General features: G+C 30.5%; 4 protein-coding genes and 1 long non-coding RNA gene across 10 annotated transcripts; 1 reads left to right on the plus strand and 4 right to left on the minus strand.

Annotated features, from left to right (window-relative positions):
• Positions 1–9,321: 9,321 nt before the first annotated feature.
• Positions 9,322–12,055, minus strand: LOC110659278 (GDSL esterase/lipase At1g71691). Of its 2 annotated transcripts, none has more exons than XM_058138630.1 (5): positions 11,681–12,055; positions 10,565–10,686; positions 10,169–10,408; positions 9,895–10,075; positions 9,322–9,753 (listed from the first exon to the last, which is right to left on the minus strand). In XM_058138630.1, exons 1-5 carry the CDS (start codon positions 11,955–11,957, stop codon positions 9,518–9,520), a joined length of 1,056 nt encoding a protein of 351 aa, XP_057994613.1. In that variant the 5' UTR covers positions 11,958–12,055; the 3' UTR covers positions 9,322–9,517. The 2 variants fall into 2 exon arrangements, with proteins under 2 accessions (XP_057994613.1, XP_021672852.2); XM_021817160.2 differs by having other exon boundaries at positions 9,826–10,075; positions 11,681–12,052.
• Positions 12,056–17,892: 5,837 nt separating this feature from the next.
• LOC110646581 (uncharacterized) lies at positions 17,893–18,980 on the minus strand. The gene is made up of 3 exons (XM_058138357.1): positions 18,607–18,980; positions 18,471–18,523; positions 17,893–18,380 (listed from the first exon to the last, which is right to left on the minus strand). Exons 1-3 carry the CDS (start codon positions 18,978–18,980, stop codon positions 17,893–17,895), a joined length of 915 nt encoding a protein of 304 aa, XP_057994340.1.
• An 11,486-nt stretch (positions 18,981–30,466) lies between these two features.
• LOC110659287 (uncharacterized) lies at positions 30,467–37,323 on the plus strand. Of its 2 annotated transcripts, XR_009144925.1 has the most exons (3): positions 30,480–30,924; positions 36,059–36,409; positions 36,905–37,323. It is a non-coding gene; the product is annotated as an uncharacterized LOC110659287 (long non-coding RNA). The 2 variants fall into 2 exon arrangements; XR_002495718.2 differs by lacking the exon at positions 36,905–37,323 and having other exon boundaries at positions 30,467–30,924; positions 36,059–36,767.
• A 565-nt stretch (positions 37,324–37,888) lies between these two features.
• On the minus strand, positions 37,889–42,596 carry LOC110659779 (agamous-like MADS-box protein AGL12). Of its 4 annotated transcripts, none has more exons than XM_058137901.1 (7): positions 42,207–42,596; positions 41,770–41,881; positions 40,216–40,277; positions 39,891–40,008; positions 39,280–39,321; positions 38,214–38,255; positions 37,889–38,125 (listed from the first exon to the last, which is right to left on the minus strand). In XM_058137901.1, exons 1-7 carry the CDS (start codon positions 42,386–42,388, stop codon positions 38,042–38,044), a joined length of 642 nt encoding a protein of 213 aa, XP_057993884.1. In that variant the 5' UTR covers positions 42,389–42,596; the 3' UTR covers positions 37,889–38,041. The 4 variants fall into 4 exon arrangements, with proteins under 4 accessions (XP_057993884.1, XP_057993885.1, XP_021673525.2 ...); XM_058137902.1 differs by having other exon boundaries at positions 39,891–39,996; positions 42,207–42,594; XM_021817833.2 differs by having other exon boundaries at positions 39,891–39,996; positions 41,791–41,881; positions 42,207–42,593.
• Positions 42,597–65,161: 22,565 nt separating this feature from the next.
• On the minus strand, positions 65,162–68,967 carry LOC110659790 (probable serine/threonine-protein kinase At1g09600). The gene is made up of 7 exons (XM_021817839.2): positions 67,745–68,967; positions 67,366–67,650; positions 66,959–67,276; positions 66,641–66,868; positions 66,433–66,533; positions 65,877–66,255; positions 65,162–65,764 (listed from the first exon to the last, which is right to left on the minus strand). The coding sequence occupies exons 1-7, from the start codon at positions 68,201–68,203 to the stop codon at positions 65,603–65,605; spliced, it is 1,932 nt and encodes a 643-aa protein (XP_021673531.2). The 5' UTR covers positions 68,204–68,967; the 3' UTR covers positions 65,162–65,602.
• Positions 68,968–72,089: the final 3,122 nt, after the last annotated feature.

Below are 72,089 nucleotides of genomic sequence, written 5' to 3' on the forward strand. Positions count from 1 at the left end.
AATTTCAATTTAAAGAGTGCTAGAGAAAAGAGGCTTCTATAGCTCAATGAATTGAAAGAAATTAGGCAAGATGCCTATGAAAATGCAGAGATTTGCAAAGAAAGGACAAAGAACTAGCATAACAAGCACATTATAACAAGAGAGATCAAAGAACGAGACCTTGTCTTGCTATTCAACTCTAGATTAAAGCTATTCCTTGAAAAGTTAAGATGATGGCCGGACCTTTTAAAGTCCTAAAAGTCTTACCTTATGGAATAGTAGAAATGGAGTGAGACATTAAGAGCATTCAAAGTCAATGGCCAATGCCTAAAGTCATACATCTTCAAAAAACCTATTAAGAAAGGAGCTACACAGTCCTTTACTGATCCACCTATCCCTCAATGAGCCAATAGTATAGCCAAGTTAAAGATTATAAACAAGTGCTTCTTGGGAGGCAACCCAAGTCTTAAAGTTTTAATTTCTTTTCTTATTTTGCATTTCTTTTCTTTTATTGCATACCTTTAACCAAACTCTAACCTTGAATTATTTCAAGTGAAGAAAGGAGAAGCAAGAAGCCTAAAGGAGAATGGACCGGAACAAAGGCATAAAACTACACAAGAGAAGTGAATTTTAATCAAGGAAGTTTCCTAACATGCTAATTTTGTGTTGCATTAACATACTTAGAACCAAATTAGTATAAGAATAAAAGTTGAATACGGTATCATTGTGCATATGAAGTGCTATTTTATAGAGTTTCCAATAGTTAGTTAGTGAAGTGAAACACAACCTAACATGATAAGAAGGACAATGAATACTAGAAAATGCTTAATCTAGGGAGTTACAAGGGGCACCTCGTGCAGTAAAGCACACCCCATGTAACAAAGAAAGCTCAAAATTAGAAAGACAAAAGCACTCAAGAAAGTTGCACGGGGTTCCTTGTGCAGAGAAGCATGTCCCGTGTAACCATGGGTTAAAAAAATTTGAAAACACAAGTCCAGAAAGTTATATGGGGTGACCCGTGTAACCTTACATGCTCATGTAAATTATTATAATAGTGTTTTTAAGTTTGCATTATTTTATGTGAAAAGTCACACCCACCTACCAATCGACTTATAAACCTTATTTAAACACCAAAACCCTTCTTAAAACACATAAACACACTTCTCTCTCTCCCAAAACTCTCTCAGATCCCTTTCCCTCATAAAATCCTCTTCCATACCCTAATTTCAAGAAACCAAACCTCCTTTCTAGTGGCTTCAAAGAAATGTGCTACCCCTTGCCCCTCATCCTCCCATGCTAGAGATGATTCTCCTTATCCTCCATTGTGCCCAAGAACTCTACAAACTTACAAGAAGGAAGGAGAATAACCCATGCCATAATAACCACAATAACAACCCATATGACAACCACCACCAAGAGCACCACCATGCTAAGACTAAGAATTGGCTTGGCCATTCAAAGATGTAAACCATAAAGCCCACTCCCTCCAAATCTGGACATGCAAGATTACCCTAAAAATGTATCTTGATAGCAATCTTTTGGAACAACTACGGTTAAAGGTGTAAGTGGAGGCATAACCTTAAATTGGAGTTTTTGGGGAGTTTCCAAGCAAACCTTTAGGCCATAGACAAAGTCGATAGGGGATGGATACCATTCTAACTTTGATCAAGCATTGAACATGGATGAGTTTAATGCCATATCTAGTTTTGACAGTAATGGCCTACAAGAAATTCCCATCAATAGGACAGTGTACAAAACATCACCTTTTGAAGGACAATAATGCCAAATGCACTGAAGTACCATCTGAGCCACTCCAAATCTTTAAAGCTCACAAAACCCGACACTATGATTTCTCCACCGCCTCTTAGCTTACACCATCATGGGATGAGGAGACAGTTTGGGTGTGGTGAACACTAATGAGCTATTTTTCCTATGGTGCATGGTACATGGCCATAAATGTAGCATGGGGTACTTCCTATGCTAGCACTTTAGGAGGATCTCGCACTAGAACACATGGCATATAGTGAATGGGGGTCTCATTATTGCCATAGCTATGCATTGTAGCTTTGCACCTATCCATGTAAAGTTGCATCCTATCATAGGGATGATGAGGATAGATGCAACCATATGCATTTCCATGGGAATCTATAGGAGAGTAGGAGATTTGTGCCTCCTTATGGATGAACATGGCAATGTGATACACAGAGCATAGCCATGGGAATGAGGAGAGTCATCAAGTGCCTAGCAGCAGCCTACAGAGGAGCAGCAGCCCGAGGAACAGCAATAGCATGAGGGACTAAACCCAGTACTCTAGGCCTTACCAACTCGAGTCCTACCCTTCACACCACCTCCCATTGATCCTATCCTTACATTCTTATAGAGGATGAAGCACACCTTCACACAGTGATTCAGAGACCTAGAGAACAACATCCATGAAGCTTACAACCAGCTTTATATGCTCCTGGAGAGACAAGAAGAGAGTAGACCCTCCTTCCCTTCGAAAACATTCTAGATTAGGATAACTAGATTAGGATACTTTTTACATTTTGTATAGTTATAGGCCTAGCACTAGTCTATTTTGTTAAAAATTGAACATTATATTGCCATTTAGGATAATGTCAAGTGTGAGTTTGGGGGTGTGTGTAATTTCATACATTTTAGTTAAATTTTGCATTTGCATATTATACTTGTGCATCAAAATTTCAAAAATCTTCAAAATTTTTCAAACTTTCCTTAGAAATATGATTACAACTTCAATTAGTAAATAATTGTCTTTTCATGGGTTAATGGACTGAATGTAAAAGATTTTAACTACTTCTTTGTGAAAATTTTTCCTAAGTGGAGCAAGACTAATTAAACTAATTCATAATTATTTGTTTGTTACATTAAATTTTCAAAGCTAGGAGAAAATTCTTGGAATATGAACAAGCTTAGGTATGCCTTACTAACCCTAGAGTAGATTTCTTTGATCTATCAAGGTAAAATCCTAGCATGCACTTAAAAAAAGAGATAATTTAGTCATTCATTATTATTATCCTCATCAAAGCCTTAGCCACCCGTAATCTAAATTATCTCTTGTAGCCAATTTGAGCATATATTTTATCCTTAACACTTATCCTAACCCTATGAGAAGAGTCAAAATGCAAAGTGAAAAGCACACTAGACATAAATTGAGAAGAGGGAAGGATTGAATGTAGACAAGCACAAGTATGCTATAAAGAGAGAGAGAGAGAGAGAGAGAGAGAGAGAGAGAGAGAGAGAAGCTCACTTCCAAACTAGTAAAAAGAATAAGTTTGGGGGTAGGTAAAAAAATAGGACACAAGGCACAAATAAAAGTCAAATTAATTGCAAAAGTCCCTATCAAAGCACCAAGGGAAGTATACTTAGCACTAGGAATCAAAATTCTTAAAAGGTTCCTTTTCTCCACACATAAAGAGGAAAGTCAAAATATAGTGTGTATTGATCTTTTATAAGATGTTTCTTCTCATATTTTGCATTCCTTAGTCCTTTTTCATTGATAGCCACATCAATCACCCTTTAGCCCCATTACAACCTTATAAAAGACCTTTTGATCTTTTAAAAAATGTATGCTACATTAGTGGAGATAGAAAATTAAGATATGCCTATAGGGTTGGGAATATACTCCTTCATCTTATATACAATCATTTATGATAAAAGCCATTTTAAGTTAGTGATTGTTTCTTGAATCTGTCTTATTGAGACAATTTCTTTGTGACTTATTAATAATCTTGTAATTGGACTATTGGTTGACACTTTATGATGGAGATGGATTTCTAACAAGAAATCATTGATTCTTATATGCCTTAAAGGAAAGGAATTAGAATGTCGATTAATGAGGATTCAATTGCATGAAAATTGAGTTTTTATTTGCAATTCTAGGAACGCAAAGGACCTTAATGTGTTTTTTAGTCTTAATTTGCTTGGGGACAAGCAAATATTTGACTTTGAGAGTATTTGACACACATGTATTATGTAGGTATTTTAAGGTACTTCTTATTACATTTCATTGATATTTTGTTAGTTAATTGCAAAATTTCTAGTTAGTTTCATTACATTTTAGGATTTTGAGTTACTCTGGCTTATTTTCTTGATTTTTGTGTTTTATTAGGTGATTTCATATAGTCCAAAGGCCTAGAACATAATTAGACAAGTTTGGAAGTCAAAAAGAGCAAGTTTAGCACTAAGGAGAAAAGCATAGGCCATACACTGGGAAGCCCTGCCCCATGTAACAAGCTACTAGAAGTGTGCTAAGAGAAAGCATTTACATGGGGCGTGTAAGGGACCCTATGTCATGGTCCCTAGCCCATGTTATCTTCTGCCACCCCAATTGATGAAGGCTTCCAAGGCTCCAGAGAGTTACATGGCTTGCCTCGTGTAATTTGCTCTAGCTCCGACTCTAATTCAACTCCAACTCTATTTCACTCGACTCAAAAAGACTTCTAAGGCCTCCAAGACTCTGAATTGAGAGCTTTTATGCCAAATATAAATACAAGAAGTCAAAATCAAGGTAGGGATCACATCTTTTACATTCTAACTTAGATTTTCAATAATTTGGAGAAATTTGCTTCATGGTTCTTAGGAGAGATTTACAGCCGAAGTTTTAAGAGTTCAAAGCTGTAGAATCATCTATTTGGGTTCCTTTATTCTATTTCTTCAGATGTTTTGTTATTGTTATTTTATTTTGATGTTGATTGTTAAAATTACCACGAGTGAGTAGTTTTCTTAATTCTAGGATTAGGGATATAGTACTCTCAATTTTATTATGGATTTACATTGATTATATTTAATAAATTTAGAGATTCGTTCTTTGATTCAATTTCTTGTGTTCTTAATGCATGCTGTATGTAGAGCTCCATTTAGTCATGATTCTAGATATTAATTGAAGGATTGAAAGGTGAAGATTAATATCCAAAAATCAGGATATTAAACTCAGGATTTTTAACCTAGAGATAAGCTAAGATCCTATATAGAATTCATAATTAATCAAAGAGTTTGAAGGGGTCTTAATTAAGATTGATCACCTCGAAAGTAGGGTTTAGGTTAATTAAGATACATATTGGGTGCCTTGAAAGAAGACTTAAGATAGTATAGGATTAATTTCCTTGAAAGTAATAACTTTCTAATTTATTAAGTAAATGAGATTAGATCTATAATAGGTTGAAGTGTGAACCTCTAATTTTGGAATTGCCTTTTATTAATTGATTACTTTAGTCGAATTATTAACTTTCCTTTATTTCATTAATTCAGAATAACTTAGTTAGATGCTCATCACTATAATTGGTAGTCTAGATAGTTATAATTCATGTTTAGTTTAGTACTTCCTAAGTTCCTCATGGGAACGATGCTCATTTACTACTATATTATTTGTTAATGATCTGTGCACTTGTGGGATTTTGCACAATAAGAGAGAGTTCTAAAATGAGTTACATATTCTTAGTGGGTTAAGATCTCCTTTATTGCTTACTTTGTTTGGATTACTATTTTGAAAAGAATAAGTGCATTTATCGCTTACTGTTTGGGTTACTATTTTGAAAAGAATAAGCATTTGCTTATTTATGAGTATATGCTAAATAAAAGTTTGAAAATTTTCTATTTAGGGATGGACATTTGAGCCTAAGTTAGAAAAGAAGGTTTAGTATTATTATTGATGTTGTAAAAGCCCTTGAATTTTTGCACCTTGGATGTGATCCACCAGTGGTTCATAGGGATATTAAACCAAGCAATGTTTTACTTGATTTTGATTTTAGAGCCAAAAGAATTAAGATAGAGGGTGAGTTTGGAGTGGATTTGTTTAGTTAAGACTTAGGAAAGTGTCAAGAACTATGGAAGAGTCAGGAGCTTTTTGGAAACTTGACCTCAGATACTCCAGCAATTGGTATTCTTGTGGAGGCTTGTCAAAATGTAGATTTTGCCCTTATTTTATAAGCATCTTTTTCCTTGGAAAATATTAGAAAATGTTATAATATTAAAGATTTGAATGTGAATTTTTTCAATTATAATGCCAACATTGTGACCAAGAGTGATGTTAAGGTAAAGAATGGGAAAAGGAAGGAAGCCCCTGGTGTGAATATTGGTGGTGATGATTGGTATTGTAAGTTTCTACCTTATGATGATGAGTCTTTCATTGAGCCAAGTCTTCCACAAATTCAAATTTGGAACTATAGAACAAGCTCTGGTGGAGAAATCAAAAGATGAAAAAGAATTAGAGGAACTTTGGGTTGAAATAAGCTTTGCTCTTTGTGCTGATGATGCTGATGAAGATGCAGTAGCTGTTAGGTATGCAGCTCTTGAATTCATATGAAGAGAGGTCTCTCAAGGCTGTATAATCTCTAAGGAACCTATTCCTTCTGCAAAATGGTATAAAGAACAAGGAATTGAATTAGTTCTTGAAACACGAGTCAAGTTTGCTGATGTGAAACTTAAGACTGTAAGCTAAGGTCTTGTAATCCCATAACACTCAAGGAAGATGAGTATGAAATGGGGCAAAGGCACAGTAAGAAAATATGTTTCCTATCAATAAAAAGCCAAGTGTGAGAATATGCCAACAAGCCATTTTTGCATTCTTTAGAGTTCATTGAGGACAAGGAGCTTTTTGAGGGGAAGGTAATGATACAATACCATTTCTATAGGTTTTCTTGAGAGGACTATGTTTATTGTTATAGTTTGTTGCATCAATGGAAATCAATTAGGAAATAGTTATCAATTCTACATGTGTAATAGGCTATAATAAGCATGATTCTTATATTGGATACCCATTATGATATCTTGATTGATGGAATGACATTTTTTCCCTCCCATTGTCTTCTTCTTCTCATTGAAATTCTTACTATAAAAAACAATTAGTTTTGCAACCGATTATTATAATTGACTGAAATCGGTTGTTTTTTACAACTAATTTTAAAACTGATTTGGGATTTCGATTTTTTTTTTTGTAAAATAGTTAATTTAAAATAAAATTAGCAATCAATTCAATAATCAATTATTAAATCAATTGTTATTAGCAACCGATTTATAATTGATTGCTAAAATCGGTTGGTAGTAGTAATTGATTTATAATTAGTTACTAAATCAGTTATTAATCAATATTAGAAAAATCTTAAATATACGATTAGCAACTGATAAAGAAATCAGTTGATTATCTGTTGCTAATAGCATCTGATTTTAAAATTTGTTGGTAATGGCAGCCGATTTAAGGAATTGGTTGCTAAATTAAAGAATTATTTTAATTGACTCTAAAATTAGCAACTAATTTATAATCAGTTGCAAAAATTAGTACCCGATTTGCAATCGATTGCTAGCATCGATTCTTATTTGTAATCGATTCCTTATTGATTGCTAATAATAACTAATTTTTGCAACTAATTTTAAATCGATTGCTAAATTTTTTTCCCTTGAAAATTCCTAACCAATTTTTTTTTTAATTTGCAACCAATTTGTGAATGGATTGCTAAACAACTGATTTTGCAATCCAAAAATTCCCACTCAATTTTTTATTTTCTTTTTTTTGATTTGCAACCGATTTGTTAGCAATCAATTTTATAACTGATTTTTTTTCTCTAAGAATTTTTGTCCAATTTTTTTCTTTTTTTTTTATTTGCAATTGATTTGCAAATCGATTGCTACTAGCAATCGATTTTTGAAATCAATTAAATTTGGTTATTATTAGCAACATATTTTGCAATTGATTTTTTTTTTCCCAAAAATTTTCGTCTTTTTTTTTATTTGCAACAAATTGAAATCAGCTGCTCTAATAATCAATTGTGAATTGGTTGTAAAATTTTCTCATCAAAATTTTTGCCCAATTTTTAAAATAAATTAATAACTGATAATCAATTGCTAAAATCAGTTGCTAATCCGCTTATATAAGCTACTACTCATTTTTTTTTCCGTTAATAATTTTTTCCCTTTTCTTTTCTTTTTTCTCATTTTCTTCATCATTTTTTTATTCTCATCTATTTTATATATAATTATTTCTTTTCTAATATATTTTCTTTATTATTTTTTCTTTCTCATATATTTTCTTTATCATTATCTTTTTTTTTTATCATCTATTTTCTTTTTCATCATCTTTTCCTTTATCATTTTTTTCATCATTTTTTTTCTTTTACATTTATTTTATTCATCATCTTTTTCTTTCTCATTTTTTTTCTTCTTCTTCTTTTTCTTTCTCATCTTTTTTATTTAATTTTGTTTTTCTTTGGCGTAAAATAAAAATTTTTGTACAAATATATTTTTTGTTAGTAAATTATTTTTAGTCTTAATTTTTAATAATTTTTTTTATTATAATACATATATATGGTATTTTTTTTTAATTTGTCTTATAAATATGTTTTTATATTTAATTTTTTTGTTAATATTTTTAATAATAGTTATTATTAGTAATTTTTTTGTAATATTTTTATATTAATTTTAGTGCTAATTTTCATTAATAATTTATTATTTAAGTAATTTTTGAAAATTTTATTTATTTGAATTTTTAATTTCTTTTTTGAAAATTTAATTTTGTTTATAATTTTTAAAAAAATTAACAACTGACTTTTCGATTGCTAAATTATTTATAAATAGTAATCAGATTTACAAAAGGGTTATAAAATTAGAAAATTAAAGGCGCCAAATTTTTTATAATTGATTATGTTTAATAGCAACCGATAATTTTTTATCAAAATTTTATTTTCTTAAGTTTAATTAACTTAGCAACCAACTTGGTTGTTAGTTGCTATTTGCAACTGATTTGGTTGTCAATTACTTAATTTTAACTAGGCTTATTACAATCGAATCGGTTACTAAATTGATTAGCAATCGATTTTAATGGATTAATAACTGATTCGGTTTGTTGCTAATCTTTTCTTCTTATTATTATTATTATTTTGTAGCCTCTTTCTTTTGCTTATTCTTCGGTGTTTCTCTCTTTTCTTCTCTTTTTCTAGTTCAATTCTTCTTTAATTCATATCACGTAGTTTCTTGGTGGCTGCTGTAAATGAGTAATAAACGTTAAATAAATTAATGAATTATCCAAAATTTCTGAATGTAAAATGATGATAGTTCCCCGTTGAGTTGTTGATCAAAATAGTCTCCGATTCATACCCGTTTAGTTCAGAGATCCATGTTTCCTTCGAATTTGAGTCTTTTCTGGACCTGGGTTGCTTTCTTTAGTGGGCTTAGGCCTTGTAACCCATATTTCATTAGCGAAATATCCTTTGTGTTAAAAAAAAAGTGACTTTAAGTATGTAAAGTTCCTACGGTTATAATTTTGAGATCATGGGTTTGAGCTATTGAAATAATCTCTTTTTGCAAAGTAGAGACAGAACCACATAAATCAACTATTCTCAAAGCCCTCAAACGTAATTTTTTTTTTATATATATAAAATGATGATATCATAACCAAAAATCAAAGACATAGGTAGCAGACAACTGTCTTTTGATTATCCAAGATATAGTGCACATACTAATCTCTCTAGATGAATAATAATAGCTTAAAGGGGAAGATTAGCTTCTTTTTTTTTTTTTTTATTTAATATTAGTTGGACTCAAGTTCAAGATTGGCTAGCTGCTGTATATTCATAGGATACACAAAGCTTGTATCCCCATTGAAAGCCCTTCTCGCCATTAAAATGTTCACAGCTTCTGTTGGGTGGAATGCATCCCAGAAGATGTATTGTTCCCTATTCGGACAAGGAGTCTGGAGTGGAAGACATGTAACCTGACCTCTATTTCTCCCTATGCCACAGCACCCTCGGTTGATTACACTAAATCCTGCATTGGAACCAACGTTAGCTACTTAGAACTTCTTACGTTATATACAATAGACAAACGTATATATCATACCATAAGCGGCAGAGTTGGCTAGGATTTCTCGAAACATTCGTGTAACGTCAAGGTAAATAAATCTTGCACCTGGGAGATTGGTATTGAAGTTGTTCATCATAGTCTTGACATTTTCATTAAAGGGTAGAATCAGTTGATTAACCGCTTCAGAGCATTGTCCTGCAGGGCTCTGCGCCAGGATGCTCGGAATGCATCCCATTAATCCTAATCCTGCAAGTACAAATTTCCTTGCTCCAAGATTATAAAGGGTCTGTCCTAATTTAATCACAGAAAGCAAATGCATTTAGTGAGAGATATTTTATTTGTAGATGGCATTCAAATGAAAATGAAAATGAAATGTTACCGTGAGTTGCTGATTGTATTGTTGAACCAAGAGATCAGCAAATTGTTGGGCATTGTACTGATTCTTGGTTGGGTAGTTGGGCATGAGATAGTTATTAAGATAGTCATTACTACCCATTCCCACAAAGAATATGCTCTTCCCAATTGCCCTAGCCACACCCATTGCCCCAAGATTATCTGTGATCTGATTAAGTGTATTCTGGAAGTTCCTTATCTGTTGATTAAATGGTATGCGACTCACCTGATCAAAGAAAATGATGTTACACATATACAATTCAAGGTTTGATTCTAACAATAAAAAATCAATCTTGGAATATGATAAAAGATCGAGGAAAAGTGCATGAAAAATTGACGATATTATCTCAAACTCTGTAAGTTGTGTAATACAGATGCTTACAAAGTTTCTGCCTGTGATATCAAGGATTCCAGCAGCAGCAGAGGCATAGTTTAATCCATGAAGCACAGCATCTCCAGATGCCTCAGAGTATGGAGGAATCAAGGGAAGTCCTAGCAGTTCAGCTGTATATATACATTCATTATAAGTCCAGGTATACCATATTATCATATTCATCTTCAAAATAATTGTCATTATATACTTAACCTTCTTTAGATGGATTAATGTAATTGTGTTATTCCAGCTAAACAAGAGATGTAATTCTTTTTGCCAAAAGAACCTTATACATTTGTGTACTAAACAGATTTCATAACTCTTATAATCACATTAATGAAAACTGATTTAGATTCTAGGATTTGAATTTGAAATTTGAATTTTAAATGTTTGATTTAAAATTTAGAATATAAAATCCATAAATTTAAAAATATGTATAAGGATAGGTGGGACAATTAATATCCTAAGGTTAAAGGGTTAGATCCAATTAAAAAAAAGAAAAAATTATTATTTAATCTCTTTATTTTAACAAAATTAACTATTTAATCATTTTATTTTAAAAAATATATTAGTTAATCATATAATTTTATCCGTATACTCTTTAGTTTGTTCATCCATTTTATATTAAACTTTCTGTTTGTTAATATATTTAAAGGAGAGGGAAATTACTATTATACGGGTAAGCAATTGAAGGTATGGAAAATAAATGAGCTATACAGTTTGTGTTTTTCAAGTTATAGTGACCGAATAAAATTTAAACTAACGCCTAAAATAAGCGGAGAAACTAAAAATAAATAGAACTAAAATATAGAGAACTAATTAATGCATGTTTTAAGATGGAAAGACCAAATAGTTAATTTTGTTAAAATAGATGAACCGAATAATAAATTTTCCATTAAAAAAAAAAGTAGTTTAATTAAAAGTGGGTTAAATGAGAGGAAGAAAAGCACATGCATGCGTGTTTAAGCTGAATAATTCCCTTTCAAAAGGATTTTTTTAAAAGTGAAAGAGAAAGACAGGTTGCTATACTCAAACTCAAGTGGTGGAAGCTAACAAGAAATAAACTAAAATGGAAGAAAATTTGATATATAAAAAGAAAAAACAGAAAGCAGAAGAAAAGAGAACCTATTTCATCAACCATGGTGTAGCCATTGGAGAAACGACCAGTAGGACCTCCATTGAAATCGATACCATATGGAAAATAGTTAGCCTTGGCAAAGGAGGGAAGGTCATTGTTATTCCCATTGTCAATAAGAGAGTCTCCAAATATGAACATAGCAGGCACCATCTCTCTTCTCCCTCCACCATCTGGCCCAACTGGGTCTACATTTTGGCCGGAACCTACCCTTAAAAAAACCATGGCAAACACCAGCAACCAACATACCCTCATCAAGATAGCCATCTCTGAGAGAGAGAGAGAGAGAGAGAGAGAGAGAGAGAGAGCTGAGAATATAATCAAGCTCTGTAATGTAAAAGGGCTTCTGGGTTCTGTGCGAGTGTGAACAAAGGAGCTTTAATAGCCAAGGTATGCTTGGCGGTTGATGAAAAGTAAATGCATTCAGCTGTTCTCTTCCGTTGCAGTAATTACACTCTGATACATTTGCACCCATTCAAGAACAAGGCAAATTAATATTGTCATCTTTACCCTAATAATAAATATAGGCTACATTGATCATGTCCGGCCTATTATATATTATTTTAAAGTGTCTCTTTCTTAGTTGTAACATTACAACCCATCAGCTTTTAAATTTTATATAGTCAAATCGCTTTAGCTTTTAATTATCGATTTTTCAGTGAGACGCTGACCTGGATAGTTACAACGTAACGCTTATTCAACATTTCTCTTTCCTCTTTCAAGTCATGAATAAATTGATTCATCCTTCTTTCTGTAGAGAAAATAATTTTTCACATATATAGAGAATAATTTTATATTATGCATAAGAAAGGAGAGAGAAATACTGACTAAGCGCTACGCTGAACCTGTTCATATTAGTATATAACTAGAAAATGAGTAATTGGAAGTTAGAGAGATTTCACTATATAAAATTTGAAAGTTGGGATAGTTTTATGTTATATTTCAAAGTTAAAAAACTGTAATATTACAACAATATAAGTTCAAGAATAATTATTAAAATTTATTCTTTTTTTATTTTATTTTTAAACCCACAAAGAATCTTAACAAAAAAGAAAAAATTTTTACCTGAACTTGGTCTATCATAAATCTAATATATAAATATGTGAACTCATATATTTAATAAGCAAGTCTTATCATACATCTTATATCTTAAGTTCATAGTGAATTAGGTCTAACGATGAAAAATCCAACAAAAAGAGGGAATTTTTTTTCCTATCTTTGATGTATGCCAATTTCCATTTTCGCTGCTTAGCTAAGCTACTTGATAATTTCCTAGCTTCTAACTTCCCCTCCTCCCTTTTTAATGTCAAATGTGCTATCCAATTTTCAAGGTAAAAAAAATTGGATACCAATATTAGGTTATGAAAGCACCTACTATTAATTTAGTGGTAATTAGAATCGTTTCCAAATTCAGTTTGAAGTATAGTCTATATATATAATCTTATTTATTTATTTTATAAATTTAAGCAACAAATAAAGATGAGACTGTTGTATTGGTAAGTCTTTAGTGGTGTTATTTGAATTAATAGTTCATAAGTAAGTGCCCATCTTATAATATAAGATATCAAAGAATTCAAAAAATGGGACAATCGATCATTTCACCCATTTAATAATATGAATGAATTAGTGTTTGCTCCCTGAAGTTAGATAGATCATAACTATTAGTAGGTCACTGCTGTTTAAACATCAAACTAATTGATATAAGGCATATTTACATAAGTAAATCATTTATTTCTCCACTATTTCATTAACTGTTATAAATGTGTTTAAAAATTTAAAATAGATATGAAATTTCAAAAATATTCATTAAAAAATTTGTTTGAAAATGATTATTTAAGTAAATTTTATTGAATTTTGTTAATATGGCTATCTTTGAAATTTTAGATGAATTGTAGGCTTTGTTTGTTTCACCGAATATTTTTCACATTTCCTAGCGTTTAGAGCACTTGGGAAAATGAGTTAACAGAAAATATTTTTATAATTAAAGGAAAAATTAAAAATTTTTATTTTCTGAACTTTGATAATTTTATTGAAATGTGAAAATATTAATATAAATACATACCATTAGTTTAATATTGCAATCAAGTAAGGCTTTGTTTATTTCATTGAAAAGAACTTATATATAAAAAATATGTGTCATGTAAAATATTTTCAAAAAAAAAATATTTTTTATGAAAATATTTTTTATTATTTAATTGTAATATTAAATTAATGATATGCATTTATGTCATGTATATATAAATATTTTTATATTTTAATAAGATTATCAAATTATAAAAAATAAAAAATGACTTTCTCTCCTTAAAAAAAAAATCATAATTTTTCATTTAATTAAGAAAATATTTTCCGTTAACCTATTTTTTTATTACCCCAGACACTAAAAAATGCATATTTTCTTGTGAAAAAAATAAAGTCTTAAACTTTGACTAGCTTTTTAATAGTTGACTAATAAAAAGATAAATGGAAGAATTATATAATTCACTAAATTAATTGGCAGAGAGTAATTAATTTAATTTTTAAAATAATTTATTAAAAATATGATACAATATCAGTAAAAAATAGTATAGTATAAATTGCCCTAATGATTTTTGTAGTACCTATTCAGTGGCACATTTGGTGAGCAAAGCAGACAGTAAAAGGATACATTAATTCAATGTCTTCAAAACAATAAAGGGTAAAAATAAAATCAAAATTAAATACAAGTATGGCTGGGGTGGTTTAATAGCGCTTGGAACGATTTCTTTTCCTATAGTGTCTGGAGGATAAAGTACCATGTTATTAGCCATGATGTTGTAGTCAAATGGTTTCCCAGCAATTACGATTTAGCCATGATTCCATGATCCTCTCAAATATTTATATTTTGTTTTCTGATGTTTTCTAGTAGTATTTCAGTTCCTAAGTTTTAGGAGGTAGTGCCTCCACTTTGTTCCATCTTCTATTCCAGTTCCCCTCTTGTAGGAGGAAGTTATTCCACTAGCTGCTATTTAATATGGCAGAATGAAATTAAAAACAGAAAATTTCCAAAGTTGTTGAGTACTTAACTCGAGATTTTTAAGTTCTGTCTAATGAGCTTGAGCCATCACCACCAAAGGTGGCAAAAAGAAACCTTTCCTTCTACCCTTACTTCCCTATACAGAAAATTCCATCCATAGACCCATAACTAGATCCATTTCAAGGGACCCTAACATTTTGGTATCAAAGCCAGAAGTTATGGGCAACTCAATTCAACAACAACTTTAACAGGATTTTGGCTTTGTTCCTCATAGAGCAGGCTACCAATAAGGCACGACAAGAAGAATTGAATTCCAAATTGGAAACTCTTACCCGTGAAGTCACTAGTGCTAAAGAAACAGCTAAGTCTCTAAAGATTAGTGGACATAGTCGGGCTTCAAAGGCAAAAGGCACTGTTGGTTCTACTGGTTTGGAATCTTTGGGCAGTAATGCTATCGTTCCTAAATTCACCAAATTGGATTTTCCTCGATTTAATGGCCAAAAGTATCCTCTACGTTGGTTAAGCTGCTGCCATTTTTTTCCGTTATCAACAGATTGGAGATGATGAAAAAGTGAATTTAGCCTCTTTTCACCTGGAGGGAATTGCCCAGCTCTGGTTCCTTCAATTGCTAAATGACAATCCTGACCCTTCATGGAATGATTACAAGAACCAATGTCATCTGCGCTTCGGACCACCAATTTGGAGCAACAAATTGGGTGAGTTAGCAAAGTTGAAACAAACGGGTTCAGGGGTTGACTATCAGACTCAATTTGAGGCACTCACTTCCAGGGTAAGAACCTTGACCCAAACACAAAAAGTGCAGCTTTATCTTAGTGGCTTACAAGAGTACATTGCCGATGAAGTGGAGCTTCATCAACCTCCGGACTTAGCAATAGCAATAGCTATGAGAATGTCTAGATTACATATGTGCAAAAGCATGTCTTCTCTTAGGTTTTTGGAGAACCAATAAAATATAACGCAAACAATGGCAAGTTCACTTCCTCACACCACCAGAATTGTGAAACAGTTTAATAGAGCTGAGATAGAAGAACGATGGCAAAAAAGGCTTTGTTTCAATTGTGATGAGCCATTAGTCAAAGGTAATCTATGCAAAAATTGTTTTGGAATTAGTCAACTGATAACGGAGAAGAGAAGGTTGAATCTGTGCCAATTCCTAATATTGATCTAACAGAGAGGGTAAAGCTTCTTGCATTTCACACTTGAGGACAAGCGTGATTTGGACAAGGGGAGTGTCGTTATCAGCCATGATGTTGTAGTCAAATGGTTATCCCACCAGCTGCTATTTAAGATGGCAAAATGAAATAATAAAATAGATCAGAAAATTTCCAAAGTTGTTGAGTACTTAAGAGATTTTCAAGTTCTTTCTAATGAGCTTGAGCCATCACTACCATAGTCGCAAAGAGAAGCCTTCCCCCTTACCCTCACTTGCCTATATAGAAAATTCCATCCATAGACCCATAACCAGATCCATTTCAAAGGACCCTAACATGCTAATTGTAAAAAAAAAAAAAAATTAAACTCTGTATTCAATATTTAAAGAGAATAAAATATTAACAGCATTATATAACATAAAACACAAAAAAATTAGAGAAGATAACCTGTATATTACAGCAATTCTAATAAGTCTTTTTTATTCAGTAATGCAATTAATTTAAAACATTTGTACCATGATCAACACTTGAATTCTAATTAATTAAGATTTTATTTTATTTTTGGACAAAATCTAATATTTTTTAGAAAATAAATCACTAGAAAAAAAAATAGCATCTATTAAAATTAGTTGTTAATCGATTTAGCAATCAATTTAGTAACCAATTCAATTGGCTGCATAGTTACCTGGAACATGGTATGCAGCGGTTCGTGATACGAGAACGAGAACGTGATACATCACTTGGTTATTTTTGGTACTTCAAGGGTAAGCTTAGTCGGTTCACTCTTTCGGGACGCTGTACGTTTGGATAATATTTTGGGTTCGTTGAGTGTTAAATGATTATCTTTTATACTTTTTATCATTACCAATTTTTTATCTTGTCCAATTTTTATTTAATTTTGTCAATTTTAGAAATTGAATAGCTATCATATTAATATTGAAATAATATAAAGAAAAACTACTAAATATCAAATAAAACTACTAAATATCAAATCAAAATAGACAACAAAATAAAGTTCAAACTTCAAATATAATTGCATTTCATAACACAAAATATAATTCCAAATGCAACATATATTAAGGCACTAAAACACAATTGAATTAAAAAAAGTTCATAAACCAATAATGTAGAAAAAAAAAAAGGCTACTATGAATCAATTTCAGTTTTTTCTTTGCTTTTTTCCTTTGTTTTTGGTGTAGTTATCTTCATCTTCATCAGTGGTCTTTGCGACATCAAAATCATCATCTTATAATGATCTCCATCCCATGTCCTCTAGTTTTATAACTGAATCCTCCAAATATGAATTTTCTGGATCCATATCCCATCTTTTATGAGGTCGTATTACATAACTCTCAAAAAAGTGAGATTAAAGGCAAATATTTGAGTGAATAAACACTAATTTGTTTGCCCTTATACAGTTTAATCTATTTCTCTTAATATTATGAATATAGGAGTACGTACTCTAATTCCTTTCTACTGAAGAACTACTAATTGGTTGAGATAATACCTTTTTTGCTACCTCTGCTAATTCTAGAGTTTCAGACCCATATGTTGACCACCAATCAATTGAATCCATTGTTACAGCATTAATTTGAGTTGTTGGCATACTGTATATCCCTTTCTTCATGTGAAAAATTGCAAATTGTTTATGTAAAAGCTTTTCTTCTTCTCCATTTTCTATTATCCTTCCAAAAGCATCCATAACACCTAAAACAACTTCTTTATCAAGATTTAGAGCCCTTTTAGATACTCCTCCAAGAGTTGGTGTATCTAAGCAGTGATGATCATAAAATCTAGGTGTGAGAGCAAAACCAAGACAATTCATAAGAATATTCATCGTGGCCCACCTTTATAATACAATGGCTTCCATTTGTTCATAACTATCTTTATGCTTGTTATTTATTATTATATTCTTTAATTCTCCAAGCATGCTATTCATTTTTTCATGAATCTCTCCTAACTTCAGATCTTCACCATCACTAAACTTAATAAACAGATACAATGGCTTAGTTATAGCTACTATATTTTCTACTTCCTCTCAAAAATCATCATCACTAATTGTTTCAACAACTAATGCACCCATTGTCCTCATTTTCTTATCCCCATTTTTCATCCACTCCTTCCATGATTTAAGAACAATAGTTGTTGCAAGAGCCTTTATACAAACTAACAACCTTTTCAACAAGATGTAATGTGAAGCAAATCTAGTTTTTGCTACTTTTAGCAATTCTAACTTTGATTGTATTCTAAAGATGGATAATGCTTGTGTGTGATTGATAATGTATTTCACAATGCATTTCCCTCTTTTATAAGTATTATTCAACCAATCAAACTTTTGAGCAAAATCCTTGAAAATCAGGTTGAGAGTATGAACAACATAAGGAGACCAAAAAATGTGTTTATATACCTTCTCTATCTCTTTTCTTGCAGCTTTGCAATTTGATGCATTATTAGTAATAACCTGAAGAACATTAAAAAGCCCTACTTCTTCAATAGCCTTGAGTAAGTATTCTACTATAGCATTACCTAAAAAAAAAGGTTTTAGAATAATTTTAATATAATTTAATGCTCTATTTTCTACAAAATAACTAAAATTCAAAGATGAATAACTATAACCTATTTTTTCTATGCCTGAAAAGTCATCAGCGTACATGAACATAGCTTCTCGACTGTTAACTACGATAACATTAATCAAAGTTGATGTTTAACATTTGACCACCCATCAGAAACAATAGACACCCCTTGAGTATACCAAGTATCCTTGACCAGAGCCAAGTGTTTCTCAACATCTATTTTACATTCATCTAGTAATATAATTCTTGCCTTTGCATAAGAGGGAGCTTTATATCCTTTAGGGGCATTGTTAATTGCTATAACCATCTCACAAAATTGAGGATTTTGTAGAACATTAAAAGGAATTCCATTAGCACATAGCACTCTCATCACTTTTAAGTCCATTATATCCCTTTCCATTACGTTAAAAGCACTTGCTATAGGATTAGCTTTAACAATAATTGCTTTAGGCTTTGTGCTGATTGTGGAATTTTTTAGAGATGAAGACACACCTGATTTCTCTGCCTCTTCAACTATTCTTCTCACTTTGTCATATCTAACCCTATCTTTCATGAGTGTTGGGCAACGTTGAATTCCTGCTTTCTTCCCTAGTGGAGCTCCAAAAAAGTGATAGTGATTTCTTGTGTATGAGCTGTTGAATTGATTGTTGTAATGCTTGCATGACCAACACTTTATTCCTCCTAAATTTTTCCTTTGGATGCTCCAATTACATTGACTTCACTCAACAATGGCTTTGTTGATAAATCTTGTTGTCTTTGCATTGATGCTTTTTCAATTTTGAGATTTGATTTCTCAATTGATTCTACATCTTCACTCTCATCACTTGCATCTTCATGCACTTCAATGGAATTTTTTCTCAATTCTAGCCTATTTTTTTCCAAACACCATATTTATGAAAAGAGAAGATGAAGTTTTGTAAATGGCTTCTTTATAATTATGAAAACTATTATTCCTTAAAATAGTGAAGAATGAGATTTATATTAGAACATTAGAAGTTTGGAACTGCAATTCAGCCTTTTTTTTTTTAATTAAAAGATAATGTTTCATTAAAGTTCCTCTTTTGTTAGGAACATAAAGGGACATAATCTCTATTTAGTCTTACTTTCTTTAATAATTTAATTTTTCAATTAAAATTCCTATTATTGTTTGACTTCTTTCTTTAATATAATTCAATTTGTAATTATATAGATACTGGTACAAAGTTCGAAATTCAGATCATGCATTACTAATTTGTTGGTCTTCTTTCTCTAATATAATTTTTATTAGCCTAGATTCCTATTCTATTTAGCCTTACTTTCTTTTATAATTTCAATTTTAAATTGTAAATTCCTATTCTGTTTTGTCTTCTATGTTTAATATAATTCAATTTCTAATTATATAGATATTAGTTATTTAGTACATAACAGTTTTTTTGGGATAAAGGCTTAATTGAGTTGAATTGAGTACATAACATTCAAATCTTCGGATCGGGCCTTTTCACTTTAATATAATTTCAATTTTTAATTATTTTTTATATTTAATTGGAAAGCTGTTTCAAAATTAATAGTTTAAACTTTAAATTATAAAAGTTATTTTATTATAAAATACAACCTTTAAATTAAATAGTCCTATTATGATAATTTAAATTATTTCATCAAGTAATTAGCATTATAATAAGCTACTTTATTATTAAGCAATTAAAATGATTTATCTTAATAATTAAGCTATTTTATTAAGCATGATATATAATACTTAATGACTTAAATTATAATCCTTTATTATTGTGATTATTATGTGACATATTTTAATTATATGAATGATATACATATAAAATTATAGTATTACCAGTTTGTGTGTATAGACCAATGAGCTACTCAATACTAATTCATAAATTATTCTATATAGTTATATTTTAGGTAAAATTATAAAATAATCTCTTTTTATATCTATTCAAATATTATCTGTTACACCTTAACCCTATCTGCAGTTAGAGTGGTGTGTACATGCCCCCGTGTAACATCCTCACTATAGGCAGTTTCATACATTCAACTGTTCTTGCGACTAAAGTCTACTTGGACAGCTAGAATGTTTGGAACCACACTTAAACTAGAGCGATGAGTCATAATTAAATTAAATAAAGATCAATTAAGGTTGAAGAAAAATAAAAGAAGTGGAGTACAAATCGGTTAAATGAGCACAAGACATAGCGATGAGTGACCCTACTGAAAAGTGACTGCGAATTCAGTTGCTACTCCAAACTCATGCAGGACCTTGTAAGACCCTTAATTAAGATTTAAATAAGATATTATTATGAATTAATAAGTTAATAAAATGAAAAGAAATAAGCATAAATAAGCAAATTAAAAGCTAAATTGAAAAATGAAATTAAGGACTTATCAGGTATTATGAAAAAGATGAACACAAACCCAGTAAGAGAAAAATTTGGTCAATTAAATTTAAGAGCTCAAAATTGACCAAAAGTGAGGTAAATAAAAATAATAAATATGGATTAGCTAAATTAATCAAGATTAGTAAAAGTAAGTATAATTAACAAAAAGTAAAAATTCAATGCTTAAAGATTTCAACTTATTTACAACTTTGCCATTCCCCTTATTTACAAAAATTCCATTAGACAATAAATTAATACAAATATCTATAAAAGAAAAAAAAAAAAAGGAGAAAACCTCTTCATCTTCTCCAAGTGGCCAGCCATACTCACTCTCTCTCTCTCTCTCTCCCATTTTCTCTCCTTCTTCCATCATTAAAGTCCAATCCAAGCTCTAAAACCCTAGCTTTCCCCCATGATTTTTATAGGAAATTGAGTGAAAACTTCATACTAAGCCCTAAATTAAAGAAAGCACACAAGAATTTCAAGGATTTTGGAAGATTGGTGAATAGGAGGTGTTGACCAAATCAAGGTAAGCTATGTTCTAAGCTTTGATTTTAGTGAATTCATGAAATTTAAGCTTGAATGTGGGTTTTTCTTTAGAAATTGATTGAAATCTTGGGTGTAATTGAAGGAGGGGAATTTTGTCAAGGGAAGACAAGTTGGAAGAGAAAAGTTTTGGTTGAATTGGAAGCAAATTAAAGTTGATTGAAGCTTATGCACAAAGGCTAGTGCTATGGAACTTATTGTTTTTAAAGTTTATGGTAAATTGGATTAGGGTTTCATGAAATTAGGGTTTTCAATTCTTGTAACCTATTTGATGTGTTTATGCCTAAATAAAGATTATTTGGTACGTAATTATTGTGACATGTTGATGATATGGCAAACCCATTGAGTGAATGTGGTGTTGTGCCTTGGAACTGGTTTTGGACAGCTTGAGTCTAGTAAGTTCAAATGCTCATAACTTGAGTTATACAACTCCAATTATTGTGAAACTAAAGCTGAATTAAAGTTGAAACCCATACCTATAACTTTTGCGTTTTGGTCTAGACTAAATTCTTAGAGCAAATTGGTCAAATTCCTAGAGTAAATCTATATTGCTAAAACTGGAATTTCCTGCAATTCCAGTAAATTGCCCTATGACCTCCGTGTAGTAAATAGGGCATAACTCTCATTGTATAAATCCAATTGAGGTGATTCAAGATGTTATAAAAACCTAAGATATAGACCTACAACTTTGTTTTAGAGACCTTACACAAATTCTGGGTGTACAACACTTGGATATTGAGTGTAATACTGACCTGAAAACCTAGAAACCTGAAATCTGTAGGGTGCTACATCCGTGAACTAGGGTTAATCATTTAGCCATAACTCACTCCACAAAATACCAAATTGAGTGATTCTTGAGCTTGTGTAATCCTAAGACATAGGAGAACAATTCATATGAAGAACACAAAGTTAAATTATGACTACAACCTATCCAAAATAGCTTGATAAAATAGGTCCAGAATCTGCCTAGATTTTAGAATGCCCTAAAACTGGAAATTGGTCACCTGATCAGTTTTGGTAGAATGGCTATAACTTGAGTTACACATATGCAAATTAAGTGATTCCAATGCAAAAATAAACCTAAAACATAGATCTACAAATCTCATAGAGAAGGTATGGCCTAATTCCTACTGTACCTTGGTCAAAATTATTAAAGAAATTGAGACAATAAATCTGGAAATTATGAAATGTCAACATAATGGTTCAAAATATGAATGGTAATGAATGCCAATGGCATGAAAAATATGCATGACATGTGAAATTATATTTTGGAACCTATGCTCCCATGATGAATGAATGATGAAATAATGAGAATGTTGACTTACTAATAATGATAAGTTAGCCTGAGTATGCCTAGACAACAGTGTAAGGGTTGGATAGATTGACATGCCAAGAAGGGATGAGATTAGCAATATTGCATTTGACTTTTATGCCTGGATACCATTGGCAGGCACCGAGTGTCTGATATGGTTATCCCATGTTCATGATCATTTTGAATAATCATTGGCAGGCACCGAGTGTCCGATATGATTATTCCTTTGGCTTTTATGTTTAATTATATTTACATACCCGGTAGGCACTGATGTGTTAGACTATATGACGGCCTAAGGCACCGAGTGTCCAGCGCCAATAAAATCTGCATATCCAGTCCAAACAGTTTGATTTAAGGTTACTTAGGCACTGAAAAAAATTAAAGAAGTTGAATATCAAGGTTAAGGAAACGGAAAGATCCCATGGAAATAAACATTCCAAAGAACATGAAATATGGGATAAAGAGAAAAATATGATAAATGATATTCTTAGGACTCGGTATGGGCATTACGAGTTTCTAGTGATGCCATTTAGGCTGATAAATGCACTAGCAGCATTCATGGACCTGATGAACTGTGTCTTATATCCTTACTTGGATTGGTTTATAGTGGTCTTCATTGATGATATATTGGTGTATTCTATGGACAAAGAGGAGCATGATGAGCATCTAAGGATTATTCTGCAGACTCTAAGGGAGAGGAAGTTGTATGCAAAATTGTCCAAGTGTGATTTCTAGCTAGATGAGATTTCTTTCCTTACACATGTTGTATCAGTAGATGGGATCAGGGTGGATCTAAAGAAAATTGAAGTTATAATGGACTGGAAGCCTCCTAAGAATACAACAGAAGTCAAAAGCTTTTTAGGGTTAGCTGGGTACTAAAGGAGATTTGTGAAGGGATTCTCCCTTATAGCAGCCCCATTGACTAAGTTGCTACACAAGAATGTGAAGTTCGACTAGAATGACCAATGCCAAGCTAGTTTGGAGAAACTGAAGGCTATGCTTACAGAAGCACCTGTGTTAAGATAGCCAGTATTTGGGAAAGACTATGTGATCTACAGTGATGCCTCATATAATAGACTAAGGAGTGTCTTGATGCAAGAAGGGAAAGTAATGGCCTATGCATCTAGACAGTTAAAACCACATAAGAAAAAATATCCTACTCATGATTTGGAGTTGGTAGCAATAGTGTCTGCTCTGAAGATATGGAGGCATTACCTATATGGTGAAAAGTGTTACATCTACACGGATCACAAAAGTCTGAAATATTTGCCAACCCAGAAGGAGCTCAACCTGAGATAGAGAAGATGGATTGAATTCTTGAAAGATTATGACTGTGTGATTAATTATCACCCTGGAAAGGCAAATGTGGTAGCAGATACTCTGAGTAGGAAGTCTATAGCAGCTTTGAGATCCTTAAATGCCCACTTGTCTCTAGTTCAAGATAGAGCTATTTTAGCTGAGTTTCATGTAAAGCCAAATTTGCTACAGCAAACACAGGAGGCACAGAAGCAGGATGAAAAGTTGATAACCATCATGGGCCAAATTAAAGAGGGGAAGGAGACTGAATATGAGATGAAGGAAAATGGGTGCTTGTACTACAAAGGAAGATTATGTGTACCAAATGATGTAGAATTGAAGAAGAACATCCTGAAAGAGGCACACAGCAATTTTCATGCTATGCACCCAGGGAGCACAAAGATGTATCATGATTTGAAGACACATTATTGGTGGCCCGGTATGAAAAAAAATATCGATGACTATGTGGCTAGATGTTTGACATGTCAACAGGTTAAAGTTGAGCATCAGGTTCCATCGGGGTTGTTGCAACCCATATCCTTGCTAGAGTGGAAGTGGGATTGCATCACCATGGACTTTGTCACTAGATTACCACTGACACAGAAGAAGCATGATACCATCTAGGTGATTGTTGATAGGTTGACTAAGTTAACTCACTTCCTACTAGTTAGAGTTGACTATTCACTGGAGCGTCTAGCAGAAATATATACAGCTAAGATAGTTCTGCTACACGGGGTGCCGACATCAATCATATCTGACCAAGACTCAAGGTTGACTTCAAGGTTTTAGAGGAAGCTATAGTTGGCATTAGGCACTCAATTGTATTACAGTACAGCTTTTCATCCTCAAACGGATGGACAGTCAGAATGAGTGATTCAGGTAACCTCTAAACGAATAATTATGATTGTTAAAAGAATGATAGTGATGACATGAAATATATGATAGGTGCTTGAGGATATGCTTCGGAGCTGCATTATTGATTTCGAAGGAAGTTGGGAAAAGTACCTTCTGTTGGTGGAATTTGCATATAATAACAATTACCAAGCATGTATAAAGATGGCTCCATATGAAGCATTATATGGGAGGAGGAGCAAGGCCCATTGTGTTGGACAGAATTGGGAGAGGACAAGATTATGGGGCCAAATCTTATGAAACAGAATAAGAAGAAAATAAAACTCATCAGAGAGAATTTGAAAGCCACCTCAGATAGGCAGAAATCATATGCAGATTTGAAAAGAAAAGACATAGAGTATGAAGTGGGAGACAAAGTGTTCCTAAAAGTATCACCATAGAAGAAGGTGCTAAGGTTTGGGAAGAAGGGCAAATTGAGCCCTAGGTTTATCGGTCCATACGAGGTAATTGAACGTGTGGGTCTGGTAGCCTACAGATTAGCCTTATCACCAGAGCTGGAAAAGATTCACAACGTATTCCATGTTTCTATGCTGAGAAGATATAGATCAGTCCCTTCACATGTCATATCAATAGAGAAGATAGATGTGCAGCCTGATTTGACATATGAAGAGGAACTAGTGAGGATCCTAGCTCGGGAAGTCAAGGAACTGTAGATCAAGTAGATTCCATTAGTGAAAGTACTTTGGAGGCACCACAATACTGAAGAAGCAACTTAGGAGAGCAAGGAGATGATAAGACAACAGTTTCCTCAACTGTTTACATCAAGTAAATTTCAAGGATGAAATTTTCATTTTGAGGGGAAGAGTTGTAACACCCCAAATTTCTTGAGCTCTAATTAGTATCATTTTTTGTTAGTGAATAGTACTATTCAAAGCCAGTTTAACGAATAAAAATAAAATAAAAAATAATTAAAAATAAGCAGAATAAAAAATCAAATAATCATTGGGTTATGAAAAATATCGGTATCAATGAAAAGATAGACTATAACTCAATGAAGGGCATTTTAGTATATTCACCCCCAGATTTGATTTTTGACCTAAGTGACAATTAAATGTGTAAGATTAAAATATTGGAAATGAATTTAAAAATATGAAAGTGGTATGGGAAAATAAAAGAGGACATATAAGGGATTTAGTGAATTGTTAAAAGAAAAAAAAAGATTAGAATTAAAATAATTGAAAATTTAATTAAAAAGTTGGATAATTATATAAGTAAGAGACAAAAACCCTTAAATGAAAAGCCATCTTCTTCTTTTTGCTTTCCCTTGGCCGACACCCTTGCCCCATCTCCCTTCCACCATTGTTTCTCTTCCAAAGCTTTAATCTCTTAACTTCCTCTCCATATTTCCCATAGCCACCTTCAATAAAACTTACCACTTGATCTTGTTAGAGTAATTTGTAGCAAAAAGAAAAAGAGAAACTGAAGTTTTGGGAATGGGAAAAATCTCTCAAGGGAGGTATGTGCACTTTCATCTTAAATTCTTGTAATTTGCTTGAATTTAAGTTTGAATATGGGAAAATTGCATGAGAATTGAAGGGAATGATGCATGTATGAGGGGAATGATGCATGTATGAGGGGAGTGATTTGCTGCCAGCTTATGGATGGAGGGTTTGATGTGTTGAATTGAAATTAAACTTGATTTCTAGCTTGGGTAAAGTGTTATACATGATTGGTATGTTGAATGGCAAGTGATTGCATGAAATTTAGAGTATGTAGGAATTAGGGTTTTGGAAAATTAGGGATTTTGTACTATGGCATGAAATTAATGTCTTTGATGCTAAATATTGACCAAATTATGTATGTTGAGTATGAAATGAAGTTAGTTATTGAGTGAAACTAATGAATTTGGAAGTTGGTCAAATGCTGAAATTCTAGACCTTTGAGTGCAGCAGCTTTGGATGAGCATAAGTAGAGTTACATAGCTCTCATTGGTGTAAGGCCAATTAGAGATGAAACCTAAGACATAATGCCACAATTTTCATGGAGAAAGCTTGCCTAGAAAATGACCATACATTACCTTAATTCAACCTTGAATCCGAAAGTGGCAATTATGGACTGTGCAGAATGACCTCATGAATAGTAATCTTAAAATTATCATAACTCACTCTAGGAAACTCCAATTGACCAAATTCTTGAACCTATGGAAACCTAAGACATAGGAGAACATTTCATATGGAGAACTTAAGGCCAAATTATGAACCTAACTCTACCAAATTACTAGACAAATTTGGACCAATAAATCTGCCCTGTACAAGAACCAAACCTGGAAAACCGGAATTTTGGATATCTAATTGGTTTGGGTAAAAATAACATAACTCAAGCTACAAAACTGCAAACACAGTAATTTCAAAGGCAAAATTCTCATAAGACATAGAACTAAAACTTTTCTCTTTTGGCCAGAACCCAAATCCTAGGGAAACTTAGAGAAATTGTTAGGAAAAGTTAGAATGACAAAGCTGGAATTCCTGAAATCCAGCAGACTTGCCTTATGACCTCCGAACACTTAATAGGTCATAACTTCTTCTAAAAACTTCAATTGAGGTGAATTAAATTGATTTGGAAACCTAAAACAAGGATGTAAAACTTTATTTTAGGGACTCGAATCAAAATTTGAGCCTAAGATGCTCAGATATGAGATGCAAATTTTGGTAAAAATTCTAACAGCATTGATCTGCATAATTCAATGTTTGCAATAACATTGGTAATTTGACCATATATAGGGCTACAAAACTCTAAATTGAATTATTCAAAAAGGAAATTAAAGTTGAAACATAGGGGAACAACTTTCATGAAGAAAGTGAGTCCAAATTGAATCTATATCTTAGCCAAATTGTTAGAAGAAGCTATGACATCAATTCTGGAAATTTAGGAAACTTTCAAAAATGACTTGAAAAGTGATAATAACTTGATATAAGTGGATTAATGATCACATGAACTACATGAATAGGTGATTGGAACTTATGTCCCCATTATGAATAATGTACTAATGCAATGAGCATAAATAACACACGAAATGAAATAATAAGTATAAAGATGTTAAAATTGCCCTTGTATGCCTAGACTTATGTGTATGAGTTGGATCGATTGACATGTCAATTTGGGACTACAAATGCAGTACTGCCCTTGGCTTTTGAGCCTATTTCATGACTGATAATTGATAGACAATGTATTCAGATATGATTATTCTTCTGGCTTTTATGCCTTCCCGTTAGCTTTATGCCCTACATGATTTTACTGGCTTTATGCCTGCCTGCTTGCTTTATGCCTGACAGATGTATACATAATAGGCACATGGGGTGTCTAACTAGTATACTCCCGTGTATCCAGTTTTTAACAATCTATTATAGGTTGCTTGGGTAATGAAATGAGTTAATTTGACTGAATATCAAACAAATAAATGGAAATAACCAATAAACTGTAAAACACTCATAAATCATGACATGCATTTCTATTATGATATCATACATATGAAATATGTATTACTATTTATTTAGTTTATTTTCATTATATTATTGCACCACTAAGCAATATGTTTAGCGCGTTAATTTTTCATGCGTAAGTACTAGAGATAGAGCCCAGTAGTGATTGGATCTGCAGTAGGAGAGTGGTCACCTCAGCTATTCCTTTTGGTAGGGCCTATGGATATCAGATATATGTATTCATTTTGAGCATTGTAAATAAGAAAGTTTGTAATTAATTTTGGGATGGTATATGAGTTATATAACTTATGTACTTGAACTCTATAAATGAAATGAGATGATTTTCTACATGAATGATTATGGGGAATTTATATGAGTGGATGAAGGCATAATGAGATATGAATTGAAATGATTGAGTTTAAAATATAATGATATTAAAGCTAATAATGAATAAGACAAGATAAGATAAGATGCTCTGACACAGAATGTGACATTCCTTACTCTGCTAAACTGTAGACCGGGTAAGGGGTGTTACATGATAACTGTTTATCTTTTGTTTAGGAGAAAGAACTAGGTCGAGAGCCAACTTTGACTGAGTTGTTTGTCCACACTCACACCCGAAAGTATAACAAAGAAACTTTTGTGGACCAAAAATCCAAGGAGATGCATGTATGATACTCTTTAATTTATTTAACTATAATTTTTTATTGTTTTATATGATGAATTAATTACAATTTATTTTCATTTTTTTATTACATATAGGACGCTATAGTCACTAGGATGGAGGAGTTGATACAAGCCACACCTGACAACATCGATGAGAGCCAACTTTATTTGGATGTTATCAGAGGCGGGGAGAAGAGACGAAAGGTGTATGACCTTGGATTTGAATTGCCTATTGTTTACCCTTTAGTTGGAGCATCTTCTAGCAAAGTGCTGCCTTATCAAAATGCAATTATCAAAATGCTGCCTTACAATGACGATTATAAAAATTGTAGAAACAAGTTGAGGATAAGAGGCAAGCTATGGCAGAACGAATAGATCAAATGAAGTTGAAAATGGAGACAAATATGGAATGCATTAGATGCTCTATGATGCAGGAGATGATGAGATTAGTCAGAGACCTACCAACACATCTGCTTCCATCTCCACAAAATTGAGAGTTTTGAATTTTATATTTGACTTATTAGATTTTAGTATGCTTTATTTTACTGTTATGGATTTTATATTAATTTTTTATACACAGAAATTATTTTTATTTTGGATAATAATAATAATAATAATAATAATAATAATAATATTATTATTATTATTATTATTATTATTATTATTATTTGCTGCTATGTATTATTAGTATTTTTTATTATTTTTTAACTTTTGACTTAATTATAATAAATTTAAAAATTTTTAAAAATTAAAAATTACATATAAATTAAAAATACCGACTAAAATATATAGCTGGTACTTTTTTTAATTAAAATAAATACATAATTTACCTAATATTTCTTTTTGTCCGTAATTAATTTTAAATAATTAAAAATATTACCGACCACACCTTTTAATCAATTTTTTTTCCAAATTAAAATATAAAATGATAATTTACCGACTAAATCTATTTAGTCAGTAATTACAAACTAAATTTTAGTGAGTAAATAATAGCTATTTGTCTTTACCAACTAAATTTACTTACAAATTTTTTTGTCACTATTCAATTTTAAATAATAAAAAATATTACCTACCAAATGTTTTAGTTGGTACATTTTTAAAATTAAAATTTAATTTATACTTTACTGACTAACGCGTTTAGTTGGTAAGTATCGACTAACTTTCAGTTGATAAATAGTAGCTATTTACCCTTAAATAGTATATTTTTCATAATATAAAAATTAAATAATTAATTTTATTAAAATATAGAAATTAAATAATAATTTAATTTTTTTTAATAGAAAGTGATCATTTCATAGCTTAAAATATTACTTTCTTATATTAAAAAAAAATTGTTGTTGTATTTCATATTAATATAAAACAAGCCAATTAAATTCATGTTTGTTTTTGAACTTATTTTTATGGAACAAATGCCAATTGACATTTTTTATACATTATATTATTTTAAATAATAATTTTAATTTCACATTAAATTGATAAATTATTTTTTTAAACCTCAAAAATAACTTATTCCTCCAAGGAAACTAAATCGGTAATTGCACTCCAATAAGCAAAGCTAACAGTAAAAGTCATCTGGACATGTACGTTAAAGCACAGAGGGAGATGAACATTGAGCAATTGTTGCCGGTGCCATTGGGACTGACAGGACCCTCTTCGATTTCTCATCTATCAAGGTTGAATGCTTGGACCCTTCTTTTGCTTTTTAACCCAAGAGACCGCCGCCTGCTTCTATGTTCTTGGCTTCTTTAAACACCCACTTCCCGTTCTGGGCTTTTCCATTACATTCTACTTTCATTTGATTTTCATTTTTCGGCAGACAAGAAAAATAAACAAGTCTTTTAAATCTCTGTAAGTGATAATTGTAAGCAAATTACAGCAAGAAGAAGAGAACTCGAATAACATTACCATGTCTGCTCCATCTCCCACTATTCGTCCTTTTACACCATACAAGATGGGGAAGTTCGATCTTTCTTATAGGTAAGACTAATGTCCTTATTATTTTGATTTCCTTATGCTTTTTGGTTACTGGGTTTTGATGTTGTTCGGCGATGATGCTTTGGGGATGTGGATCTGTTGTGTATCGCTTTTTGCATCTGCATCCAATTTATATGGAACGAATGTCGGCGGAGTCCTAGATGGTTTAATATTTTGTTTAGTCTTTTTTTGTCTATTATCAGCAATCCCCTTCTGTATAAAAGCCAAATTTTCATTTTCTATCATTAGATCTTAGAGATCTTAGAGACGAGGTCTCAAATTAAATGCAGCCCATGTTGTCGTATATTAAGTTGATACGAAATTCTTGCCCAGAACATAGAGAATTTTCTACTTAGATCCGATCTATTGGATTCAAGATGCTATAGTTCATATATAAAATAGAAGGAATTCACATATTTGTTTATTTGATCTAGGATGGATCTATTTAGGTAAGACATAATATGTGTAGATATGTAAAATAAGTAAGATGCAAATATTTATATAAAATATAGGTTGAGTATATGATAAAATATATATTGAGTATATGATAAACAAGGTAACTCCACCTAAGTAGTTTTCGCTTAGCTGGTCCCAAGTCCGAATAAAGGAGTAGGGTTGCGGTAGGTGACAACCAGCGTAAAAATTTCGTCACACCTTATGATATGAATTTAAATGATATAAACGTTGGGGCGTTCTCTACTTAAGACGCGCTACATTGGAGCCTGGGTGTAATGAGAAATATGCAAGTGTGTAGGGCGTTAACCGAAAGCTACGCGCCATGCCGGTGCCCAGGTGTGGTGTTAAATGAGTAAGGGTTCCCACATCATGGATGTGGGTAAAGAAGTTAGTCCATAGGATAAATAGTAGAACAGATAGTGGAACAGAATACAAGATAGGCATAGAGAATAATAGAAGATATCATATAAGGAGACCAATTAGGAAGGAACAGGATAGGAGGAGGATCAGGGTTGGTACTTAGAATATTGGATCACTTACAGGAAAATTAATGGAGCTTGTGGATACTTTGGAAAGGAGAAGCGTAAATATTGATTGCATTCAGGAGATTAAATGGGTAGGAGAGAAAAGCAAGGAAGTGGGTAATTCAAGGTATAAACTGTAGTTTACCGGAAAGGAGAGAAACAAGAACGGAGTGGGCACAATTATAGACAGGACATTGAAAAACGCTGTAATAGCTGTGAAAAGAGTAGAAGATAGAATTATACTAGTAAAGTTAGTAGTAGAAGGAGAAACAATAAATATGGTTAGTACTTATGCCCCACAAATAAGATTAGATAGTGAGAGTAAACAAAGGTTTTGGGAAGATATGGATGATCTAATGCAACACATACCGAATGAAGAGAATGTTTTCATTGGCGGAGATTTGAATAGACATGTAGGAAGTGATAGACAAGGTTATGAGAATGTTCATGGAGGTTTTGATTTTGACAGTCGAAAAGAGGAAGAAAAAAATATCATGGATTTGCTATGGCATACGACTTAATACTAACAAATACCTACTTTATAGAAAGATAGTCACATTTAGTGACTTTCAAAAGTGGGCAACATAGAAGCTAAATTGACTTTCTCTTAACCAGGAAGACAAATAGAGCTCTATGTAAGGATTGCAAGGTCATTCCAGGAGAGGTTTTAACAAGTCAACATCGGTTAGTGGTCTTGGATGTCAAGTTTAGGATCAATTTAAGTAAGTTCAGAAAAAATAGTATAGCTTGAACAAAGTAGTGGGAGTTCAAAGGAGTAAAGTAAGTGAAGTTCAAAAATGAGCTTCTTGAGTCCGAAGCATGGAAGCTAGATATGGAGGCTAATGATATGTGGATACAGATGACATCAAAGATTAGAAAGTTAGCTAGAAAAGTACTTGGAGAGTCTAAAGGACATGGACTACCCTAAAAAAAGAGATTGTGATGGAATGAGGAATTACAAAAGGCAGTGAAGAGAAAAAGGGAATGATATAAGAAATTACCTAAATGTGATAATAATGAGGCATATGAACAGTACAAGATAACAAAGAAATAAGCAAAAAATGCAGTTAGTCAAGCAAGAGCGTAGGCCTTTAAAAAGTTATATGAGAAACTTGGAACTAAAGAATGGGAGAAAAATATTTATATATTAGCAAGGAAGAGAGAAAAGAAATGCCAAGATCTTAATCAAGTTAGGTACATCAAGGATAAAGAATGAAAAGTGTTAGTGAAAGATGAAGACATTAAAGAAAGATGGAGAATTTATTTTGATGATCTCTTTAATAATAGTCAAAATGATAATAGCATGAATATAGATTACAGAATAATAGAAAAGAATGTGAATTATACTAAAAGAATTAGATCTTTGGAAGTAAAAGAAACACTTAAGAGAATGAAAGTGGGTAAAGCCTGTGGACCCGATAAAATACTAATTGAAGTGTGAAAGTGTTTGAGAGATATGAGAGTGGCATAGTTAACTAAATTATTTAATAAAATTTTAAACTCAAAGAAAATGCCTGATGAATAGAGGAGGAGTATTTTACTAACTATTTTAAAAAATAAGGAAAACAAAAAGAGTTACTTAAATTATAGTAGAATTAAACTCATGACCCATACTATGAAGTTGTAGGAGAGAGTTGTAGAGCATCGACTATATCATGATACTTTTATCTCTCCTAATCAATTTGGCTTCATGCCCGGTCGTTCAACTATGGAAGCGATCTTTCTCTTTAGAAGCTTGATGGAGAAATATAGAGATGTGAAGAAAGATCTACACATGGTTTTTATTGATTTAGAGAATGCTTATGATAGTGTTCCAAGAGATATTTTATAGAGAGTATTAGAACAAAAGAGAGTATCTATTAGGTACATACAAGTGTTAAAAGATATGTATGAAGGAGCAAATACTATTGTGCGGACAGTGGGAGGGGACATAAGAGATTTTTTGATCTCAGTTGGATTACACCAAGGATCAGCTATAAGCCCTTACCTTTTTACATTAGTTTTAGATGAATTGATAAAACATATACAAGATAGTATCTCTTGGTGCATGATGTTTACGGATGATATTGTTCTGATAGATGAGACGAGAGGAGGAGTCAATAGAAAGCTAAAGTTTTGGAGAAGTACTCTAGAGTCAAAGGGCTTTAAGTTAAGTAGAACAAAGATAGAATACATGCATTTTAAGTTTAGTGAAGGCCAAACTGGTGATAGAGAATGAGTTAGTTTGGATAGAGTGGTACTGTCCCAAAGTAGTCACTTTAAATATCTCGACTCAGTCCTTCAAGTAGATGGAGGATGTGAGGAGGATATTAGTCATAGGATTAAAGCTGGATGGTTGAAGTGGAGACATGCCACAGGAGTTTTATGTGATCACAAGATTCCTAATAAGTTGAAAGGAAAATTTTACCGTACAACCATACGACCGGCCATGTTATATGGTAGTGAATGTTGGGCACTGAATGAGTCGTATGCGTCTAAGATAAGAGTTGCAGAGATAAGAATATTAAGGTGGATGAGTGGCCATACTAGACTAGATAGAGTCCGTAATGAGAGTATTAGAGAAAAGGTAGGAGTGGTGCCAATTGAGGATAAGTTGAGAGAAGGGAGATTGAGGTGGTTTATTCATGTAAAGCGTAGACATACGGAGGCTTCAGTTAGACAAGTAGAGCACATTATGTTAGAGGATAGAAAGAAAAGAAGGGATAGACCTAAACTGACTTGGAGGAGAATAGTACAACATGACCTAGAAGCATTACACATTTCTGAAATTTAATCCAAAATCGTTTAGAGTGGAGAAAGCGAATCCATATAGCCAACTCCAAATTTTTTGGATAAAACCTTAGTTGAGTTAAGTTGTATATGATAAACAAGGTCTAGGTGAGGTCTTTCCAAGTTGCTTAATGATTTTATAGGAAGCTAATCATGTCTATGCTTTCTCTAAAGTGCTTTTCATGGCTACAAGGACAGAGTTATATTCACTAACTTCGTTGTTAGCTTACAAAGTTTGAAGCTTGATGATATCGTTCAACTTTCAGAACTTCTTATAGCTGAAGCAACGGTAGTTTCCATTTACTAAAAGTACAGCTTTTCTCTTGGTATTTGGACCAAAGACCAAGTTGACGGATGGAAACCTATTGTGGATGCTGGTCATGCCAAAGGTGATATATTCTTTTGTCAAATTTGGCATGTTGGAAGAGTTTCAAGTTCAGATGTGCTCTTGGACTTTTATCCTTGTTGCCATCGCTTAAATATGTATGGTTTTGTCACTCCGGCTGAACTTGATATTGCCAGATGGCTTCTGTCATAATTCTGGCCTCAATTATTGTTGCTGGTTAACCTGTAGTAGCCAAATGATATTTTTATGTTTTAAATCTAATGAAATGATACCAATTGCTGTACTTAAAAGAAAGCTGAGTCAACAATCAATTAGGAATTACAAAAAAGAAATTATAAAAAAAAAAAAAAAAAACAACAACAACAAAAGTGGAATAAACTTGTCTACAGTTAACTTTGATGTCAATGGCATCAATTGTTTGGCTGGGAGTAAGTGGATCAACTTTGTTTTATATCCATTAACTTTTATACTTTTATGGGAAGAGACAAATTGTTTTAAGCGAAGAGATCAGTTGAATCATTGTAGAACCAGATATCTAATCTGTATTAGTGATATGGGTTTTTGACATGGGAAAACGGTTTTTGTTAAATCTTGTTTTAGTGAAGTTTCTTATTTTTCTGGAAGGAATTTTAATTCCAAATGTCAGTGTGGTTCATTTCCTTTTATTAGTTTTTTGGTAATTTTAATCATGCTCAGTTATTCTTTTCACGTTTGCATAAAATTGCTCTATTTTATGAAGTATTCTTTTTGTTTGGATCTTGATTTTACATCAATTGTTGGTCATTAAAGGTTTTCAGCCAAATGGTCAGGCTACAGTCTCTTGTATAGACACAAGCCTTTGACCTCTCAAATTCCTGGTAACAGCATTGTTGTTCCATAGCACTGATGGGAATGCTATGGAAGCTGGTAGGCTTTTATTCTAAAATAACACTTATAACTCTTTCTTGGCTCTTCAAGTTTACAATCATAAGCAGTGCTTCAACTAGTCACCCATTTAAATACTCTCATTTTTCCTTTATTTTTCTACTTATTTGATTTACAGGTTTGGATAGAGTTGAGATCCATGGGTCTCATGGTTACCTAATTGATCAGTTTGTGAAAGATAAGGTGAACGGTCAATACTGATCAATATGGTGATCTATAGCTTTGGAGGTAGTTGAAGCTGTAGGCGAAGAGATGGGAGTAGATAAAGATGGTGTCAGATTATCTTCATTTGCAAACTTTATGGAATCTGGAGACTCAAATCCTGAAGCTTTAGGAGTTCACATGGCTGAATCCTTGAATAAATATGGAATTCTTTACTGCGACATGGTTGAGCCAAGAATGAAAACAGTGGGAGAAAAATCTGAATGTTCAGATCAAACAGTCTTCTGCATGAGAAAGGCTTTTGAAGGTACTTTTGAGAAATTTTAGAATACAACCATTGTGAACAGTTAAAATCTATACGTTGTACCGCTTGTATGCAATAATTTCTCTTATTTTGCTGCCAGAGGTTATGAAAGGGAAGATGGAAATAAAACTATAACAGAAAACCATGCAGATCTTATTGCTTATTGTTGTATTTTCCTAGTCAATCCTGATTTGCCAAGGAGATTTGAGCTTAATGCTCCTCTCAACAAGTACAACAGTGAAACATTATATACACCTGATCCTGTAATTGGTTATACTGATTACATCCATTTCTTGAAACCAATCCTTAAGTTTCTGGCAAGAACACTGGTGCTTATGTAGTGCAATCCTTACTTTACCAATGATACATTCTTCTTTCCTGATAGATCATGGAAGGATATACCTGAGGACATCAATGCTTTTTTTTTTTTTTGCAAAAAAACTCTTGTTCATATATATTTCCATTATAAGTGGTTGATATTGCATCCTATATTTTTAGGTTGACTGGACTCTAATCGGAGATCGAACTCGACTTCCTATCTTGATACTACTGTTCAACTAACTCAACATATCAGCATTCTTATTTTTTTTAGTTTACTTGTTTATGTTTATCAACATGGCACAGCTGAATTAGAGTGGCTCATATTATAAGTATAACTGGACACCTAAAAGCTCAAAATGAAGGAGACTGTATGTGCAAAGTGGTGAGCGAAGCGGAGTCTTTCGCATACAAGTCCCTCACATTGTGCTGTATTTACTATTTGTACTACCAATTGATAGTTGGGGGTGGAGCAACCCCTCTTTAGCAGTATGGTAAGGTAATTTTGAGTTAGGATTTTTATTTTTAATTATTATTATTATTATTATTATTATTATTATTTTTTTTTTTTTATGGAGTAGGAGCATTATTGTATTAATTTGATATTACACCTTCAATAGTTAGAATTTTTGTTGTTTAGCCAGAAAAAAAATATTTTATTTTAAGAATTATTGTCAGTAAAAAATTCTTATCTAAATTCAATTTATTATAAATTTAAGATATAAATACATAGAATTCATACATTTAATAGGTAAATTTCACCCGGCATATAAGTTTTGATTTCATGATAGATCAAATTTAGGCAAAAAAATCCTTTAAATGCATAGCTTAATCTATCTCTTATAATTAATGTATTTTTCTTACTTAAACTCGGTCTATCATAAACTCAAAACACAAAATATACGATGAGATTTAACTATTAAATACATATATCTTAAATGTTTTTCTTTTGGATTTGTAATATATCGGATTTAAGAAATTTTTTTTTTACATTTAAAAATATAACTAAATAATCTGTTTGTGAGAGAATAAAATGCCAAAAAAAATTTTTAAAAAAAAAACCTTATCATCAAACTACATCATTAATTATATTAAACCTGTCAGTAAAAAAAGCAAACTAAAAGTATTTTATTTAAGGATAATATTATTAGGAATTTTCCAATCTCTCATAATTAAGCAACCTGGATTCTTCATATATAACTTGATATTATGACAACCCATGAAGTTCAAGTGCTTAAGCAAAACATCTCACAAATATATATATATATTAATGACTTCTGCATACTAATAGCCAGTCAACCCCATCAAACACTATTTCTAAAATTGAAATATGTCATTTTGTATAGTTAGTGGATATGGAGTCATTGGTTCAAAGTTAGTAATCTCAACAGTCTCCTCTATCTGCAAAAAAAATTACAAAAAAAAGGGTAAAATTTATTCATATATTTCAGAAATAAATTTTTCATTATAGTTGAAAGTGTTTGAATACCTTATCTTGGAGATATTGATTTGCAGCTTTCAGTACTCCTTCCTACAACAAATAAATAAATAAAATAATTTACTATTGTATCAAATTAAGATTATGTTATCATCTTAACAAGTTGCAAGCCTCAACATTAAAGAAAAAAAAAACTGATCTTTGCTATAATTATTAATTTGGAAAAAATTAAAAAAAAAAACTCGATAAACAAAATACACAAAATTCATAAATATCATAATACTTTTTTTTTTAACTTTTATCTATTATTTTTTAGAATTTTTTTATGTTGCTTTGAGAAAATAAAGGATTATTAATTATTTTTTTTCCAATTTTATCATTATTTCTAGTAAACATAACAACTATTTGAATAATTTTCTAAAATTCATTTTTAACATCTTTTCCTCTCTCTTAATTAGATGAGATAAAATGTAATTTACTTAAATTAAAAAGTATTTTATTATAATTTTAGTGATTGTATTATTTCCTTAATCATCAAACAAAAACCTTATACGACATATAAAAATAAATTAAGAAAGTATGTTGAGCAATTTAAATTTATAAAATTTAATTTTGTTAACATAATTTTTTCTTATTTTCTTTTTTTTATTGGGTATATTTATGAATCTCTATATATATAGTTGATGAATGTTGATAAAAGCATATTTGGGCATGAATTTAAATATCTAAAAATTAAAGGTGTAATATCAAATTAAAAAAAAAATTCAAACACATATTCTGAATCTAAAAACTTACGAAATTGGTTAGTTCTTATTGATTCAAGCAGCTGAAATTAAAATCATATCAAACATTAACTATTGAAAAACTCTAAGCCTTAGGAGTTCAAACTCTAACAACCGTTAAAGAATTGCCATGAAACAAACGAAGCTTAATTATTATTATTTTTTTCCCTACAACTACAAGGGTGTTGTAATTTGTAAGCCAATCACTGAGGAGGGAAAGAAACTAACTCATAAACATGAAAATTTTTGCTAATTAATAGAACAACAATTCAAAACATATTTATATATTTAATAATCAGAAAAAAAAAAAAGAAAAAGAAAATTTGAGGACTAACCTTATTCCTCAATAGCTGGATCTCTTTAGACATTATCTCCATCTGTGTAGCATTTGGTAATAATTAGTCAAATTTTAATTAATGAATTTTTTTAGAGAACTAATGATAATTAATATAAGTAAAATTGATTTTTCTAATGAAGGCAATATTACTTTTATTAAGGTTCATTAAATATATTTATTTATTGCTAATTTTGCATCAGAAATATAAAAAAAATTATATTTTTAATGTCATACTGCGTCTTTTATATATTTTAATGTAATTTTAATAATTTTTATACAAAATTAGTGATGTAAAGCATATTTACTGAATTTAAAAAAATGTAATATTGCACTCGTTAAAAAAATCAAAATACAATATCCAATATAAAGTTGATTATATTTGGCTACTCTAACTTAATTTAAGAATTAATTTAATAACAGTTAGATTAAATATTTATATTTAAATTTATTTATTTATTATATATATTTTAATTAATTTTACATAAATTTTAATATAAATAGTTAATTTAATAATTATAAAATTCATTCTTATATGAGATTAAATTTATATTAACTACACCCAAATTAATTTGAAGAATATAATTAATAATAATTGTTGATATATTGTACCTTTGTTGAGCGAATGTGGCAAATCCAAATTTCAAGATTTTTCTCAAGAATGAGTAATTCATCCATTGTCATTTGAGCATGGGCAGCTCCCCCTCCAACCAAGTACCTGTTAACATATCTGTTTATTATTCAATCATTATTTAATATATATTTATTGGACACAAGAAATGTGCTCATTTATGTATTTTTTGTATTGATTATATATGTTCATATATAGAACATGTGAATTTGCTTAAGATATGTTGAAAAATAACTAATTAATTCTAGGAATTAAGTAATTTTAAACTATATTAAAAAAACTAATTAATTGGTAATTAATATATACCTGAGTCCTTTTTGGAGTATCTCAATCTCTTTCTTCAACATGTTGATCTCCTCTTTTGCATCCTAATAATCATATAATATATATAAATTACTTTGTCCTTAATGGAACTAATTAAGCAATATGATGCACACCAAGAACAAAAAAGATAAAAATAAAAAAGTAAAAGAACCACAATAAAGGTTTTCTTATTTATTTATTTATTTTTTGTCTCCTAGAAGTTCTCTTTGTCTATTTATGATCCACGTAATATTGATCCTTTCGAAGTTACTGCCCACCTAATAATATTTTATCCAATAATCAAACCTAAATTTTTTATTGATAACGCAGTGGGTCTTATCATTACACTCAACATTTGTTGATATTTATTAGGCATATATGCTTATTTCTGTGTTGGGTAATTTTTAGTAATTATAAAAAGATTTGATTAAGCAATTTTTCTTAGTCTAAATTTTTATTTTAATTAAAAAATTTTCAAAGAATTTTGTGTCCCATAAATTAAATTTTAAAAAAAAAATCTAATCAGCATTCCATATCAGTTTATTCAGGCCACTTTAATTGTAAATTAATTTGATTGTTAAATTTGAAAGGCAAGTCAATATTTATAGATAAAAATTGATAAAATTAAAAGATTTAATTAAAAATAAAAGATTTTTTATTAATAGGCGTTGTTGTTATTATTATTATTATTATTATTATTATTATTATTATTAAAAAATATCATTATATATTCAGAAAAAATTTTATTTAAATTAGATTTATTATAAATTTATAAAATAAATATTTAAAATTTATATATTTAATAAATAAATTTTATCATATATTTTATATCTTACATAATAAAAATAAGAAAAACCATTCATATTTGAATTTCTAAAGAAATTTCTACAACTAAAAAGACACTCATAAATTTGAATTTCATTGGTTAATCGACGTAGAAAAGAGAGAGTTTGAAAAGAAGTGATAACTTCAATAGTATAATGAACATGTGTCATTCTTATACTTGTAACCGTATATAGCACCACTACAATTATTCTTACTATTGTCAAATATTATTTACATTATAGTATAAATTAATATTATATCTACATATTTTGCATAATTATATATATATATATATATATATATATATATATATATATATATATATATATATACAATAATTTCAGTAAGCATTAGTAAATTTCTCTTTACTCAATTGTAAGTTCTCATTTTCACTGACTACTTAATTAAATAATTTTTTGATACAATTTTTTTTTATTGAAATTTAAATTTAAGATTTTACAATTTTATAAACGATTTTAATAAATACTTAATTTTATATTTTTCAAACCGACATGTTTATTTATTTAAAAATCACAAGGACAGGATTTAAACTCTCATTTAAAAAAATAATAAATTTGGATTTACACCCTAAAAGATTAGTGGGATTAATTAGCAAGTTGCATGTTAGGTTGAGGAGCATTATAAGCAGCATCTGATGCCAAAATAAGCTTTTGTTTAAGATATTCTTTGTCTAACTTTTCTCTATGGGGAAAAGAGAATGAACTCACTGACACAGATATTTATTACACGTACTAGAGGCTGTGTCGACTCTTTGGCTTGCTCATCAGGCTGCAGTGATCCTCCGGTGACCTTCATGTACTTCTCAATAAGCCCTTGCATGCTTCTGATTATTAACACAAACAAACTAGTTTAGTTTCTCATTTAAACTAGTTAGACTATTTTTTTTTTATATTATGAGATAATCACTCGACCTCTAAATGATAATTAGTGGTAGCTTAATTACTTTTTTTTCCACCTTTAAAATAAAGAGGGTGAGAAGGTCTTGAATTTAAGTCTCTTTATTTATATATTGTGAGATTATTTTCTTTAATGATGAGAAAAGGGTAGGACTACTCCAGGGTTGTGAGTCTCGAATTTTAGTCTTACTGGCAGCCAATTGAAAATAAATAAATGAATAAAGGAAAGAGAGGGGAGAGAGGGAGAGGTACCCATTGGTGGCCAGATCGTAGAACTTCCCATGGGAGGAGAAAATGAAAACTCCAATTTCAGCATCACACAGCACAGAGAGCTCCTTAGCCTTCTTAAGGAGTCCAGATCGGCGCTTGCAGAAAGTAACCTGCCTATGCACCGGATTCTCTATGCGCTTCATCTGAACCTTTCCTCGAGCCATTAATAAGCTATTTGAACTAAGAATTTTCCTTCTTTCTTGATACAAAAGATTATCTAGCTAGTTTATTTGTTTTTTTTATTTTTTACTCTTTCCTGCAGACAACCTTCCACTAGTTTGAACTAGCTTTGAGGTTGTTGCAAATCCTCCCTGATCTCTCAAGAAGTTGTCTAAATATTGCTTTCCTACTTATTACAGAGCTTCCACGACATATATGCATATATATAGTCCCGTATGTGTACAGATTCTTTCTCATCGATATCTCACTTCGCAGCAAGCACTGAGTATAAAGGTGGAACATGTTGCTGCCTTTACTCTTAACTGAGGTTATATTATTTCTTTTTTTTTTTTCTTAAGTATGAAATCAATATTTTTTTAATAATAACAAAACCCTATTGTTCCTTTTCAGCCTCACATGACTGCATGGAGCACCCAATGAATAGTCCTTTGAAGAGATTTAATAAGAGTATCGAAGGTTTTTGTGTGGGGATATATATATATATAAATGTAAGAGTCTTAGTAGGCATGCAAGTACTTTTTCATGTGCAGGCCATTTTCTTTCATCAACCAATGAAGCTTTTTATTCCACTTCTCTTTTCCTTGTTTCTTGGCCTTTCACGTCTCTGCTCTCTACATGTGATGCAGCCTCGTGTGTGCGTGTGCGTATGTGTTTTTTAAGGCTATCATGCGTTAGAAACTGTGTGTGCTTTTCCTCCTTTTCTAGCTGTTATACACAACTTATATGATCGAAAATTTTGCTTATACTTAATTCATTATAGGCTTAATATATGAATAATTAAATTAGGCCTGAGTTTTCAATTATGCCATCATATTCAAAGCTTATTCATATTTGATTCAAGTCTAATACTAAAAGAAAATTTTATTTTTCTAAGTTTTTTTTTTTATAGTTATGTCCAATTATTTCAATTTTAATAATTTTATCTCAATTTTAAAGATTAGCATTAAATTTATTTAATGGTCATAATAAAAATTGGAAGTGTTCATGTGATAGCTGATTAGGACGAAAATATTATTTCTTTTTAAATGCGAAGCTCACATAATTATAATTAAACCTTATTTTTCAAAAAAATTATGAGCCATATGCATGGATTCTACAATTAAAAATTTAATATTTTCATCCTAGTCAATAAGACTGTGTATGGTTCTTGAGAGAACAAAACCAATAAAAATCATACCGAATCAAAGTTTTTTTAATACTTTAGTTTAGTTCAACTTTTTCACTCAGAACCGAGCCGAAATCATATTGAAACCGAATTGAATTAAGAACCGAATTTATATATATGTTTTTTTTTATATTTTTTAGATATATTATATACCTTCAATATATATATATATATATATATATATATATATATATAAACTAAATACAATATAATATTATATTTTATTTCTCTATATTTTCTTAATAATTTTAGTTATAAATATATTAAAGTACCTTATAATTTTTAATTATAAATATACTATTATATTATATATATGTGAATTCTTAATTATATTTATATCTTATAGTTAAATATTACATAATTAACAAATAATTAAAATGTATATTATATGATATATTATTTTTATATAATATATTTAATCCTAAATTATATATACACCTTATAATTACATATTACATAATTTAAAAATAACTAAAAATACATTCTATGATATATTATATATTAATAACTCAATTTAAAACTTAAATCCTAATTTAAATATGACTTTTTAAGAGACTAATTACATAAAATTATTTTAAGAATTGAGAACCAAACTAAATCAAACTAAAATCATATCGAAATTTCAATTTAGTTCGATTTTAATTCTCAGACAGATCACAAATCGAATTAGAATTGCAAACTCTTGCTAATCAATTGATACATTAGTTTCCAAACTTTAATTTTAATCGAGAAATAAATTTACAACTAACTTTTAAATTGTGACAAAATTATAAGATACAAAAATGCAAAAAGATTAGCCTTCTCTAGCCATAATAAGCCTTTGATTTAACCATATTAATAATCCATTGTTTTGTAAGAAAATAAATAGAAAATAATTTGAAGAGAAATTTGGATACTTGCCATTACATAATGATTCCCCACAAAGAAAACCGAAAACCCTAAAAAGTAGATGTTAGGACCCCCCCATTCCCTCCACTCATTTTCATCTTAACTTTGAAGACAGATTGAGAATCTTCTGAAACATCAAATCACGTCCATATTCAATAGAAACACCCTGAAAGACATATATAATGTTATTCCCTTTGATATCTCAGGATGAGACCTGCTTCCAGCCAAAGACAGTATATAGCTGACATCTGGATATTCTCTCACAAATCCTTCAACCTGTACATAAAAGAATATTGGGAATTGAAATTGACAAATGGGTTCTCGAATGCAATTAAAAAAAAAAAAAAAATCTCCCATATATGCAATTAGATTGCTTTCAGTGATTTTTTTACAGTGGATGCCCAATGAGATATTTGAACATTTTTTTTATTAAGGTGAATTATAATTTAATTTTTAGATATTATTATTATTAACAAATTAATTTTTGAATTTTCAGAAACTCATTAAATTTAATTTTATTCAAAGCTTTCATCCCTCAATTCATTTAACTATTAATATTTAAAGAAAAAATGAAAATACTATTGTAAAACTGATATTTTATTTTTTTAAATAAATTGGTAAAAGTATTAATAATGATAAAATTTAAAGATTAAACACCAATTTATTTAAAATTTAACTAAAGAAATATTTTGGAATATATTTAAAAAATGAATACAAGGATTAAAATATTTTACCAAATCAAAATTTAGAAACATTTTAATGGGTTTTTTAAAAATAGATTAGCTTGTTAATAATAATAATAATTGTTAATAATAACAATAATACTTAAGGACTAAATCATATATATATATATATATATATATATATATATATAACAAAAATAAAAATTTCAAATATAATTTATTTACCTAACTTGCTTAGCCCATCCATTTTCTTCACTACACAATTTAATATTTTTATAAGCACTCCTATAATTTAAATATTCTTAATCATAAAATGTTTTAACTTAATTTTAGAAAAATTTTATTTTCAACAAGATAAATTAAATATACTTTTTTAGGCATAACTCTATTTAATAAAAACAATATTTTATGGTTAAAATGGAAAAATTAAAATAGAACTAATTCATTATTAGATATCAACAAATCACTTAATTTAAAAGTTTAAATTTATAAGTAATTTTAAAAATAATTTTATATTTTTAACACATTTATGCATGTGAATGTCTATTGAATTTGATGCATAAATACACATAAGTGCACTTCACCTTGTATTAAAATATTTAATTAATAAATAAAGATAATGATTGAGAGTCTCTGATACTATATTCTTTTCGATTAAACATTAATCAATTCTAAATTAAATCTCCGTTTATGCACTATACTAAAATGACACAAAATATTCTTCATCCATTTATCCATCAAATCATAAATCACATCATAATTTTCTGAATCTTTTCATTTATTTAATTATCTCAGCTGTCTTTTCTCTTCTCATTAATTTTTATTTTTATCTCAATTTTTAAATATTTCTGATTTCCACATAGGAATCCTTTTCCCATAAATCCAACGTTCTTATAGGTTGAGAAATCTGTTCGTAACAAAAGGAGCTTGGTGACAACTATTAATCATGTTTGGCTTGGAAGGAACTTAAAAAATCATATGCATATCGCTGGCAATGAATATTAAGAATATATATAAATATAATTATATATGTTAATCATATCTTACGGTACAGTAAGGAATTGATACTTTCATTTAAGAAATTGGGTATCAATATTATTCACTTTAAGACTGTCTCTCATGTTGGTAGGATGTTTCCTACTTGTTTCTGTTTCTTCAACTCCATGCATTTTTTTTTATTTAATTCAATGAAAGCTAATTTATGGGTGCAAAATAATCTTTTCTTTTAATAATTTTTTTAAAAAATATTTCATTAATAGAAAGAAAAATATAAAAATAAAGTATAAATTAATATATTATATTTTTATATAAATAAAATTAAATTCTTAAATAAAAAATAATACAAAAAATTTAAAAAATCTAATAGTTTAATGTTGATTGGCTAATAGACGGCCGCATGCTTCATTATTTTTTATTTTATAATTTTTTATGAGTCCTAATACATAATTTTTAAAATATAAAAAAAATCTCAAAATAAATAAAAAAAATGAAGATTTCCTTACTGTTTATACTTTTAAAAGCAAAGGAATACCTACTTCTGATTGGCTGCATGCATGGTTCTCAATTGCATTATTATTAGATTATTACATTCTCGCTCCTTTAATTAAATATTTTATTTTTTTTATTTGAGATAGTAAATTTTGATTTGACTCATTAGTTATATTATAGAGCTTTATAAAATTAAAAATTAATTTAATAACTCTACATGAGATTGATCAATTTAATTAACAAGTTTGCTTCTTATAAATAATTTATTTATTTTTAGATAAAATACACGCGCTCTTGGTTTAGTAATAAGAATAGATCATTATTAAAATTATGAAAATTTTAACATATTCTTTATTTCTATATAACCTACACTTATATATACTACATAATCAATGTGAGATCACAAAGTACCAATCCAATGACAAATAGGCCTGCCTCAGCTTTTTCGCCATGAACTAACGCATATCAACTTTCCTCTTGTGGATTATTGAATATAATATAATAAATTAATAAAATATAATTTTAATATATTAAAATTTTATTTAATGGCACTTCATTACATTAGGTTAGATCATATCAAATATGTAATAACTTATTAATGGGATATTTTATGTTGAGGCGATAATTTATGGCTTAATCTAATTAAGCTTGTTCAAGGAATTTATAAAATTAAAAGTCAATTCAACGAGTTGTACAATTTGATTACAAATTGATTCATTTAAGTTTATTTTAAATTAATTTAAATTTTAAATCTACAAAATTTATTTTTAAATTATTTTTTAAAATTATTATATTGGGTGATTTAATCTAAAATAATTTATATAACTTCTAAATTTATTTAAATTATTTTTAAAATATTTTTTATAATAACTTAATTAGCAATTCAAATTCACAGCAATTTGAAATGATAAAAACCAAATTTATCATATTAAACATGTGTACCACCTCACCATAGGAGGATGGATTCTATAGATATATGAAAAAATTAATTAATGATTTATTTGTTTCATAGAAAATAAATTATATATGAAAAATATTTTCTAAAAAATGTTTTTCATGAAATTATTTTCTGTTATTTAATTATAATATTAAATTAATGATATGTATTTATTTCATGCATATATAAATATTTTCATATTTTAAAAAGATTATCAAAATCTATAAATTGAAAAATTACTTTCTCTTTAAAAAAAAGGAAATTATTTTATTTAAAAATGACTTAATTTTTTATTTGGTCGTGAAAATATTTTTTATTGATCAATTTACTTAAATGTATCAAATGCTAAAAAATACATGTAAAAAATATTTTTTAAAAAAATATTTTTTGTAAAACAAGAAATATAGAATTAGAATATAGAATTAATGTTATGTAGCAATGGATGAATTAAAATGCATGGTGTATAAAATGAAATTATAGGAAAGAGGCACACAGCAACAGAAAGCATCTTGTTTTATTTTTTTATTTTTTTAAAAAATTTTTTAGTTAATATATGTATTCTGCATTATAAAAAGTAGAGTTGAGGGAATCTAATCTCTTGAATTTTATTGGTTCATTGATTCTTAAGTTCTCTTGATATTACATTTTTGTTTAATTATTAGATTTCCATGGAATCTTGGTTTCTTCAAATTTGGCTTTTGATTTGCAAGAATAACTTATCTTTTTATTTAATTTATTTTTTCAACTTTTGGTTATTAGAGGAGAAACAAATCCAATTGAGTGGAGTTTAATTAAAATATTCAAACTTAATTAAGTATTATTTAAGATTATATTTTATTAAAATTTATATTAAAGTTTAAATTTAGTTGGAACTCAATATAAATTTATATACTAAATTTAATTGACTAAAAATTATTGAGCTCGAATTGTGCGAGTTTATAATCTTATAAACTTATGTTTAAATTATAATATTTTTATATATTTCAATTATATATTTATTTAAAAAATATTAATTAACTATATTTAGCTTCACAAGTGCACCTGCATATAGGGTTAATACCCAATGTTGGATTCAAGGTTAATGTTAAAGATTATAAATTGACTTATTATACTCTGATTATCAAACCAAAGATAATAATATCTTGACAGCATTCCAAGCAACTCCTAAACTTAGAATTCCGTATGAGAAAGTAGGAATTGCGGTAGCTATTAAATCTTCTATTGATACATAAAAAGAGCTTTAAAGAAATGAAAATATTAGTAAAAATAATAAAATTAACCGAAAAAATAGTGATTTTTTATATTTATATCATCAAATAAAAAAATTATTAAATTAGAGAATCAAAACCCCAAAGAAAAAAAAAAAAATCTTCATTCCTTGTTTAAATGGATTGTGTCTCATTTTAAAACTAAACACATGCTACAATTATTAATCACGACACAAATTATAACAATAACATGATTTATTTATTAAATAAATCACACAACACAACATGACACAACTATGCAATCCATTTAATTAATAAATTACTTTATTAAACAAATTAAATGGCTCATCTCATATAATTTGTTTAATAAATAGGTTTTAATAAATAATATTAATTTATTATCCCATTTATTAACATTTTAAACTATTTAACATAAAAAGTTATTAGTTTGCAAAGGAGCTATACATGCTTTTACAAGTATGACTTTTCCTTCTCTTTTGCCAGCTAGCAATGTGAGACTTTTGTTACACTCTCACAATTTTTTTTTTCTCTCTTTATTATGATACTATAATTCATAGATTATGTCTCTAATTTAAAACTTTAATATATACATATAATAAATGGCTGGGAAGATCTTATACGATATTATAATGTGAAATTAAATTTTCATAATTTTTAGAATTTAAGAACTTGAAGGTGATTAATAATCATCTTTTCTGAAATATCAAAATAATAAAAAAGCAAATTTAAATAGCCCACAACAACGTAGTTATAAATATTCTGAGCTTATATGTAAGTATTCAAGGATATTATTTTTTAATCAATTCTAAATTTTTATATACATATTTTGTTTTAGTTTATTGCTAAAAACAAACAAAAATTTTATTTTCAAACATTAACAATATTCATAAGGAATTTAGAATCACGATATAATTTTGTTTTCTTAATATCATACAATTTATTTAGATATAAATTGACTAGTTATAGTGAAATCAACTACAATGTCTGAGTTAAATTCCATTTTCTTTTAGTTGGTTATGTAGTTTGTTATATATAACATTATTTTTTTTTTTAAATAAGGATAATATTTATCAACAACTTATATTTTCTTTTAATGTCAAGAATGCTATGAAAAGGAAAGTATAAGTTAGTAATAGGATACTAAGGGTAAAATTGTATTTTTAATTGCCAATAAAATGGGTCATAATAAGTTTAGATGTATCAAAACAAAATTAGTTATTAATATATTAAGTTGATTAATATATATTATTATTGTATTTTATTTGGTTTAATAGATCAACTTGATTAAACTTTAATGTTTAAAGTGTCATAAATGGATTGATGCAAATTTATTTATATTAAATTTAAATCCATATATATATATATATATATATATATATATATATATTCCTTTATGAACCACTTTTTCATCGAGCTCTATTGTTTCAAAATTAGGCACTTTAAATTGAGAGAATAAAACATTGATGATGCCAAATGCAAGTTAGCTATGATAGTGAATTACTTTTTTTTTTTAAGTATTTACAATTATGAGTATTTTTAGGATAGTTTTCAGACATTAACATCAAGTTTTCTCTTCAAACGATTCTAATGGTATATTTTCTCACATCGACAAAGATAGATAATTTTAGAGAATTATCCTCGTAATTAAACTTTTATTGATAAAAAAAAAAAAGTGTTCCCATTTTTATCAATTCGATTAATTTTGTTAAGTGATTGTGAATTAATGATAATTAAATTTGTAAGAAACTATGCAAAGTTTCTTATTCCAAATGACAAAATGAAATTGAAAATTAATAATGTGAAATTTTCATATTGATTCAAAGGTGAGAGTTTAAGAGTCAAGCAAAATCATTTTCAATATTGGAAGCCAATATGGATACTCACTATAATAAATATAGAACTAAACAATATTAATTTTAAAATTATTGAAAATTTAATATTAAAAATGATTAACAATAACTGCATACTAAAAGGTGGGTTTTAATATATAATTTTATGTGTTTTTATTTATTTATTTTACCTATTTTTAGTTAATTTTATTTGGTTTTTAATTATTTTTTGTTATTTGTTTAGTTTTTAGTTTTTAGTGTTTGTTTCTTTTAGTTATTTTAGAAATTTTACTTTTTAGCATTTATTTTTGTTAGGAAAGACTCTTATTTGTGCAGGAAAGAAATTGCAAATTTACTAGATTGAAAGCATATTTTCGTGGATCAAAATTTGTGCAGGAGCTTGACCACAGGCAAGGTCATGGTGCAGACATAAGCATGGTTGTGTGCAATGAGTTGTACAAATTTTAATTACTGATCTGATTTATTTCCTATTTGGAGGAGAGTATCCTAAGGCTACAAGAAGTCTAAATAAGGCAAAGATTACCCTATTTAAGAAGGAGAGATTGGAATTGAGAATCACTTTGGGGGGAGTCTAAGGACAGGTCCTTGGCCACACAATTAGGAGCGAGAGGGAGAAGATTTTTACAGATTGAAGCTTGGAGATGCACTTACAATTAGAGTTTGACCTTTATTATTGTTCTTTAAGCTTTTATGATGCATTTTCTTCTTTTCTCATGTTCTACCATCTCTAAGATGAAGTAGAAGCTTTTGTTAGGGAATGATGGATCATAAACCTATGTTATGATTTTTTTTTATTCAATGCATTAATTTTATTTTCATGAGGTTATGCAACATTTAATCTTGATGTTTTGTGTTTATTTGGTTGATTGATTGTTCTAATAAGGTTCGAACAAAGAAACTAGAATTAATTTATCTTTTGAATGCATACTTGATTTCTATAAAGAGTATTGCATATCATATTAGGACTAGGCTACCTGAAGAAGGACCTTAGAAATATTGTGTGGTCTATTTAACTCATAACTGAATATGATGAATTAACTGTAAAGGATTCCTATTTTATATGCATCTAGATTCTTATTACCTGAATAGGGACCAGTGGCCTAGATGAATATTCTACTTGAAAAGGACAATTGGCCATATTGAATCCTACCATCTCATGATATAAAACTTGTATTGGATTGGTTTTCATAAATAGTTGACGGTGAAATCTAACCCTAACACTTTTATCATAAAAAGTTTCTTTAATTAATATAATTATTTACTTTTACTTTTATTGTTAGTTTTTGTTTTAGTTAAATTCAAAATTATCAATTTCTCAAATAACATTTAGGTAGTATTAGCTTGATTGCAAATAATGATTTTGATCCTCATAGGGCGATACTCTTTCTCATCAATTTATTACTTGAACGATTAGTGCACTTGCTAGTGTTAACTAGGACACATCACATACCATTAAATGTTTATGATAATATTGCTAAGACTTTTGATTATAAGATTTTATGTATCATATGGTGTTAATTATCTTCAGCATCATGTTCATATTTTACCTTCAACATTAAATTTTCATCGTGTAGTGGCATGTTGTTAAAGAAGTGGCTTAAGTAGAAGTATCCCACAAGATGTGGAGTTCTCTCTTTTGTCTCTGGGTAGGTATCTTGCTAGGGCTAATGTTTGCCTTTCATGTTTGGGATCTTGTTTTGGCTCTTTCTTTCCCTCTTTTATAAGGTATTATGGCGAGATACAACTAATGCATTTTGTGTTGTGTACAAGATGTGATGAGTGAGTTGGAAAGATTGTGGGAACTTTTCCATTTGACTAATGAGTAAGTGAATGCAGTGAACCTTGAAGGTGGTTTGGCGAATGATGTTAAAACTGGACATTGTCTCATTGGGAAGATGGTGTTGCAGAAACCTATTAGTATCAATATCTTATCCCAGGGCATGTTTGGAATCCATAATGGAAAGCTCTTTAACAACCTAATAGTAGCAAAGTGAAATGATAAAGCAATTTACCTCCAAAAATAGACCAATTTTCTACTCGTAACAAAATACTTGAGAATCAAATTGCTAAGCAGGCTAGTTCTTCTAGCAAGGCCATTGATAAACTACCTAGTTAATATGAGATAAACCCAAAGGAGCAGTGCAAGGCAATCATTTTAAGGAGTGGAAAGGTGCTAAAAAACTAGAAGATAAAAGATAAGCAAGAGTAAGTAGATGAAACTTCTAATGAAAATAGCACTTAAATAAGGGAAGAAGAGATACCTAAGAAAAGGATAGTGAAAAAAAAAAAGGATAAGAAGAATTACCAAATCCATATCTACCTCCATTATATTTTCCTCACAGATTCTAGAAAGCTAAACTAGATAAGAAATTTGGAAGGTTTCTGAAAGTGTTGCAAAAGCTTAACATCAACATTCCCTTCATTGAAGCTCTATCTTAGATGCCTTCCTATGCTAAATTTTTGAAGGAAATTCTATCCAACAAGAGGAAGCTTGATGACTATGAGACTGTAGCCCTCACTGAAGAATGCAGTGCAATACTATAAAACAAACTACCTTTAAAGCTAAAGGATCATACAAGTTTCTCTATCACTTGTTTGACACGTAGCATGTCAATTGACAAACCACTTTGTGATTTGGGAGCAACCGTTAGTCTTATGCCACTCTCCATCTGTTGAAAGCTGAACGTTAGAGAATTGAAGCTAGCTACTATCTCCTTACAACTAGCTAATAAATCTATCAAATATCTAATTAGCATATTGGAGAACGTTCTGATCAAGGTAAGTAAGTTTTTTAGACCTGTTGACTTTGCTATCCTGGAGATGGAAAAAGATATTCAAATTCTCATAATCTTGGGAAGACCCTTTTTAGCAACCACTAGGGCTATTATAGATGCAAAAAATAATCAGTTGACTCTCAAGGTAGGAGAAGAGAAGGTGGAGTTTAACTTGTTCCAAGCTATGGAGCAAAAACTAGATTTGGACAGATGCTTAAGGGTATATGTTATTGATGAATTGGTAGAGGAAGAATTTAAAAATACATATCCAAAAGATCCTCTATAAGCTTTTATTTTGCATAACGACACTATTGAAGATGAAAATGAGGAAATTGCAGCCTGTGCACAAATATTAAAGCAAACCCGCTAACACCATCAGCTCAAGCATCACAAATTAAGGAGCTAAAGCGAATTTCAGCCACATCAGCCCTAACCAGTGAAGAGTAATCACTTAAAGTAGAACTGAAACCTCTCACTTCCACTCTCAGGTACGCATTTCTTAGCCCAAACTCTACTTTTCCTATAATTATCAATGCTAGCTTAACTGAATTAGAGGAAGAGAAATTATTAAGGGAACTTAGAACCCACAGAAAGATCATAGGGTACAACATTGATGACCTAAAAGGAATAAGCCCCTCCATTTTCATGGATAAAATACCTATAGAGGAAAATAGTAAACCCACAATTGAACGCCAAAGAAGACTCAACTCTAACATGAAAAAAGTAGTAAAGAAATAAATCCTAAAACTATTAGATGCATAAGTAATTTATTCTATTTCTAATAGTAAATGGGTGAGTCTAGTGCATGTGGTGCCTAAAAAGGGTGGGATCATTATGATAAAAAAGAAAACAATGAGCTAATTCCTACTAAGATAATCATCGGGTGGCATATGTGCGTTGACTATAGGAAATTAAATAGTGTTATTTGGAAAACCATTTCCCTCTTTCCTTTATTGAACAAATGCTTGAAAGATTAGTTAAGCATTAATATTTCTATTACCTAGATGGTACTCGGGATTCTTCCAAATCCCAACCCACCTTGAAGACCAAGAAAAGACAACCTTTACTTGTCCCTAAGGCACTTTTGCCTATAGAAGAATGCCTTTTGGGTTATGTAATGCCTCCACTACTTTTTAAAGATGTATGATGGCTATATTTTCTAATTTTATTAAAAATATTATGGAAGTATTTATGGATGATATATTTTCTAATTTTATTAAAAATATTATGGAAGTATTTATAGATGATTTCTCTGCCTATGAAATTACTTTTAATGATTGTTTACCTAACCTTTTCAAAGTGTTACAAAGATGTGAGGAGTCAAAACTAGTACTTAATCGGGAAAAATGCCACTTCATCATTGCGAGGTTATTGTACTTGGTTACCTGGTATCAGAAAAAGGCATCGTGGTGGATAAGACAAAAATAGAAGTTATCAAAAAAATGCTACCATCTACATTAGTTAAATGGGAGCAAAACTTTTTAGGACATGTAGGCTTTTATCATTGATTCATCAAGGACTTCTCCAAAATAGTTAAGCCTTTAACAAATTTGTTAAACCAAGGTGTGTCCTTTAATTTTGATGAAGATTGCCTTACATCTTTTTGTAGGATTAAGGAAGTGTTAATCTCGACACCAATTATACAACCTCCAGATTGGAATCTCCCATTTGAAATAATGTGCGATGTAAGCGACTATGTAGTAGGAGCTATCCTTGGAGAAAGAAAAGATAGAAAAGTCTATGCAATCTACTATACTAGTAAATTGGTTGATGATGCATAGGTCAACTATGCCACTACAGAAAAGGAGTTTCTAGCTATTGTCTTTGCAATTCACAAATTCATATCCTACTTATTGGTCAAAAGTCATAGTGTACATTGAACATGCAGCCCTTTGGTGCCTCTTGAACAAGAAAGAAGCAAAACTAAGGCTAATCCACTGGATACTTCTCCTAGAGCAATTTAACCTAGAAATAAAGGACAATAAGGAAACTAAAAATGTGGTAGCTAACTATCTTTCAAAACTTAAGTAGGAAAAAAAGGGAGATCCATATGATGAGATACCAATGGATAACTCCTTTCCAGACGAGCACCTCCTATCCATAACTCAACCTCCATGTTACACATATATCGTTAACTACCTTATACGCAGGGTTTTACCACCAGAACTATCCTATTAATAGAAGAAAAAGTTTCCATTTGATTTAAAGAATTACACTTGGGAAGAACCACTTCTATATAAGAGGCACAATGATGGATTTATCAGATGATGCATTCCAAAGGAGGAAGTCAAAAGTGTACACAAACATTGCCATTCCTCACCTTAAGGGGGACACTTTAGCACTTCAAAGACAGCTACAAAAATAATGTAATTAGGTTTCTATTAGCCATCCTTATTTCAAGATGTAAGGAATTTCATAATCACATGTGGCCAATGCCAAAAGACCAAAAATATATTAAGAAGTAATGAGATGCCCTTGCATGGAATACTTGAGGTAAACATCTTTGATGTATGGGAAATAGACTTTATGGGTACATCTCTATCCTTATATAGGAATAAATATATCTTAGTTGGTGTTGACTATGTGTCCAAATAGGTAGAAGCAATAGCATTACCAACCAAAGATGCAAGAGTTATAATCAAGTTCTTCAAAAAGTTTATCTTCATAAGGTGTAGTAATCTAAGAGTCATAATTAGTGATGGAGGAAGTTACTTCTATAATCATCAATTCAAAGCACTCCTAAAGAAATATGGAGTGACTTACTTCTATAATCATCAATTCAAAGCACTCCTAAAGAAATATGGAGTGACATATAAGGTGGCAATACCTTACCATCCACAAACTAGCGAGCAAGTTGAAATTTCTAATAAGGAGTTGAAGAGAATTCCAGAAAAGACAGTGAACCATTCAAGGAAATATTGGCTCTTGAAGTTGGATGATGCACTTTAGGCATACTGAATAGCATTCAAGACCCCTATTAGAGCCACCCAATTCTGTTTGGTCTATGGTAAATCATACCACCTTCTTGTTGAGCTAGAACACAATGCCCATTGGGCAATAAAGACCCTAAATTTTGACTTAAAAAGTGATAGAGAGAGGAAACTTTTATAACTAAATGAGCTAGAGGACATCAGGCAAAATGCCTATAAAAATGCAAGAATCTATAAATAAAGGACCAAAAATTGGCATGACAAGCACATAATGAAAGAGAATTCAAAAGAAGGAGAGCTAGTCTCACTATTTAATTCCAGAATTAAATTATTCCCTAGAAAATTGAGATCTAGGTAGTTCGAACCTTTTAAGGTTCTGCGAGTTTTCCCTTATGGCGCTGTAAAAGTATGAAGTGAATCATTAGGTGCATTCAAGGTTAATGGACAATGTTTGAAGCCATAGCTCATAGGAAAGCCTATTAAAAAAGGAGTCACATACTCCTTTGGCAATCCATCTGCTCCATAGTAGTAAATAGTAGAATCGAGCTAAAGACTATAAATAAGCACTTTTTAGGAGGTAACCCAAGTTTCTTTTCATTTAAATTTAAAGTTTTCTTAATTTATTTTACTTTACACCTTCTCCAAAAACTCAATCTTGATATTTAAAAAATATTTTAGGTCAAAAATAGCAAGATGCAAGAGAGGGATTGAATAATCAAGCATTTACCACACAAGGACAACAAGCACAAAAAAGGGAGGCTTCTTTTACCCTACTCAATAATTTTTATGTTGCTTTGATATTTTCAATTGCATTCATTGTGCATAAACTGTAAGAATGTCAATAGCCAGGTGCTTTCCTTAGGAACATCCAGAAACTCCATACATTGCACAAAATTCACTGGGAATATGCAATAATATAGAGTTAAAAAGGGTAGAATTATGCATACAAGTTGCAAAAACAATGAGTTACATGAGTTTAGGTGGTATAATACCACCCAAAACCAAGAAAACCCACAGAGCTAAGTGTTGCACAGGTCTGCCCCATGTGACACTGCATGGGCCATGCACTTAGGCTACCAGAGGGCTTGCGCTATGCAATGCACATGGCTCATGCAAGCATTCAAACCTTTTTCCATTATTTTCAAATGCAGTAGAAAATTGTATGAGCCAGATCTATGCAAGGGTGCATGACCTGTGCAATTTTGATAAAAGGTAATTTTTTTTTTTTTAAAAATCCCATCCCTTCACACGATGGAGCACCAACTTTCAAAATTGCCTTTTTGCCCACAAGAGTGACATAATGCCCTCCATAAGTCTCAAAACTTCTCCATAATATCTTTCTCTCCCTCAATTTCCCTCTCTTAATCTCTCAAACCCTCAAAACCCTAGCGCTAACTGCCAATTTTTCATATAAATGGGAGCTAAAAAATGAGTAGTGGGGCACGTTTCCTCCTACTACATAAGTGAACTAACACCTTCTCCTCGACAAAGGCCTTATATGAGCAATAACTAATAAGTATAAAGTGCTGCCCAACCACAACCCACCAGCAAACCCATTGTAAGAACCATAATTGGAACTTGCCTGGCATTCCGGAATGACAACCACAAAGCTTCTTACATCAACCCCAAAAGAAAGGTAATCTCAACCAAATACCAAGACGATGTTGTTTTAAAACAAATTGGGTTGAGAGAACAAGTAAATATCTTTCTTAAAAGAATTGGATGGATAAGATTTACTACCTTGAAATACCCAACTTACAAGGACTTAACCATTGAATTTTTGGGTAGTTTCAAAACAACATTATGGCCAGGAAGTTGGGAAGAGAGAGGGCATATTGAATTTCACCATATAAAAGTTGAAAGATTGATGAACATGGACGAGTTTAATGCTATATTTAAGTTTGATAATCAGGGTTTCATAAAATATCTGCAAACTAGGATGTATATAATAGTGTCTTTTTTTAGTGCACCATTGCACCAAATGCCCAAGAATACTAACCCAGTAGATCAAAATCCTTAGGACTCACCATCCCCACCCTTAGATACCCCCATTAATTATTGGCTCAAACCATAACAAGGAGAGGAGACAATTTGGGAGTTGTTAATGCCAATGAATTATTTTTTCTATGGTACATGGTAAACAAAAGAAATTGTAGCACCAGCTTCTTCCTTTGCCAACACTTTCGGTGCATTTCCTACTAATAAATAGGAAACATTGCCAATGGAGGACTAATCACTGCCATTGCCCTCCAATTTGGTTTTATCCCAGCACATTCTTGGTTACATCCCATCACGAGAATAACCTAAATTTATGTGGCCGTAATAGTCTCCATGGGAATGTGCAGGCAATTGGTGTTTCCTATTGGATAAGGACGGAAGCATAATCCCATGGGCAAGAATAGAATAGCAGACAGAACAAACACAACCCACTAAGCCACAATAGTAGCAGGAAGCTATAGATCCACCTTTAGAGGCTTCCCTAACTAGTGTTCCACCCCTAATGCTAGCACTACAACCCACCACATCAAATCTCGTATTGGCATACCTATGGAGGATGGAGAAAACATTGCTTAGTGGTCAAGCATTTAGAAGGTAGTCTACAGGGGGCACATGACAAGCTAAACATCCTTCTTGCAAACTGCAATAGTGGATCATCCTTCCCATTAGCAAAATTCTAGATTAGGCTTTAATATCTAGTAGTACTAATATTTTCATGTAATGGCTTATGGATAACTAGTATATAAATATTCTAGTACCATAAAGTCTATTTTGGATCATGATTATAGCCTAGCTTCTATTTTGTTTAACTCTTGCTATAAAATAATAGATAAGCTCTAATATTTTACAAAATGTCTATAATCTTTACAATTCAGCATGCATTATTTACATTTGACATTAAGGACAATGTTAAGGATGAGTTTAGGGGTGAACAAAGTTTTGCCTTTACTTTGCTTTGCTTTATTTTATTTCACCTTAGTTTTACCTTATTTTTTGTTTTACTTTATTTTCACCCTTTCAAGCCTAACTTTGCAGTTACACCATAATTTTTTTTTTGGTCTCTAAAAACATAATTAACACTTTGAAAATCAAATAATCATTCTCTCATGGGTTAATTGGATTAAACATACCAGATAGGCTCAAAGTCTTTAAGTGATTCGCTTGTAAAAATCACTTTGTGGTTAAAGTTAAGTTAATCAAACTAAATTCACAACTATTAATCTGTCATAAATAGAATTTGATTATCTTAAAAATTCTTAAAGCTTGAAACAACTAATGCATGTCTCACCAGCCATAGAACAAATCTTTTTTTTATCTATCAAGGTGAAATTCTAGTATACACTTGACAAAGAAATGATGTAGGCATTCTTTGATATAGACTTATTACAGCCTTAACCATCCTTAAATTTAGATTATCCTTTATATCCAATTTGAGCCTATGTTTTTACCATAAAATTTTTCCTTATTTACTCACAGTATTTACCTAGCCCTTAGCCCAAACAATTATCCTAACCTTAAAAGAGGGGTTAGCTATAGAAATGAGAAGTAAACTAGATATATAAAAAAAAGAGGGAGAGGGGGGGGGGGGGGGGGGGAGCGGGTGAGGAGAGGGGGGCGGGGAGATAAAGAGTGGAGAAAGAAATAAAAATAGAAGTGCTAGTTTGCAAGATGAATTATAAAGAGTTTTCCTCCTGACTAACAAAAGAATGAGTTTGGAGGTAGGCATTAAAGTGGGACAAAAGCATCAAATTCAAATAATTATGTATAAAAGCCCCTGTTCAACCATCAAAAAGCATGCTAGCATTAAAGCCAAATTATAAAATTTCTACTCTCCGTGAATAAAAAGAAAGAAATTCTAGTGTATCTTGATCTTTTACATATTAATACCTCTCATATTTTAATTACCTTCCTTCTTTTTCTTTGATTGCCACATTATTACCATTTAACCCCATTATAACCTTATAAAAATGCCTTTTGATCTTTTGATGGTGTATACTACATAAGTGAGGATAGAGAATTGAGGCATGCCTATGGGGTTGGATATAAATCTCCTCATTTTTCATAAATTCATCCACAATAGAGGCACTTTAGTTGGTGATTGTTTCTTTGAATCTATCTAAGTATAATAATTCCTTGTGACTTATTAATGATTGTATACTTGGGATTGATTGATAGAAATTTCATCCAAAAAGTTAATTTTCTCAAGTAATCACTAAATTCTTCATGCCTTAAAGGAGAGCAATTGGAATGTGGTGGTTAAGAGCATGATTGGAAACCGAATGAGTTTTATTTACGACTCTATAAGACAAGATTGCCTAATGATTTTTGAATTTCAATTTGCTTGAGGATAAGCAAATAACTAAGTTTGGGGGTATTTGATGCATTCGCATTATATAGGCATTTAAGGATAGTAATTGTTGCTCTTTCATTCATGTTTAGCTAGTGTATTGCATAGTTTTAAGTATTTTTTGTTATATTTTGGAAAACATGTTAATTCAACCAATCCTCGATTTTTATATTATAACAGGTGTATCAATGAATCCCAAGAGCTAAGGATAAGTCTGGAAGAGAACTAGAGGCTAAAAGTCTAGATTTGGAAGCAAGAAGCATTGCATCAAGCATGTAAATAAGCTACACAGACCGTGCAAGATGGTACTGTAGAACATAAACTACATGGCTCATGCATCTAGACTCGTGCAATCCCCTGTGCCCCATGCAATCATTTGTATAAATGAAATTTAATGAAAAGGGCAATAGAAAATTACACGGCCCTGACCCATATAAAGAAGGTAAATTACATGGGCCATGCAAAGTCTTCAGATAGAAATCCCAACTTGACTTTTCCTCTTTTTGACTCATTCTGGGAGACTTCTAAGGCTATTAGGACTCTGAAATAAGGGCTTTTACACCATATATAAATATAAAAGTTAGGATTGAAAGGGGAATCGACATTTTACATTCAAGCAAGCACTTTACTTTTATGAAGACCAAGGAAGATATCAATTTGGCAAGATTGCTAGAGGAGATTTCTAGCTAAATTTCCAAAAGTTCAAAGTTGCAATTCTCATTCTGGATTCTTTTATTCTTATTTCTTCTTATTTCTTCGCTTTACTTCTATTCAAACTTGATTGTAAAACTCACCATAATACAAATGAATTTTTTTATTGATGTATTATTATTGACCTTAATAAACATTCTTTGGCTTCATCCTTAACTACTAATGAAAATTTATGTTATTAAAAAAGATGCAATATCTCAAAAAAAAAAAAATAACAGTGAAAAAATAATATCATAATTTTAAAGGGAACAATATGCTAAGCACCCATAAAAATGTATATATTAATAAAGGTAGAAAAAGTTTATAACTTTATAGTGATAAGGAAGCTAATAAAATCGATCTATCTTTTGCTCCTACATGTAATTATTGAGTAAATTTCATTTGCCATCCATGAACTTAAGGCACTATAGTAATGTCATTCCTAGACTTCAATTTATAGTATAAAACCTATCCAAATTTGATTTGATGCACATTAAATTTCTTCTTACCTATTATCAAAAGTTTTCCCAATTACTATGCTGATGTGGTACTTGTTAGAAAAAAATATTTTCCATCTCCTTTTTCTCTATTCTCTCTCTTCTAAACCCGTTCTTTCTCTTCTCGTTGCTCAATCTCTACCCATCTATCCTTTGCATTTTGTATCTCATTTTCATTCTATCTATACTATCTTTTGATCGCTTTGTTCACTCTCTCTCATTCACTTTGTTCTCTCTCTTAGTCTCTTCATCTTTGTCCTCTAATGGCAAATCTAAACCCAACTAACACCCCCTTCTTTTGGCCCTCTCTATCATCATGGATTGTCCCATAATAGTCATAACAACAAATCTAAATTATAATTGAATTTAAAAATTGCAAAATTTTTAATCAAAATATCAACTACATTGTCTTTAGCATCTTTTTGCTTAACAATTGAATTTGCAAAATCTCATTCAAAACGTCAATTACAATCACTACCGACTATTTGCAAAGAATCAAACTTGGCAGGTGAAATCACATAGGTGGTTAGATATAGAGGTGCACAATTGTGAAGAAAACAAATAAGGTTGGAATGCCACCATCTCCTCTAATAACTTCTTTTACAAAATTAAGCATTCCACAAACAACTTCAAATGCATCTGGAATTCTATTGTGAAATTAAAACCAAAATTTGCTCCTTGCTATGAATTTACATCTAACTTTTCCTCAATCTCTAAATATTCTCAGAGTAGAGAATTTGATAGTTTCATATCTCCTTCAAATTTTGATTAGAGTTTCGCATCGCCAACCCCATTCCTACCACATCCTTTGCCTCTACTTGCCATCCAACTATGGGATTGCTTGTGAAAACCTACCTTGTCTATCAAAATTTTAGATAAAATTCAACCTACCTTGTCTACCAAAATTATAGATAAAACTTTATGTTTTTATTCGATAATTTGCCTATGAAATTTTAATTAATGCTTACCAAAGTTCTTGGAATGCCATTTATTTACATCCCTTAGTTTGAGAGGAAAATTGATAAGGCATTGGCTCCTTTCTTGAACATTGTTGTTTTTATTGTAGCAGTCATTAATGACAATGACATCAACTGGTAAATTAAAGTTAAGAAGGCGTTGGGTATGAAGTTGGGTTTGACAAAGAGAAAAAGCAATAGCGACACATCAGTGATTGAAAGGAGGCCCAAGGAAACATTGACGTTTGGAGAGTTGGTTAGAGTCCACGTGAGAGTATTTGATCATACTTATTTGAGGATTAGGCGAGCATTATTAAGAGGGGGGGGGGGGGTGGGGGGGGGGGTGTGGAGGGAGGAGAGAGATGGGGAGTATAAAGACCAAGAGAATAAAGAGGGAGAGAGCAAGGGAAGAGAGAGAGACCATGGAGAGGGATGCCAAGAAGAGAGAAAAAAATTGAAGTGTAAATATTTTTAATTAATTTTTTTAAAATAATTAAAATGCCACATCAACATAATAAATTGGGAAACCTTTATTACCAGGTGAGATGGAGTTTTACGTGTATAAAATTGAAGTTGATGCACTTTATATTACGATTAAAATTTCGTGACAAGGCCCTAATTTAGAAACCAGGGTTAAAATTTACAGTGTAATTGCTATGAACAAATTAAAGAGGTGAATATATCATAATAAAATACATAAAATCAACAAACAATACCATCAAATTGCATTATCAAGAAAATGTTAAATATGAGCGTTGCATAAAACCAGTGGTATCATCTAATTTCCATGTTAGAAAAATAGTCATGAGAAAAAATTAAAAAAATCATCTAATTGCAGTATTAAAAGAAAAAAAAAAAAACACACACACATATGGATAAAAATTTAAAAATTCATAATTTTAATTATAATGAAAATTTAAATTTGAAATCTCATAATTTTAAAAGGTACTAAGTATGATTGAAATAAATCTCTCTCTCTATATATATATATAGAGAGAGAGAGAGAGAGATGGGTGTAAGATCAATGAGCTTAAAATAACAATATGATGTGGAAAGAAAATCGAACTAATGAATACAAACCTTGTGGAAGATTGAATGGCACCAAAATAAGAAGAGGATGTAAATTCTCGTATCATTAGGAAGATTAATTAGTTAGTGGAAAATTCATATTCAAAGCCTAATGAGAGCACCAAAGGAATATATAGGCGCTATATACTCTTTCACAAAAGAAACACACTTTTTGATGGGTCAACATTCTAATCATCAGGAATCAAATTTGCCCATGTTATAGTGCCCTAATCATCTCTGCTTTCTTTTGACCCAATTGCTTCATCGTAGAAAAGAAAAAAAAAATCATGAAGAAAAAAAAAAAAAAGAGAAGATTCTTGATTGGTCGGGGTCGATCCTTGACCTTGCAATGTGTTTGAACCATTTAGATTTTTTTTTTTTTTTCTTTTGCCAAGCACATTTTAAGTGGAAGCATACTTGATGTTACAAGACTTTGGATTTGATGCCATACATTTTTCTTTCTTTGATTAGATATGTTATATTTAAGATTGTGGACAAAAATATAATTTATATTTATATCGATTAAGATATTTTGCAAAGTCTTGTTAATTAAGAGATTCCAAATCTGTTTACACAATCATGACCTTGCTCCTATCACAAAACCAAATTATCATATAATTACAAGTTCAATCTAAACACCAAGAATTAAACGTGTGAATGAAATTTATACTTGTAATTTCACAATATTAAGAGAACTATAATAAGTACAGGTAATAATGAATAAAATATCTGTGAAAATTAGCTTATTTGAATTCAATTTGGATTAAATTTATCGTAAATTATTCGAATTCATCTTAAACTCAATTATTCATACCTAAATAGTACATGAAGTCATTTAGTTTTATATATTTCAATGAACAATCTACATAAAATATATATTTTTTAATTATTTATTTATATAAACCATTTGAGTAATAAGTATCCAACATATAAAACTAACACTCGACCTGAATCTTATACGGGTGATATTTTTCAAATTTAAACATGTCTCAAACTCAATTATATACTACTCAAACACTTCTTAATGGGTTTGGTCTGATACCTGATTGCCATCCCTAAGTACTGTTAAACCAATTTATGATAACTTTGAACCAGCAAACAATATTAGCTGCAGCTTCAGCATGTAATTAACTAGCAAACAAGATAAAGTTACGTTGAGATATAAGAATATAGATCCAAAGATCAATATCATCTTTTGACAATCTATATTTTGAAGAAGCCAATTAAATAAGATATCATAGGAACTGATCACAGACCTTGTTTAAAATATGAACACCCAGAACCAATCTATTCCCTCATGATTAAATACAATGATTTCTGGAAGAAGATATTGGATACTATACAATGTATGATAACCAGCTACTACCCAACAAGCCCGATCCACTTTGCAAAGCAAATTCCCACCGTTTTCAACTGTAATATTCAAATAATACCAAAAAGAACCTTCTTGCTTCATACACAATTGTATTTTCCTTTAAAAATATCACTGCAAAAGAGTTATCTGGCAATGCCTACTCAAGTACAATCAGCTATATCTTAGTCAAACCCAGCAATGCAATGCTATTGTCTCCCTGGAAGTTCTGCTGGTTTGCAATTGTGTTCTGCAGGTGAGTAAAATAGACACCAGAAAGAAGGATTCTTCCTTGCAAGATGTAAGAGTCTGAGTAATTTTGTTGATCACTCATGTAGCTGATGAATCTATCCATCAAGGTTACTTTTGGTTCCAGACTTCTCGAGACGTGCTTTGCGAACAGCTTGTTGGATTTGTCTCTCATGTTCTTTAAGTAAGTCCTCAATGTTTCCTCCAGGAGGCATCAATGGTCCAGAGTAGTGAATCCTGTTTTTCCTGGGAACATACCCCTGAAACCACGTTTCCAATTTCATTAAATTGGTTGCTAGTAATAAAAAATTGATGGAAAAAAAATAATGGAAAATGTAAAAAATATGCAGAAAAACAAGATGCTTAGTTTACCATAGAATCTTTGGCAGGCACTCTTTCATCCTTCTCAAGAGAGGTGTTGGAGATGTCTACAGCAGCCTGAGGCATGTAAGATTTCTGGGTCTTCACTTCTGTTTTATGTCTTGAAGAGCCTACATTCTTATTTAACGATGATCCTATTACAGGATGAATCATTGAACTAGACTGAGATAAAACACTGTTCTTATTAGCCACTCTGGGAGGCTCGATTCGGAAACCAGAACCAGCATCTTCTTGGATATCATATTTGTAACTTGTGCTTGTAGTTTTTGTCTGCCCCTGAGGAATGAATTCTGGTGAATTGTCTCTCTTAAGATCTCTAGTACCAATTCTTATAGATTCTGCTCCGCGTCCTTTAGCCTCTGCTCTTCTCCTGAAAGTAAAACAGAGGATCGATGCTTAAGAAAATCTAGACTTCTGAGAACTTATGTACATAATTCATTAATGAGCTTTGGCTCAGCGGTACTAAAGTGACAAGTTGGAACCCTTGTCGAATCCAAATCAACCAAGAAACAATTGTACACAATTCAAAAGAATGTGCATGGCATACCTTCTTGCTTCTTCTTCTCGAACCTTTGCATCCAATTCCTTACTTGGAGGATATTTTGGAATACTTGATGGATCACAAGGTAAGGGTTCTGTATTGAAGAACTGAGAAGGCAAACTGCATATTAGATATTAATTTCCAATCATAATAAGGCTTTTAGCCAGCAAAATGAAATTTGAGAGGCTAATTAAATAAAACCTCGAAAGTATACCTCACTCCTTAGAGCTGAAGTTGCAGAACCCCGAGCTTCTGGTTCCATTGACAGGAGCTTATCAACAAGAGACAGAGCTGAAGGGGGAAAGTTTTTGAATGTCTCGGTGACACAACGCTTGTAAGACTGTTGTGGTTTGAAACTAGTTGCATGGTGCTGTTTTGTTTTCTGCCAGTAGTCTTCAGAGGGCGAACCACAAAGCTTAAAAATCTTATGCATTTGCTCCACCTGCAATAATTTAGCAGAGCAATGATTTATCATCAATAATTTTTACTACTACTGATTCATGATAAATTGGAAAAGTATTCACAAAAATACCTCTGTTCTTCCTGTCATAATAGGCTTCCCTGCAAATAACTCAGCAAGAATGCAACCAGTGCTCCACAAATCTATGGCTACTCCATATTGTGTAGCACCAAGTAAAAGCTCAGGTGCCCTATACCAGAGGGTGACGACACGACTTGTTAAAGCCTGACTTTGATCAGGTTGAAAAAAGGTTGCCAGACCAAAGTCTCCAATCTTGAGAACTCCATTATCATCAAGCAGAAGATTTGAACCCTTGATGTCTCGGTGTAGTACCCCACGGTCATGACAATGTTCAAGGCCACGAAAAAGTTGTTGCATATAACATTTAATCTGCAAGAAAATCACATAAATGTCCCCGGAAAATCATACAATCTACTGTCAATAATCTTCCAAGTCACATAGTTCCCAAAAAAAGGTACCTGTGGTTCTGTAAACTTAATGCCAGGAGTTGCTGCAAGTCCTGCAAGATCATGCTCCATGTACTCGAAGACAAGGTACAAGCTTCCAGACATCCTGGAAGTGACTATACCTTGAAGTTTCATGATATTTGGATGGTCAAGTTTACGCAGGATATGGATTTCCCTAGCCATGAAACGTACACTTTCAGGATCCATATTCACAAATCGAACTTTCTTCATTGCAACAACTTTCCCAGTTTCGAGGTCTCGGGCTTTATATACACTGCTGTAAGTTCCTTGTCCAATCTGCTAACCCAAAAGAGAGAAATGAAATCCTAACGAAGTTATTAAAAATTCCCAATTTCTATGGTAGGTCAGAAAAATTATGGTAAGCACTAACCTTGTCTAGCTTCTCAAAGGAATCTGCTCGTCGAGGAAGCCAACCTTTGATGGCTTCGCCGGCAGCTGAGGTTAACCATGGTGGCCAACCTGCAGCAATTAGTTCCCCTTCAGGCCCATGGGGCATGCTAACAATCCTACCCAGATGGTTGTGGCATCCACTGGAACCAAAATCCATTGTTGCCCTTCTCTGATGATGACGACCTATTGAAGGTCTATGAACAATCTTTATATTCTTTTCTCCTCCACCTTCTAATGGAACAATGGCTGCCCCTGGCTTTGAAACGCGACGAACAGATCCATCTTTGCGGCTAAAATCATCTTCCTCCTTCTTGGAGAGTGCTGGAGCAACCAATTGCACCGATGATTTGTCAAATTCATTCTGCTTCTCTTTATCTCTTTCATTTTCGTTTATGTTAATATCTTCATCTGCAGCTCCTTTGGAGCAGATGCAGCCCATAATAATCTCACCTCAGCCTAACAGGGAATTCCTGTTGAATACATGCAGAAACCATTACCCTTTGCAATATCATTCAAAGTGGGTTTCACAGCATTTATGCTGGAAACCCAAATTTACCATTTTCTTTTCCTGGTAATCTCACAAATCAATGCACCTTAAAATATCCAAAAAATCTTTAGGATATCAAATGCACAGAGAATTCCAAAACCCTTCAATCTTGAAACCCAAGAAGGGAAAATAAAGGATTCAAAGGAGAAACAAGAATTGATTTGATTTGAATTCAAGAATGTAAATGGAAAATATGGTCTGCAAGAATGAACAGAACAATGAAGAAGAAGATGAAGACAAGGAAATCAAAACCGAGGCCAGAATTCCGGCATTGAACATAAAGATTACATTATATACATTTATTTTATGTTTATTGTAAAATAACAAAAGAAAATAAAAGAAAATAAAATATAAAGTACAATCCAATGTCTTATGCAGGAATTCTGGTGTGTTTTTAATTTCCTTCTGTTTTCAAAAATTTAAAAAAAATAAACAAATAATTTTTCATGCATAGATTAGAAGATGGAAAGGGGGGACAATAACGGAAAATCTAAAAATAAGAAAAAAAATGAAAAATATTATGATGATGAAATGAAGCTTTGGTTAAAAATGAAGGGTGAGAGAGAAAGTTGCGGATCTGGATTAAAGGAAGCTAAAATTGCGAGATGCCTTTGATTTTTGAGATTGGACAACCTGACCAGTGCTGTTGTTTTTATTTTTTTTATCTTTCATAAATTTTTATTACCCATTTTATATCAGCAAACTCATCACTAGCTAACTACCTAACCAAAGTTTTCATTGTCTGATCATATAATTTATAATTTAGTGGATGAAGGTATATAATTTATTTAATAAATTTAAATTTAAATTTAAATTTAAATTTTTTAATTTTTTATTAAAAAAAATCTTTTTGTGAGCTTTTTTAATTATTATTTAATTTATTTATTTCATAAAATTAATTACTTAGTTTTTTATTTTTAAAAAATAATTAATTAATTTGACATTTTATTATATTTTTATTTTATTTATTCTTTAATCTTCTACTTAGTTTAAATTAAATTTTATTAATCAATACCTTTAAAATAAAAATATTACCTTTACTCAAATTAAATAATTAAAAAATAAAAAAACTGAATAAAATTAATAAAAACGCCCAAAATAATCATACAATATAACAAACTAAAACATAAATAGAATAGTAATATAGAGATTAACATTATATTTTTCAAAATAGACCATGAAGAGGGACTAAACAATAATTATTTTTCACTTTATTATTATTATTTTTTTTTCTCTTATTTCAGTTTGTTTCCATATAGAGAGAGGGTGGTTGGGAGGCTTAAGAGAAGGTCTTGAAATTAACGGAAGTTGGAGGGATGGTGGAGCATCTTCAAAACGCAGACGTGACTACCAGTTATGTGTTGGGTCTTTGGCTTACCTACTGACACGTGTTATGTCATGTATCAACTTGCTCTGAGACTTGCCTTCACTTATAGTTTTTTAATTGAATTCAAAGACACTCAATTTTATATAAAAATAAAATTATTAATTATTAAATTAAATATAAATATCCCATAAAAAAAATTAAATATAAATATTTGACTAATTAAACATATGTAATTAAAATAATAATTACATAATTTACATATAAATATTTAATTTAAATTTTATGAAAGTCATTTGTATATACTCCTTCCTTGTACTTTGTAAATATTATGATGTTGATGTGCAATAACTAAAAAAAGTCTAAATTTTTATACTTATTTTTAATTTTATTTATTCAAACTCAAACTTTCTTATTTATTTCAAATGTAAGAGTTAATTATTAATCATTAAATTAGATAAATTCAATTAATTATATATATAATTAAAAGAATAAATATATAAATTTAAATGTAAATATTTAATTTAAAAATTATTAAACTCATTATTATATAAATTAAATTGGCTAAAAAATAAAAATTATAATGACTTCATATTTTTCTTTTCAAATAATAATAATAATAATAATAATAATAATAATAATAATAATAATAATAATAATAATAATGAGCGATGACTAAAAAAATCTAATTTTTTACATTTATTTTTATTTTAATATAATTAATTCAGGCACAACTTTCATATATATTTAAATTTTAATAATTGAAAATATATTAGATTGTTAATATTATAGGTTGATTAAAAAAATATTTTGTTAATATTATAGGTTGATTAAAAAAATATTTACATTTTATTAATGAGCTTAATATTTTCTATTAAAATAATATTTAAAATTCAGTTTAATTTAAGTAATTTTAATTAAGTACAAATGATTTAATGGTCAAAATTTTAAAATTAAATTATAAAATTAAATTTTTTACTAAAATTAAATTTATTTATGAAAATTTGATATTTTCTAATTATTTAGCTTCTTCTTGTTGTTTGTTGATGATGATGATGAGGGGTAGGACCGGGAATTGAATTTTGATCAGAAATCATAGCCTAAGATGAGAATATCTATTACTCTCAAAAAATGGTGGGCTCAACTTCTTTCCTGAATTATATTTTAAAATAAGTAACTTTTTGATACTTTTAATAGGCATAAAAGATCTACAAAAGTAAAATTAAGTATGTGTGTGTGTGTATATATATATATATATATATATATATATATATATATATATATATATATATATATATATATATATATATATATATATATATATATATATATTTAATGATTATAAATAAAATAAATTAATATAATATAATAGTTAAACTTAAATAATAAGAATTAATGGGTTTTATGTTTTATAATGGTACATTTCTAGACACCCGAATTATTGCGTTTTTACCTAATAGACACTCGAACATTTTTTTTTTTTATCTTACACCTCAACTCAAAAAAAAAAAAAAAAAACATACCATTTAAAAACAAAATTACATGTGGCCTGAAATTGAACTACACATGCATATGAGTTAGCAAAATTTTGCCAAATGAACAATAAACTATCATATCAGCCTTGAAAGTGAGAACTATTTAGATTGCTTGGCTTCTTTGACTTTCCGAAATGAAGAACATTTCTCTTTTATCTAGAACAACCCTTTATGCCTACTACCACCATTGTTCAAAGAAATATTTCTACCTCCTCCATTTCTGATTTTGGAGGATTTAGTTACCAAAATTTGCCACAAACTTGCACAACAATAGTGGTTGCAACTACATCTTCTGTCACAACCTATTCCTCCGTAAGATGTAACATGATCCGGTAGTACACCTAATGAATTACCGTACTTCGCCTACCGGTAACCCATTAAATATACTACAAGGGATTTTAAAATAATTTTCGTGAAATTAAACAGTGGTGGGAACGTTGAATATTTCTTAAAAAGCCTTTAAGTGAAATTTTGGTCATGGACAAAATCATCGATTAAAATCTAGTGTTACAAAAAAAAATTTTCAAAATTTCAGCAGAGTGCCAGCTGTATTTTGAGAAAACAGTTCTTCAATTAGCTTTATAATTTATGGTGTGTTAGAAAATACTTTCCGCTGATAAACTCTTCAAAACTAATTTCACTTATCATCACAATCCTTATCTTAAAGGACTAATCACTAATGCATCAAAATTTATTCCCATATAAAGGAATAGCAACAAAACATATAGTTCTAACACTAACACACAACTAAGTAGTGCTGGGATCAAATAATAACTAATTGTTTTTTTAAAACTTAAGAACTTACCAGCCGCTACATCTAAAGCTTCTGCTCTTTCTCCTTGGTGCATAGTGGACTCTCTGACTAGTGCGCTACTATATTCAGGTTGATTCACTATGTTATGGTTGTAAGAAGCATCAA

This window comes from Hevea brasiliensis, chromosome 16 (assembly GCF_030052815.1).
Source record: "Hevea brasiliensis isolate MT/VB/25A 57/8 chromosome 16, ASM3005281v1, whole genome shotgun sequence".
In the NCBI taxonomy this organism is placed as follows: Eukaryota; Viridiplantae; Streptophyta; class Magnoliopsida; order Malpighiales; family Euphorbiaceae; genus Hevea; species Hevea brasiliensis.

Bases quoted from the DNA above. Each gene is read 5' to 3' on its own strand.
- LOC110659278 (XM_021817160.2), bottom strand. From the start codon at position 11,957: ATGGCTATCTTGATGAGGGTATGTTGGTTGCTGGTGTTTGCCATGGTT. The intron at 10,076-10,168 runs GTAACATTTCAT...AAATTAGGACAG, and splicing joins AATACAATCAGCAACTCACG to ACCCTTTATAATCTTGGAGC. The intron at 9,754-9,825 runs GTATGATATATA...GTTCCAATGCAG, and splicing joins AGCCAACTCTGCCGCTTATG to GATTTAGTGTAATCAACCGA.
- LOC110646581 (XM_058138357.1), bottom strand. From the start codon at position 18,980: ATGAAAGATAGGGTTAGATATGACAAAGTGAGAAGAATAGTTGAAGAG. The intron at 18,524-18,606 runs GTATACTCAAGG...CGTAGTTAACAG, and splicing joins GCTCTGGTCAAGGATACTTG to TCGAGAAGCTATGTTCATGT. The intron at 18,381-18,470 runs GTTATAGTTATT...CTTTTTTTTTAG, and splicing joins TTCAGGCATAGAAAAAATAG to GTAATGCTATAGTAGAATAC.
- LOC110659779 (XM_058137901.1), bottom strand. From the start codon at position 42,388: ATGGCTCGAGGAAAGGTTCAGATGAAGCGCATAGAGAATCCGGTGCAT. The intron at 40,009-40,215 runs GTATATATTAAT...AATAATAAACAG, and splicing joins ATACTCCAAAAAGGACTCAG to ATATGTTAACAGGTACTTGG. The intron at 38,126-38,213 runs GTATTCAAACAC...TTTTTTTTGCAG, and splicing joins ATCAATATCTCCAAGATAAG to ATAGAGGAGACTGTTGAGAT.
- LOC110659790 (XM_021817839.2), bottom strand. From the start codon at position 68,203: ATGGGCTGCATCTGCTCCAAAGGAGCTGCAGATGAAGATATTAACATA. The intron at 66,869-66,958 runs GTATTTTTGTGA...AAATTATTGCAG, and splicing joins TTATGACAGGAAGAACAGAG to GTGGAGCAAATGCATAAGAT. The intron at 66,534-66,640 runs GTATACTTTCGA...TTGCCTTCTCAG, and splicing joins CTTCAGCTCTAAGGAGTGAG to TTCTTCAATACAGAACCCTT.